The following is a 69528-nucleotide window of genomic DNA, read 5'->3' as shown; positions in this document are numbered from 1 at the left end:
GGATGCTAATTTACAGATTCCTAAAGAATTGACGTCTGCAAGCAAGAGAGAATTACTAAAGAAGGTAATACTGATAAATCTGTCTTCATAGAAGTGTCCTGGTTATAGTTTGCTTTTTTTTTCTTTTTAGAAGTCTAAACTTTAATTTTATATTGTAGGCCAATGAACGCTTAACATCTGGTGAAATAACACAAGATGAGTTCCTCATGGTAGCTCATCAGATCCGACAGCTCTTCCAGTATCAGGAAGGAAAGCACAGATGCAATGTCTGGGATAGCCCTACAGAGGAAAAATGTGGTTTGAAGAAGAAACCGCTTCTATCAGATGCAGAATTAACGTATTACGAACATAAGGCTAAACTGAAAAGGACACAAGTTCAGCATTCATTGTCAAGGCTGGATCTGTTGGATCCTGATGACATATTGGATTATCATTTGCCTGATGCATTGCTTTCTGGAATAGAATGTGAGCAAGCAAAAGCCAAGCGTGGAGTACAGTTTGACAGAAAAGAACCATTCGGAGAAAGATCAAGGAGACACTCTCCTGTAAGTGGTACTAATAGACCTTTTGGTGATAACCTCTCGCCACTGGAGAGTAGACGAAGACTTGAGGAACAAAATGCTACTAAAGGAGCGAGAGGTTCTAAGAACTTTGATCCTTACGACAGCTGGGGAGAATCAGATGAATTTAGAGATGCGCTCAGACAACAGGGGAAAAGCACAACAGAGTTCCAGAAAATAGATGGTGATGCAATCTGCAGATTTGATAATCGTGAAGAAAGACAGCTTCTCGGGCAAGCTGGTATGTGTTTTTGCTTTATTTTACAGCCGTAAAATGATTGGCAACATTTTAGTGAGTGGCTGTCGAGTTTGTTCTGTTTTTTTTAGGTGTTCGAGAGGAAGCAAGATCACCATTCAGTGAACGTTTCAAAAGAGCTAGGTATGAAGATGCAGAGAAAGCACCGTTTCCAGAAAGTCCAGGGTCAAGATTTGGAGGCATTGAAGCAAAGCCAAGGATAAGTGCACTAATGGAAGACAGACCTCTGTTTGATGGCTCACCTAGACAGGCTGCTGCAAGGGTTGGGGTAGATGGACAAGGAAGTCCTTTTGTTGATGGTCCTGCTGCTGGTTCAAGTTCCAGAATTGATGGGCCACCTGGACAGGCTGCCATGAGATTTGAGGGCCCTTTGGTGGGGGCAGGTGCAGCTCAGTTTGACGGACCGCTGGCAGGAGCAGGGGGAGCTGGAGCCCTGAGATTTGATGGGCCACCAGGGCAGCTGGCAGGGGCCCTTAGGTTTGAAGGACCTCCGGGACAGGTTGGTGGAGGAGGTCCCCTGAGGTTTGAGGGACCTCTTGGGCAGATCGGTGGGCCTTTGCGGTTCGAGGGGCCTGCAGGGCAGCCTGTAGGTGGTCCTAGATTTGAAGGACCTGGGGTTGGTCTCAGGTTTGAGGGTCCCCGTGGCCAGCCTTCAGGTGGTCTCAGGTTTGAGGGACCTCATGGTCAACCTATGGGGCCTCGAGGTCAACCAGGGGGTGGTCTCAGGTTTGAGGGACCCCATGGTCAGCCCTTGGGGCCTCATGGTCAACCAGGGGGTGGCCTCAGGTTTGAGGGGCCACATTTACAGCCATTGGGGCCTCATGGTCAACCAGGGGGTGGCCTCAGGTTTGAGGGGCCACATGGTCAGCCTATGGGCCCACATGGACCATCAGCTGGTGGGCTCAGGTTTGAGGGCCCGCATGGACCATCAGCTGGTGGGCTCAGATTGGAAGGACCACATGGTCAGCCGGGTGTAGGTCCTAGGTTGATTGATGGACCAGTACACCAGGGAGCTGGTGGACTTAGGTTTGATGGCCCTCTGGGTCGGGCTGGACCGAGATTTGATGGTTGTCATGCAGCTGGATTTGATGGTCAGCCTGGACAGCTCTCTCTCTTGCAAAGATTTGATGGAATTCATGGTCAGCCTGGTCCAAGATTTGAAAGGGCGCCTGGCCAACAGGCACAACCACGATTTGATACAGCCATACCTCAAAGATTTGATGGACCTCACCAGCCAGCCTCTAGATTTGACTTGCCCCTTGGCCTTCAAGGGGCACGTTTCGAAAATGTAGCTAACCATCCTGCCTCAAGACTAGAAATGTCACCGTACGGACAAGGTGGTCCGTTTGTCGACCATCCCGTCCAAGGCTACAACGGACCATCTCATGGGATGCAGTTCCAGAGGCCTGATCTATTTGATGGTTCACCTGGACCGAATTTCAATGGGCCAGCTGGCCCAGGAGCACAGAATTTCCCGTTGAGAGGAGCCGGACATTACTTTGATGAAAAAAGTCTTCAGGGCCCTCAGTATGGGAACTTCAGTAATATGCCAATGGGAAGTAATCAGGTAAGAACTGATTGCATTAAATGGTTGCTTGCAGAAGTGTCTCTGTGTAGATAATTAGCAGTTTTTCTTGCTTTAAAAAATAAAGACTTTTCTGAAGAGCTGGCAGACTGGGAGCCAGTTTCAAGCTAAAAAAGTCATCCTTCTTCAGTGGTTTCTAGGTGATTCAGGAGGACACACATTGCTGTTTTTTAAGAGTCTGTTTCTAGGAATTAAAATAGTGGACCTTACAGTCACTTTGTAGCTGAGAATGTGGCAGTGAAATCAGTATTTTTAACTTCAAAACAAAACTAGGTAATTGCAGGTCTGTGTTGTTTGCATTAAACTTGCACAAAAGCATGAAAGATAATGTAAGAGAATATGCATGATTAATTTTTCTAAGAGGTGTAGAATTAGAATGGACCAAAACAATTCTGTGGCCTTATTGCAGCTGTTAGTCCTGGTGACAAGCCAGTTTTAAAGAGGTATCTGTAATTTGTGGGAATTGACGGACATTGTTGAACTACCTTTTTTTTAAAGTATCTCGGCATCAGCGTGCTTTACGAGTTTTGTTGTCTTCACTGTTGCGTGTTGGAAATGGTACCTTCAAAAGGGGAAGATGATTCTGTACATCAGTGAAAATGATGTCATTCTGTTCATTAGATGAGAGATTTTAGAGAGTGTTTTTCATATGGGGGGTAATCATGGAACATGAAGAGTTAACTGATTGTACGGAAGCAGGTAATGTGTCCTGCTAACCTCTAATGTGATAAAATTTTAAACAATTTAAACTTTTTTTTGTAAATCCAGAAAGAGTAAATTGGGAAAAACACCACCGTTTTTATTATAAGTGTGTTATAAAAGCTGGTTTTCTGTCTGAAGCTTAGTATAGCTTGTTGGCTGAAGAATCCCGCTTTACAGATGCGTTTCGTATAATGGATGCTATTTCAATTCTGAGCTAAGAATGAATAGTGGAATTTGTTAATAGACATTTACCAATTTCTCAAATTTTTTTCTGATGAGCTCTGTTCTGGTGAACAGGAACAATTTAAAAGGAAGTACTGTGTTTGGAAAATGTGATTGAAGGCTTGATAGGTAGAAGAAAATTTTTTATATATGTATTTTAAATGTTGGACATCATGAGTATGTGTTCTGAAATTTTTTTTAGTGGGAAATGTTACGTAGTCGTTCACGGACTTTTCAGTAACGAACTGACATGGGTCACTCCTGGAAGGAGTTTAAAATATATAAGCTTATTGTGAAATGTGTAGGAGTTAATGGTAACTGAAGTGTCTACTTTCACAGGTTTCTCTCATGTCTGCTCAAGCAGGGCCTTATGGCCAAGGTCAGCAGTATTTGCCAAATCCTGGAAGTTTTGTTCAGAACCCTGCAGGTGCGTAACAAAATAATTTTATTTCTTTTGGCTTGTTTGGTTTGTTAGTGGCCACAAACATTACCCTCTCATAACGTCCTGGTGTACTAGGTCTGTGTGGACTAAGGGAAGCTGCCTCAGTGAGGTGGCCATAGATGCGGTTTCTGTAGTACCTTCATCTCTTCAGGGTTTTCCCTCAAACAGTGAAGGCTTTCATTAGTTTTCATTAACCGTGTGGTTTTGGTATGTAATTGTGCTAAAAACTAAATAGTTGGGTCTGCTTTTCCGGAAGGTACCGGTTTGTAGGTCTGGTTTGTGTTTGCCAGGGTGTGTAAACATTCCCAGTATGTGAATGGTTAGTAATGAAAAGCTTCTAAGAAGTCGTAAATGGTTAAAGTAGGTGATGAAGTAGATTGGTCTTGGTGAAATATTCAAGCATAAACCAAGGAAAAGACTGCATTCTAATAAACAGTAACCAGTAGAAATGTGTGTATGGGCAGCCAGCTTAGCACTTCAGAATACATTACGAAGGAAGCTGTCGCAAGAGAAGAAATTAGCCAAGGACTAGACATAAAGCGAAAAGAGTTGTTAAATAATTTGAAATAAAAAAAATGGAAGAAACAGGAGGGAGAAGAAGTGTATTGTGAAATATGCTGATGAAAGTGAAGTAAATTTCTGATGGTAACCTTTTGTCTCCTTGAATGTTGATGTTTTTGCTTAGGAGCCCTTCCACATTCATATCCTGATAACCACCTTGGACAGCTTGATGTCAATGAATTGTTTGCTAAACTGCTGTCAACAGGGATCCTCAAACTGTCAAAAACTGATTCCACTTCAGCACGTATGTAGATCCATTATGTTTTAACTACTCAGTTTATCCACAGCTGAAGTGTAAAGCCTAAGTGTAAAGTATAAGAACTTTTGTGAACTCCTCTATCTTTTTTTAAACTGTACTTTGTTTTTGGAAAGGAGTTTAGTGCGTGGGATTGAGTAATTTCTTAGTACCTTGTTTAATTTGTACACTTCAGCTATCTAGAGCAGTTGGCTTTATCCTTGGTGCAGTGCCTTGGTAACTTGTTCCTGATTATAATCAGGTTTTTGCAGTTTCTGAAATGTTTATGTGACACTGGAGACTGAATTTCGGTGCCAGAGACTGAGGTGAAATTGTGTTTTGCTAAATTGAAATTCTGAGTAACTTACAATATCTTGTATGCTTTTTTTGATCATGTTAGAAGATGACGCACTTAACTATTGCATGCTTGTATTTTTGCATAGTGAGGTTGTATTTATTAATATTTGAATAAAAATAACTTTCAGGAGCACGTAATTTCTTTCTGATGACCTACTGAAATTTTGGTAAAACGATACCTTTGTGCTTTCTAGAAGTGAATGAAACATCAGCCCAGCCAGCTGCTGAAGAGGAAGATGATGACCAGAATGATGATCCGAATGTTCCAGACCTCACTAACTTCACAGTTGAAGAACTTAGACAGTGCGTATAGTAGAATAAGTTTACAGTGCAGTAAGAATAATGATGCAGTAGTATCTAGGTAGTTAATCCAAGATGGATGAGAGCTTTGTGTGTCACTGTGTGTAGGAAGACCTGCAATTTTTCATTGTTGCTTTGTGACTAAGAGGACCTGGAGTTTCTTATGTTAGCCTTGGAGAATTTGAGGGAGGAAAAAAAGAGGGAAAACTAACCTGGGAAAACTATCTTTACGGAAGTTGCACGTTGTTACCTATTCAGCAAGGTTGCATTATATATTGAAGTCGGCGTTTCTTCCTTTGTTACTACTAGTTTTACCACCTTTGTGTAGTTTGCAAAGCTGAGCCAAATGCAAGTGTTACCGTTTTCTGCACCATTAGGCGAAGAAGTGAGTAGGTATGAAACACAATGCTAGTGTGTTTCTCATTAATAGTTAGTATGAGCCCACTGTTTGTTATTTGAATGTTTCAGTTGATTGTGTTGTGAAAATCAGGAAGAATTTAGCTACATTGTGTGCTTTAACCTTGCAGTAGATTCATGCTTTCCTCTAGCGGGCATATGAAGTAACTTACTAAGAAAATTCTTACCTGCTTCTTCTCAAAAGATATGTTAAGACTTTTTTTTTTTTTCTTCCTTTTTGTAGGCGTTATGATAGTGTTATAAATCGACTGTACACTGGAATTCAATGTTATTCTTGTGGAATGAGGTTCACTACTTCACAGACAGATGTTTATGCAGATCATTTAGATTGGCATTATCGTCAGAACCGGACAGAGAAAGATGTTAGCAGAAAAATTACACACAGAAGATGGTACTACAGTTTAACAGTAAGTAATGCAGTACATATCTTGATAAATTACAGGCCAGAATCAGTGTTTCACTTACACATGTGCTATAGGATTGCAGTTGATGTTTACATCATCACAGGAGTTGGCCTTTGGTAAACAATGATGCCTTAGACGTTTCAAGTAGTTTTCATAAATGCCTGTCAGAACACAAAAGGCAATTATATAATGAACAATAAGCGGTTTGAAGCTGTTGGAACTGTTTTGATTGCACTGAGAATGGAATGGAAATTGAAGGATAGTGTTTTTTCTGGAAAAAACTTGCTTAGAAAGTGTAGCGTTGTGGGAAGGTGCACATTGTGCTAATGCTGCATGTGAGGAGCATTGAAGTTTTAATGAAGTAAGATTTAATAATACACGGTACTTAGGGATATCTTTTTTTTTTTTTCCCTGAGATTTATTTTTTAAACATTTCTGGCTATTTGTCAGTGTCTGATTGTGAATGAAAACCTTTTCCTCAGGACTGGATTGAATTTGAAGAAATAGCCGATCTGGAGGAGCGTGCAAAAAGCCAATTCTTTGAAAAAGCTCATGAAGAGGTGGTGTTGAAGACACAGGAAGCTGCGAAAGAGAAGGAGTTTCAGAGTGTCCCTGCTGGGCCAGCTGGAGCAGTTGAGGTAAGTTTCAGCTTGCCTTTATTAGCCCAGGTACTGAGAACCATCTAACACTTCAAAGTTCACAGCATTCTTTCATACAGTGGCCTGTGTGTAGACCAAAGTCTTGTTCTTGGACCTCTGTGCAGCTGCTTCATGGGTAGTGTATCTGTGTATGTAATGGTTGTTTCCCAGGGGCAGACAGTATAAAGCACCTGTAGTTCAAAAAAGACCTACACTCATTGGCATTCCATCATTTGGGCAGAATTCAAATGGGCAAAGTTACTGAATGTTTCCATAGAAAGAGTAAATGGAGCAAGTGAATTGGAAATGGCCCGTTGTCATTCAAATAATGATTGGGTTTATTGGGTGTTAGATACTTCTACACAGAAATTCCTTTTCGGTAGGAGACGGGCATTAGGAGAAAGTAAGTAACCAGCAGAGTTGTGTTTTGGTAGATGAGCTTTTGTTGTAATCAGATAGGAATGTTGGTAGAATTACAATTTAGTTTTACATGCTTGAGCCGCTAAGAAACTAGCTATCAATCCATGAAGGTCTTTGTTTTAATTTTGAAAAGTACCTTTTGTGCCTTGTTCTCAGAGTTGATTATTTTGCACAAAAGTACTAAAAATGTTAATACTTCATGTAAAAGTTCTGCCTTTTTAACGTGAGACTCCAGGTTAAGAGGAAGAGTGAAGATAATGCCATAAATAAAATTAAATCCCTGTACTGGATTGTCTTACATGACAGTAGAACAGCATTAGATTTTTGCTAAGTGTTTTGCAGAGGCTTCTTAGATAAAGGGCAAAGCTTACCTTTCTCAAGTGACAGCAGTCTTCAAGGCCAGATGGTGATCATTGCTCGGTCTGCAAATGATACTCAAGTAATTTTTGATTAAAGTTTTCTAAAGTTATTTGTAAAGTGTGGAGGAAAGATCACATTGTAGTCTTAATGTATTTATCTTAATTAAAAAAAACACATTTCTGACTTACTAGGTTCTGGAAATTCACATGTTCAGTAAACTGTTGCAATAACCTCGTTTATCTGTGTTACTCCAATAACTTTTCAGAGCTGTGAAATTTGCCAAGAGCAATTTGAACAGTACTGGGATGAGGAAGAGGAGGAGTGGCATCTGAAGAATGCTATCAGAGTAGATGAAAAGGTAATCTGATTTTATTTACACATGATACATATAGTAAAAAACCCCGAAGAATTATAGCAAAAGAAAATGGGAGGGACAAGTGCTCTTTTCTCCCTGAAGGATTCCCATGGTAGCTTTCCTGGCTTCCAAGTACAGAAGTACGTCCACTTTTGGAAGTGCTCGAAGTCCTGTTAGCATTAGGATAGGCTCACTAGCCTTCCCTTGTACCGCAGTGCGAAAAGAAAAATGAATGTCTCTATATGCGGGTGTAGATACTGGTTTAATTATTTCTGTATGCAGCTGTACACAAGTAATTCCCAACATTTACCAGGCTTCTGTATGATAACTTTTCCTATATAAACATACACAAAATGTTTTCCCAGTTATATTTGACACCATACTTGGCCTGCTTATACTGTTGGGGTTTTTTTAGTCAAATTGGGTGGTATGTGTGATTGACACTGTTCTGTTCATAACCCGTGATCCTCCTATAATTTATGTATTTAAATGTATAACAATTCTTTTTCAGATTTACCATCCATCTTGCTACGAAGATTACCAAAACGTAAGTGAATCCTTCTTTGTATTTTTTGAAGCGTTTTGCTTTCAGTCTGTTTTCTTGGGTCTCTGACTTTGCAGGGAGCAGATGTGTTCAGAACGTGCTACCCGTTTCTCTTGCCTCAGGCTCGAAGACCTTGGGCATGGCAAGTTCAGAATACAGAATTAGCTAAGATGTATTTCTTCTTGTGATGTACTGCGATGGCTGTGTGTCATACATGACTACAGGGAAACCTTGGTTTGCAAACACGTATGCATGCATTGTTGAGCAAGATGTGTACTCGTAGGAATTTGCAAAAATGGAGTGATGGGTGTTGGTGCGTTACTCTTCTAATGCTTTGGGAGTTACAGTTCCCCTGGGGGTAGCAGGGAATGATTCATGGTAATGTGTTAGGCATTTCATCGCTGCTTGGATGATACCTTTTCAAAGTAATGGTGAAAAAGTAATGCTATTGAAAAATAAACTTGTTTTCTTAGGATCTTGGTATAGTAGTGGTTTGGATTTTGAGAAAGACTAAAAGGGATAAGAAGCTAAAAATGGTTATTTTAATGTGTGTTAACGCTACATTGGCTTTCACTTTGCAGACAACATCATTTGATTGCACACCATCTCCCAGCAAGACTCCTGTAGAAAATCCACTAAATATAATGTTGAACATTGTTAAACAAGAGACACAAGAGTCCTGTGACTCACCTAAAGTCAAGGAAGAACCTGATGACACCCCTACTGCCTGTGCAGAAGAGAGCACACCTGCATCTACAGACATAAAAACAGAACCTGATGAGTCTGTTTAAAGAAACTGAGGTATGAATTTTTTTTTTTACAGAAGAGCTGCTGTGTTAACTCTGGAAGGCAAATACTTTTTATATGAAATAAAAATGTTCAACTGAGGCAGGGCCTCAACTACTGTTTGGTTAATAAATACATTTTTGTATTTGAATTTCTTATTGCCTGCACAGTTTCAGGTGTCATTGTGTGAAAGTTCTGTAGATGCGTGAGAATTTAATGGAATGAAACGGTATATGTAAAAATGTACATTTTTCACTTGTGGAAATGTAAATTATAAATAAAAGATATTTTTGCTATATATGGAGTGTAATTTATGCACACCATCAAATGAAGACAGTGTTTCTGTACTTTTTTCAGTTTAAATTGAATTAAAAAGAGTTTTTGCTCAATAAGATTCAGAAAAATGACAGCAAATAACTTCAGTTATCCCATAGGTGCGTTATCAAGGGAAGCAGTGCAGGAACTTCTCAGACAGACAACCCTAGATTTCTTTTCTTCTTAAAATTATTTGAACAAACTTACATATCCAGATATTAAAAAAAAACAAAAAAAAAAAACCAAAAAAACCACAAAACAACAAACAAAAAAACCACAAACAAACAAAAAAACCCCAAAAGACAGTTCTGGGTAGAAGGGGAAAACTTAACAAAAAAACCGGAGTGCTAGAGCGTCAACACAAGTGCCAACAAACAATTAACAAACCAGGATGCCTGGTAGTTAAGACATTTTTTAATGAGATTTTTTTTTTTCCATTAGTCAAACACATAAGAATTTAATACAGCTGAACAAACTTTTCTTTACATTACAGGGGGGAATGAATGTAAGAATGCTCACTTGAAACATGATTAACTTTTTTTTTTTGTTGCTTATGGCTGGACTTAGATGGTAAACCAGATATCCTAGGATGTTAATATTTCTTAAATGTAATAAATAAAATTAAGCATATATTTAAGCGTGAGTCTTTTCCTTTCAGTAATGGGTTTGCGTGGCCGGCATGTCTGCGGGATTGGGAAGAAAGGATACAGGCGTGTGTATTGAGTAATGCAGTTGTGTGTATGCTGAAAGCTGCTGGGAGCAAGACAGGCGCGCTAGAAGTGGGAGAGCAGTGTCACCGTCCTGGCGTGCTGGCCTTGCAGCGGGCATGTGGGGAGAGGGGAATTCGCCCTTAGTGTGCGACAGGAGTAGCCACACTCGGCTGGGAAGGCTCTAGGGGCTGCCAGGCTGCGAGCAGCTGCTACCAGGCGAGTTGATGCCTGGACTCTCCTGCTCGGGTTGTAGCTCCCGCTGGCAGCGTGCCCCGCTCCAGATGCCAGCCTCTAAAACACCTTTCCATGAGAGAAAGCGCAGAGGAGCAGAAGCACTGGTGGGGCCGCGGAGGGGACTGCTGCTGCCCTCGGTGTCCTGGCATGCTGCGAGCAGATCGGCAGCAGCGACGGGATGTCCTTAGGTACGCAGAAGGCTGTTAGGAAAAGGGACAGAACAAGAGAGACCTGCGAGTTGCGACAGGAGGGTTTATGGAGCCGACCTGGCGGCGTCCCGCTGCGGCGGGAGCGGGTGAGGCGCGCCGGGGCCGGCTGCCTCGGGGCGGGGGGGGCACAGGCGGGTCGGGCGTCTCCGGGGAGGGGAAATGGCGACGCTGCGCCCTGGGAACGCCGCGAAGGCGCAGCAGCCCGTGGAGACGCCAGCTCCCCGGTGCCCCGCCCGTCGAGCCGCCATGGCCGCTCCCCCGCCCTGCCCGCCATTTCCTCCCGGGGGCAGGGCGCGCTGTGCCCATAGCAACCCCTCTGCGGCGTCGGAGGAGGAGGGGGAGGCAGGCTCTTCTCTGCGAGGGGCCGCCATGCCGGGAGCCGCCGCCCCGTCGCCCGGTGAGACCGGTTCGCCCGCGCTCCTCCTTCCCCCTCTCCTTCCCCGAGGGCCGCGGCAGCCCCGGCCGCCCCCCGAGCCCCGCCTGGGCCGTGAGGGGACAGCCCGCCATGGCCGCGCTCCCTCAGCGCCGGCTCTCCGGGCCTGTTCTGCCCGAGACCCCCGGTCTGCGAGCCGGGGCTCCGCCGGCACCCCGTGAGGTAGCGGGATGGGTCGATGCTCGCCGGGCGTGTGGCGGTCGCCCGGCGGCGGCGGGCCTGCGCCGCGCCTCACCCCGCAGGGCCCGGCGGCTCGGCCGGCGCTGGCGGCTGCCCGCGGCCCGGGGACGGGGTCTGTGTGTTACGGCGGCACTGGGAAAACTCAGATTGTCTCTTTCCCCTGTTCTGAGCCATGTTCTTCCTCGCTTTATTTCTGTAATTACGTTTTGGGCAGGTACTCGTCTCAAAACGCTCACTTCATTCTTTCTGCAAAGGAGTTTTCTCTTAGAGCAACAGTTTTGATTAAAAAATCGCACTAAAATTATAGAACCTGTCCTTCACTTTCAAAATCGACGTATTTTTCACAGAGTTCGTGTTAACCGCTGTTGGCTGCAGGTCAGTCCCGGGGCAGCCGCCTTTGGCGTGGCCGTGGCAGCCGGTGCCCAGGAGCCACGCGGCAGCGCTGGCCATCGGCCCCCGCACAGCTGTGGGTCTCCGGAGGGAGAAGGGAGGCAAGATTCGCTCTGCCTTGGCCTCTGCTTTTCTTCTGGGTTAAAAAAATAATAAAAAAATCCGGATTGCCTTGAATGTGCTGCACTGGAACACTGTGTTAAACGCATCAGTGCTCTGGCAAGTGGCGTAACTGGCCAGATCGTCCTTTGATGTGAGTCTGTGTCGTTGTGCTGAAGTCTGTAACCCTCACTTGGCACCACGAGAAATGGCTCCCCTGTGGGAAAATTACATCCTGGTGATACTGTCTCCTGAAAAAAACGACTCAAACCACAACACCTACTTAAATATTCTTTGGAAACATGAACTAGATAACCTCGTGAGGTCCCTCCCAACCCGAAATACTCGGTGTTCCTATGCTGCTGCTGTTTGTTCATGCCGTATTTTGCAGGATGGAGCCCCGGTTCCTAGCCGAAGCTGCTTTGCGCAGGGCAGCAGCGATACAGCCTGCTGAGCTGGGGGAGGTGGACATGGAGTGATACACAGCCACAAGGTCAAGTAGTGTGTGACGGCGTAGGGTGTGTTACTCAGCCTGGGTTATTGAACCAGCTTCAGCCCTCTTCCCCATGGCAGCCCCAAATCCGCCCGAGCACTGCTATCGTGCTACAGATTACGTGAAGATAGGCGCTGGTAAACTATGAAGGCTGTTTTTTATCATATTTAGTGCTTTTTTTATATGTATCACAAAAGCTTTTCAGGCAACTCTTTTTTTATTTCTTTAATATTTCTTATTTCAAATTGTGTAACAATTTTGACGACTACCACCATTCCTTCTCCACAGGCAGAGAAGCTGAGGCACGAATACCTTAAGACCTACGCTTTCATGCTTGCTTGACTTGCAAAACAGCAGCCCACCTCTTCGAGACTTCTAACAGCAAGAAATCTTGTGAAACTGAGTTAGTGCATTTTGGTACTGGAATGATGACTGCTCCAGAAGGTGATTACTGATTGTTTTAGGTTCTTCTTGTGCTTGGCTGTCTGAAGTTAGCCCCCTCAGCCATTAGATCTACTTACATCACATATTCCTGTTTTGGCAAGATAACAAGATGTTGCAAAGGGGTTTGGACATGTAACTCCCATTGTTTCCAGTCAAGTCGTTAATCAGTGGAAAGGCCTGAAGGAGAACACAAGTTCTTTGATCCCATGGCCTGGTGGTGGGTTTTGGGTTTCTTTGACCCCACTGCTTCTACACTTAGAGTTTGATTCTGTGCCGCTGAGGTCAGTGAAAATGTTACGGAGTTTGTTGGGAGCAGAATATTAGGCTGCTATCAGTGAGCTGTGACAGAGCAATGCCATAGTTCTAGCAAGAGAACAACACAGGATGACTTAACACGTTGTATAAGGAACTGCTTTTCTACAGTAGCTTTAATTTTGACATCAGTTTGTCCTGAAGCTGGTCTGTGTAGCTCAGTCAAGAGTGATTATGTGGTGTGCTCGCCTGGTAAAGGCTGTGGTGCCCTCCAGTGTGGTGTGCAGCACTGTGCTGAGTCCTTAGGCAGCTGCAGCCCGAGCATGGCCATGTGGAGCTTCTGGGAAGTGGTGGCTGAGAGCTCGTTTGCCCAAGTGAGAAGCCTCACTGGTGTCGTACTTGAAAATGTGATTAATGAAGGAGTTTATGATGGCCATGATTTCAGAAGAGAGCCTGTGTTGGGGTGGACCTGCTCCAGCAGTTCCATACGTGGATGGAGTAGCTCTGCTTCCTGTTGCTGTGCTTCATGTCATCTTTCTCCTGCGTGTTACTCTCTGGGGCTGGAGGGAGCATGGCTGTCTCAGGTTTTTACGTAGTGCTCTGTTTCTGACAAACAAGAGGTAACTTAGGATTCCTGCTGATAGGAATCTCAGTCTCATAGGTTACTCTCAACATTTTGGCTAATTCCTGTGATTCTGACACCCTGATGTTTCTTTGATTCATCACTAATTTCCTATCTCTTAAATGCTGCTGAACTGACTAATGCTCTTTTATTATTCCTCACTAGCTGTCAAGAAGAAGCAAAATTATACTAGTGTGCATGAGGCAGTGAAAGCTGGTGATGTAGAACAGCTTGCATCAATGATAAAAAGTGGAGCTGGTATTAACAAGGTGGATTTAATCCACAAATTCACACCGTTGCACTGTGCTGCACACTCTGGAAGTCTGGAGGTAAAACATTCTGTTAGTGTTCAGACACAGCAAGGTTTTTATAGGTTAATGTTTTCCTTCTTTGGGAGAGGCTGGACACAAAATTGCTAGCTTTGATCAAGCTAAATCAATAATCTCTGCCTGTTTTTCTTATTAAATATGTTCACCAAGAGCAGAAATACAGGGTTTCAGGTTTTAATTTTGCCTTTCTGAAGCCCCAGGCAGTTTATATAGTCAAAGTTGCCAGATTTTACAAAATCAGTGGTTTTCTTGCTCTGAGCAAAGTGTGCCCTGTGGTCTCCTTCCAGACTCATGACCTTCTTTTGTCGCTGTTGTGTTTTTCCCTTCTCTTGGGACACCTAGAAAATCCTGTAAGGTGTGTAAAATGTAAAAAGATGACTGAAACAGGTGAGAAGTGACATGAGAACATGTTCATGCTATTTACCAGTGTCCTGTCCCGTGCCTTGTTCTCTATAGAAATAGTCTTAATACATTTTATTTTAATATATAAACCCGTTGAAAATTGATGGACAGAACAGCAGGTGCTTGCATGAATGTTTTGAACTTCCAGGAGGACTGAGCTGCTACATTCAGCACAACATTCACCGTCTTGTTGCAGCTTCCTCGTACAATATTTATAGCAATCTAAACTCGAAGCAACAAGGCTGTGAATAACCATATAAAAAATCGTGTCCCAAAGGAAAGAATGTAAAGTTCTTGATAAACTCAAGAAAAAATAAGTGCAATGCTGTTACTGGAATGTACAGAATCTATCATGTTGTCAGCCCTAAAACTATATTGCTTACCCACCTTTTTCTGCCTCTATAAATTCTACCATTTTTAATTTCACTCCACTACTTTGTAGTGTGTTAGACCTTATTGAATTATCTGTCATCTATTTGTCGCTAAGCTCCCTGATGGAAACAGTGGAGGAACCAGAGCCGTAGCCTAGCCTAAAAAAGAAGATAACAAATCATAATAATGTATAATAAAAACTTTTAACTGGTCCTCTAGCCATTTTTGGATAGTTGATAAAACTTTACATTACAAACAGTAATATCTGCTGCAAAAAGGTGAATAACCAAAACAAGGCTTTGGAGGGATGAGAAAAGAGATGGGATTCTGTACACCTAAGGAGCCGAATAAGTTAAATGAGGCTTTAAATTTGGTTCGTGGTGTTTTCCTGCCAGTAGTTTTAACTGGCATTCAGCTGAGTGGTGCTTTTACCTCATGCCATGTGAATACTCATTTTAAATCTGGAAGAGTAAAAATAAGAAGCCATACGGTAAAGTCAACGATAGGGTCTGAATTAGTAGGTTAGTTACACTTCTGTACCCTTGGGTGAAACCTGGAAACTGTAACTTAACCTAGAACTTCCTGATGCACCAGTATCTGGCTGAGGCATGCTCTGGGGTGTCATATTTCCATAATGAAGTGTCCCGATACTGTTTTGAAATGCAACATCGACTGATAAATTATAGTTAAGATGTGCCTGAGACAGGTGGTAGGGATAGTTAAATAAAAAACGTTGTTTCTGGTTGCGCAGTGCCTTCACTGGTTGCTCTGGCAGGGAGCTGACGCAGCACAGGTGACGGCCGGGGGCTGGACAGCAGCTCACCTCGCGGCCATCCGAGGTCAGGATGCTTGCATGCAGGTACGTAGAAATATTCACTCTCAAGCGAAAGTAAGCGGGGCAGACCTTCAGGGTGGACAAATTCATTATGAAGATCAGCTGAGAGAGCTCCTAATGGAGCTATGAGTATCCCCTCTTGATGTCTAGAATCAAGTCACTGTTGTTAAAACCGGTGTGCTTGTTTGCACTGTCTATGTAAACAGGTTTATTTTGTGTAGTGTCAGGGCCTTGAGGTCAGCCTGGAGTTATCCTGTGGATTGTCACAAGTCATCCTGCTAGGCAGTGTTTGCTTTTTCAGCTTGTGCACTGAACTTCTGCTTTGCATTTCTTTTAGGCTTTGTTGACAAATGGAGCAAACGCGGAAGCTCAGGATGACCGTGGGTGCACGCCGTCCCACCTAGCTGCAGCCCACGGGCAGTCTTACACCTTACAAACCATTCTGCGAAGCGGAGCGGTGAGACACCTCTGCCCGCAGTTCCCTAGCGCAGAGCCAGTCTGGTGTCTGTTTCCAGACAAAACTCTCCCTAGCTGAAACTGAGGTTTAGGACTGTACAATAGGTACTGCTGGTATGTTCTTGGTAGTGATTTATTTTTAGGGTAAATTTCCATTGTGAGATACATTAGGGAAATGGTCCAGAAATCTAGAGAGAATCAATAGTGTGAGTAAACCACATTCCTCTGAGGATGTCATTAAACGAAGAGCAGGCACTGTGGTTGTGATTTTTTGCGATAGTACAAATCTTCTGTAGCAAAGGAGATTAAAAAAAAGTTAGATGCATATTTAAGGAATAATGACTAAAGCTGTGATAGAAGTCTGTCTGAAAATGCACCTTTTGTATGTGTATTATTTAAATCAAAAACCTGTGAAAAGTACGTATCTTTGGTACAAAAGCAATATGATTTGATTTCAATAATTTAACACAATGAACAGCCGGTTCCTGTTTATAAAATTTGTCTTGTGTCTAAGATTCATAAATGAATGAATTAACCTGCTGCTTTCGTTTTAGAATGTGAATGTTTCAGACAGGAATGACTGGAAGCCTGTTCATTATGCTGCTTTTCATGGTCGCTTGGGGTGTTTGCAGCTTCTTGTAAGATGGGGAGCCTGTGTAGATGATGTGGATAGCAATGGAAACCTCCCAGGTATATCGGGATAAATCATACATTTTTTTAACCTTTGGTTAACAGTTGTTGTGCAATATGGTAATTGTAGCAAATTATAAGTAGTGCACACCAGCAGCATTTGCTATTTGATTCCATGCAATCAACACAGTTATTACATTTTTGAAATGATGGGGGAATTTATAAAATCCAAAGTGTTTATCTGTGGGTGAAGGTGTCCTGTTCACCTCCTGCTGCTTCTGGGGAGGGTCAGAGCTCATGGGTGCTGGAACAGGGAGCAGGCGGAGGCTGGCTGAGAGCGGTGTGTGGGTGGGCAGCACCTCCTGTGCCCGTGGTGGAGCGCGTGTGCCCACGGAGGTCATGGGAGGAGGTGGTAGGTGGAGCAGGAGGCTGTTTCTGCTGCTGTATGCTTCGTTTTGAATTTATGCCAGGCTTTGAATGCCAGTGTGATCAGATTCTGGCGTGTTCATATGCAGATTTTTTGTATCCCACTGTTTCTTCACTGATTTGGTAAAACCTTTGCTCTCATTTACCTGTGATTTCTTCCCCTTAATTTCTGGAATACCAATATTCTGTATTATCTGCAATATTGTACTCTTTTCATAATCATGACCATAGCTGCTTTAGCACAAAAAGTGGGCAGTGTTCATGCTTTGCTCTTCATAGTTTCTCCAGTGTCCCTCTGCCTACCCTGCCACTGCCACAGTATCCTCTGTAGGTTGGATGGTATTGTTCGTACCCTGTGTTCTCTTTGCATCCTTTCCCTTTTAGCATTTTCCTTCTTATGGTTTGTCGCATTATTTGCTCCAAATAGCAATTTTTTTTTCCTTACAACATGTTTAGAGTTATCTTTTTAGATCCTTTCTTAGAATCTTTCACCCTCTGCTAAGCACCACTTACCTAGTAAACTGATATCTATGTTCCGTTTTGCAAACCTGGGTCTTGCTAAAGGCTTGTCCTGCATCCCAGCAGGACATCTGGTGTACCAGCAATGAGGGTCGTGATGTTAGGCACCCTGGTGGCAGTGTAGACGGTAGCTTTATTTGCTTTTGGGAACACTTCCCTGATAACAGACTTTACAGAGAGGTGGCAGTTGCCAGCACAGTTCTACTTAAATGCTCTGTATATACTGGTTAGTAGAGTTAATTGTTTTTGCTGTCATTTGGACATCTACAGAAGCTTGATCCTCCAGCCTTTGTTCTGTTTCATTTGATCATATTATCATCCGAAGGAAAGAAAATGCTTTGCAACATTGCTAGTAAAAGATCAATAGAAGTGCAGTGCTGTACTGACCAGTTTTTCCTCAGCTTCTGAAACAGCAAAGTGAACTTAAATCATCTTTACATGTTTCAGCTTCAGGATTAGGTGGACAGTGCTGTGTTTTTTCCTAACAGTGTACTGAAAGAAATTTACCGAGATTGCAGTGCTGTGCACCTAAAACTTAAAAATTGGCTGCACCTTTTGTGTGTGTGTGTTAGAGCATAGGCTTTAATTATCTATAGCATGCTGTTTTTTTGGAGGAACTGTGGCTCATTCAACGTATGGAATGGGCTGTGCCTAGTAGTTCAAACTAATACTTTTACCTGTAGAACACCAGCCAGCTTTTACAGAGCACTTTCATGGAGTGATAACAAATAATAAGCATTTATTTGGCAACTTCTTCCCATTAATGGGAGTAGAGAGTACTACTCATTTCAAAACAATGAGCATGTGTTTTGCACCTCTTGCTTTGTTGTAGGCCCAGCACTCCAGTAGTGTTAAATCACTAAACCTCAGCATAGCCTGAAGGACAGGGGAGGCAACACTTGGCCCCTGCAGGGACGCAGTCACTGCTGTGGGGAGATGGAGAAGCTCCAGCACAGAGCAACTGTCTGCAGCGGTTGGAGGAAAGAAATGCACGAGAGAAGTGCTGTGAATAGAAGCCGCTGTTGTGAGGTGTACCTTCAAATACCCAGCAAAGTGAATGTCACCGTCCTCATTTTATAGGTGGGGTAACTTAGGGTGTCATGCAACTTGTCTGTGGTGGCACAAAAGCAGAAACGGCCGGAACTCCTAATCAGGGACGCCCCTTGCTGACCCTCTGTAATGAGCATCCCTAGGACAGCGAAGGCAGACAGCTGCGGAGGAGTGAGATTTGTGTTCGTGGGGAAGACGAGTCCCCAGTGGCACACTGTCCTAGCTAGTGCTCAAAGGTCTCTTGGCAGCGTTGTCGCCTGCAATCAGCTCTGCCAGGGAATCGTCTTTGCTTATCCTGTCCTTGACTCTTACCTCCTTTCTGTAGAGCTGAACTCTGTCCTGGGTAGGAGCTGGGCATCCGCTATCCAACCGAGGCTGCTCACGCTAGTTGTGCTGTGTTGGATGGCTCAGGTGCTGGTAGCTGAGCTAGATCAGACTGGTACCGAGGGCACTGCCTCCTTGGTGGGCAGCTGTGCTCTGCTCTGACGGACTTCGTTTCATCTTGCTCTTTAGCTCATCTGGCAGCAATGGAAGGACACTTGCATTGCTTTAAGTTCTTGGTCAGTAAAATGGCCAGTGTCATGCGCACACTGAAAGCCAGGAATGACCAAGGAGAGACTCCGAGGGACTTGGCTGAACGGTTCTATAAAGATAATATTCTGCAGTATATCGACAGTGTGGAAAATGAGGAAGAGCAACCAGAGACACAGGAGGGTGAGTATGGATCAAGACACTGTTAAAATAGGCATTGCAATTCTATAGAAATGCTGGATTCCGAAAACTTGTGAGTAGAAGTATAACATTTAAATTACCAGTATAAGGAAGAGCTGTTCTTTTCAATACTTGCTGCACTTACTGATAGCTAAAGACTGGGATGCTCAGTGTGATTTTATAAGTGTCTTAGGTCTACCCATTATTGAAATAAAACCTGGCACACTATGTTGCGCTATGAATACCAAGTTATCGATGTTCTTATGCTCCAGTACATGTCCAGACAAGCTGTACATTTTTCATGAGTTTTCACATTTGACTGCTCAGAATCCCTTACTTGCATTGAACACCAGCTTAGCCTGGAAATGTCCCACTGAAATTAAGGTTACTTGCTAACCAGCAGTACTACTGCAGTCAGAACAGCTGAAGGATGCAGGCGTGGCAAGGTCTGTAAGGAGAACCTTCAGCAGAGCAAGGATATGAGAACCGTGCCTTCACCTCTCTACTTTTTCCAGGCACTTACTGTCCTTATCTGCCAGTCTTTTGTAATTATACGTGTATGTATGTCCGTACTCCCTGTCTATGAAAACTAACTAGAAAAATCAAATTGTCTGTACAGGTAGTTTTTAAGCAAGAAGAAGCAAAATAGTTTATATATTTGGTTAGACTTAGAAATTCAAAATAGGCAAATGACTCCAGTTACCACCAGTAATATAACATCATCCGTGAAACAAAGGTGTGCTTGTTATTTCAGGTTTATGAAATTAATCTCTTAACTGTATAAGATGCCTACAGCCATAACCAAGACATGTTTAATCAAGTCTGTGATGGACAGTGCTAGTTATGCAGGTGCATTTTAACTGATTAAAGGTGCATTAACCTTGCTGACTACGTCTATGAAGTGTCCCTGTATAAGCTGCTATGAGAGAGGCAAGCAGTGAGAGACAGATAGGAGCGTGTTTAGTGGAATTACTGGCATCTGTTTGGAAACATGTACATTTCATTTTCAGTTTTAGCTTTCCCAGCTCATGGCGCTGCTTTCAAAGGGGACTTGTTAGTGCTTAGAAGATTAGTGAGAAGTGGAGTAATCAATATTAATGAGCGGGATGATAAGGGATCCACTCTCATGCACAAAGGTCAGTAATTATGAGCTGTGTTTCAGCTTGTTACTGTTTGCTGCTGACTTGTTTACTTAGTTTTTCAAGTGGCTGCTCATCAGATAAACTTCATGAAAAACAGTATCTCATTTCCTGAGGGCTCGAAAGGGCAATCCTGAAATACAGATTTTGTGATGTATGTGTGCGTAGGTGTCACTTTAAAAACAAAATAACTAAGCTGAAGTCAGGAAAGAAGAGTTTGTCTTAAAGAGAAAGCAACATCTAAACTGAAAACTGATTTTTTTTTTTTTACCAGGCAAGATGTGACTTTTAGAAACATTGGCTAGCTAGGTGTAAGAATGATCTGTATTGTGGCCTGGGCCTTTATTTACTGAATGTGTCAGTACTGTGGAGGTGTGTGGTAAAAAACACAACAAAGTCATTTGGTAGGATGCTGTAAAGGAAGGTAAACTTCTGGTATGTAACACCTTGATATGTAGTGGAGTGGTAGCATTACAGAAAAATGGTCCTTTTGTGTTTGAGGGTCTGAAAAAATAGGAGAGGAAAGAAAGGGAGGTATTCTTTTAATGTGCTTTTAACACTATATCTCCCACATTTCTTTTTGAGTAGATATAAAGGGTAGAATTTTAAAAAATGTAATTAAAATTTTCATTATGAAAATGTATATGTATTGATTTTGAAACTGTTCTCTGCATTGTTTTCCACACTCTTTTCTTGGAATGGTGGTAACCTTCGATTGTTTCATCCGCAATCTTCATGTGCAGTGTTGGTGTTATGGGGAAATACACATCCTTTGAGTGTGATTTCATTTCCTTATCTCAGTAAGAAAGCAAATATGGCAAACATCCAGAGGGGGTGCTGTCAAGAAATGGATTTATTCTTTCTTGAGAAAAACAGCTTACAGGTTTCAGCTAGACATGCCAAATACCATCTTCCATATGTGAGACATCGTTCCTGGCACCATGTGGTGTGAGCAGTAGCCGTGCCAGATCCTATGACTAGGCAAAGCTGTTGCGTTAGGCTGCAGCTGGGAAGTGTGGCCTTGAGTATCTGGCCCAAGAAATGACATGCCTGTGGCTCCAGCACAAAGCCCTGGCTGCTCTCCTCCTCTGTGAGACAGTACCACACCACAGATCGGGGCAACCCGCTGCGCCTGATGTATGGGAGCCCAAAGCCAGAGCATGGTGACAGTGCTTTGCTGCAGATCGGTGACAGATCGGCCTCACTGCAAGAAGGCATGAGGCAGCAGTTATTGCTGTGTCTCATGCTCAGCGCATGAGACTGGGCAGGTTTAGTTTAACTCGTGTTCAGGAAGAACTGCCAGTAAATTTCTGGAACTAGAGTCACAAACCACGTTGCGTGATCTTCCCCGAAACTGCGTGTATGCATGTGACTTGAGCATCTTGACATATAGACTTCTCTTGAAATAGCATCTGCCCTTTGGTGTCTTAGTGAACCCAACCCCTGGCATGCCAAAAAATGAGAAGAAGGGGACATTTTAGGTTTGAAAGGCTGCATTTGTATATAACTGACTTGTGTGCACCTTCCTTCCCCTAGCTGCTGCACAGGGGCATGTCCATTGCTTACGGTGGTTGCTTGACATGGGAGCTGACAGTGACATCACAGATGATGCTGGAGAGACTCCAAAGGATGTAGCAAAGAGGTAGCGGTACATATCCTGTAGCTCTGTCGTTTATTTACTTATTATTTGTGTATCAATATCATGTCAGCGTTGTTGGAATTACTCCTGATTTTTGGTGATGGAACAAGAACAGATCAGGCCCATGAATTCCAGCTCCGAGTGATAAGCAAAGCTGTACTGTAGTTGTAAAAGGCTGTAATTTTCACTTAATTTCTTTTTTGAGCAAGATCAGACGTAAAAGATGAGAACTAGCTGATCTGTAAAAGGAAAGTTATGAGCCAGTATGCTCCAGCTGTACAAAGTAAATAAGAACAGGTGAAGGCCAGCTGATTTTTTCATTAGCAAAAATAATACAGTTTCTGATGTGATTCAATTAAGAAAACCTGCAAAGGAAAAGATACTTCTGACGTGGGAGTCATTGTCAAAAGATTCCACTGAGGCAGAGCTCCTGTCATCAGAATACTACAAAAAGCAGATTAGCTGCTTGTAGTTTGTGTACCAGTCCTTTAATCCTGTCACCACCCACTCTCACCCCCCAATAAATGGGAACATGAAGAGTTTCAGAGAGTTTCTATCACACCAGAGAGCATGGGTGCATTTTTCCAGGTGATGAGGATATTTCAGTGTAGGTTAACTGTTCTCTGTGCAGATTTGCCCAGCTGGCAGCTGTGGAACTTTTGACAGAAAGAACTGGAGACAGTAACTCTAGTGATGAAGAACTAGATGCAAACAACATAAAGTTTTTTGAAAGACATGGTGTGGAAGGGAGTACAGATAGCAAAGAAGATTTAACCCTGGATAAAGCTGAGAAAAGGAACGCACGCAGTAAGCACTGTCTTTCCATTACTCCTTATTTGAGAAAGTTATGGTCCTGCTTGCATGGTTTCTGCCAACTGCTGTGACTTTTTTTGTTGCAAGATGAGATAGTAGACAGGATATCTGTACCACTGAGCATTCAGATAAATTGTGGAAAATTAGAAAGCGTAGCAGAGGGCAATCAGAACATAATTGTTACGCTGGCTTAATCCGTGTTGGTGAAACTGTATTGGATTGCTGCCTCTTGTGGAGATCTCTTTGCTGTGTGGGTGTCAGGTGTAGTTTAGTATTTGCTGAGCGGCGTGATTTCTGCTCTATGTTTTTAAGACTAGTTTCCAGACTATAGGATTGCAGCATGACTGTCTTCTCCATGTAGTTTACCTACCTGGAGCACTCTGTCTTACAGTAAGGGCCTATCACAAGATTCAAGAACTTCAGCAACTTCTGGAAATTGCCTACAGCAACTACAGACAGCTGGGAGGAATAACTGAGGAGGAGAAGAAGGTGAAAAAAGAAGAAAGGGAAGTTGAGAAGTAAGGTTAACTTGCCCTGCTAATGTTTAACTCTGTGAGACTCTTTTTAATGCCTGCCTTAACAACTTACTTACACCCAAGTAGTTTTGGCCATTCTGTCTTTCCTACTTACCAACTTTGGCCAAGCCAAAAAGAAATGGACTTCAGCAATTTGTCTGACCATTTCTGCCACCAGGATCAGCGCCACAGCACAACACAGGTGTTTGATGGGTCCACACTTCTTGTGCAAGATTATCTGCTCGGTCTTCAGGTTTCCCTGCAGCACATGTCTCCTAAGTCCTGGCTGTTTTGTTTGCACTGAGGATGCCAAATGCATGCATGCACTTTAATGAATCTGAAAAAAGGCATTAGTCTTAGCATGGCTTGGATGGAAGTGCATATACAGCAGAAATTATTCAGTGACCTGCTACATTTCTGTGTCAATGGCAATGGATTTCTATTCTTGAGAAGACATTAGCATATCCAGGCCACAGAAAAAAAGAAATCTCAGGAAACCTGCTGTTGCATGTGAAGCACTTTTCATAACGACTGTCTAATTCTCAGGGTTTCCATTAAATGAAAGGGTTCTGTTAGATTGGTCAGGTGATCTGATGGGCAGACTGTCTTAAGTTTTTAAGAAAAGCCCTTCTGTCTCCACCTCTACCTGTCAAAGATTTGGCTGCCCACTGTTTGCAGTCTCTCTAGATAACCACGTCCGTTAAATGTTTGGGCCACCCCGAACCAATGTCTTTAGTTGGTCACTGAGAGGAGACTCTGTGTCGGGAGGGCTTGTATGCCATCGGGAAGACAGCAGACTGAGCAGTCAGTGCAGATCCGGAGCAGGTAATAGGTGTCGTAGACTGGGATTAAGTAGTTGGTTTTACAACCGTATGTGAGCCAAGAAACAGGTCAGGTCCATCTTCCTTAACTTGGTGTATCTGCAATGTAGATGTCTGCATCCGAGTTAGTTGCCTTAAGCTCCTTTTTAGACTCCTTGGAGATGTAGGCACTTTCAGGGCATAATTAGACATACACCTTAGGATGAGATTCATCACTTTGGGGAGTGTCTCTCCTGGCTTTAAAGGAGTAGGGTGACCAGCTTAGATGTTGATGCCTACGCTGGGAAGTCAGCGCAATCTGTTTGCAATGATGGAAAAGTCACTGTTGACTAATGGCAGAAATTAGAGTTCGTTTTGGATACAGCAGCTACTCAAAAGCTAGCAGTGTCTTTAGAGGGCTCTGATAAGGCTCTTTACAGGGTTTTGCTTTCTGTGGCATGTGTGGCTAAACTAGAAAACTTGTGAGGATCTCTGAAGGGTCTCTCTCATCTGTGGAGGCCAGAGAGCATCCCTAGCCCGACACTGGCCTTTTGAAATGGAAATACCGCTTCTCAGTGTACCTCCCTGCCCTTCTCAGGGTACCTACCTGTGGATAAACTCCAAGATGCTTGTGTCATGCCAGAGACCCTCATTATTTGAAAATGTTTGATGACACCATTTTGCTAGATGAAAAGCATGAGTTGCCATTTGGGAAGGCCACTGTAGCAGATTTTGAAGATTTTATGGAATCATAGAACAGTTTGGGTTGGAAGGGACCTTAAAGATCACCTAGTTCCGACCTCCCTGCCACGGACAGGGACACCTTGCACCAGCCCAGGGTGCTCAAAGCCCCATCCAACCTGGCCTTGAACACTGCCAGGGAGGGGGCAGCCACAGCTTCTCTGGGCAACCTGTGCCAGGGCCTCACCACCCTCACAGTAAAGAATTTCTTCCTAATACCTAATCTAAATCCACACTCTTTCAGTTTAAAGCCATCACCCCTTGTCCTGTGACTACAGGCCCTTGTAGAAAGTCCCTCTCCAGCTCTCTTGTAGGCCCCTTCAGGTACTGTAAGGCTGCTAGAAGGTCTCCCTGCAGCCTTCTCCAGGCTGAACAGCCCCAAGTCTCTCAGCCTTTCCTCAGAGAAGCCCTTGGATCATTTTTGTGGCCCTTTCTCCTTTAGTCCAGGTTTTCTGGCTGTAAGAAGCCTGTTGTGAACCGCTGCCCAGTGCTTTGACCAGTCTGCATTGTGTGGAAAAAGTTGCCGCCACGCGTGTGCCACACAGTTTTGGAGCTGTGTCTGGTTAATCCGAAGCGTGCCAGGAGTCAGCCTGTCCTCCCGAGCGCTGATGTCCCGGCGTAAGCCCAGGCCATGCTTACGGTGTCAGTAAGGCTGGTGCAGCCTGGTGGCTTTGGGCTGCGTGGGTCAGGAGCACTTCAGTCCGGGAATTGTGGTAGCTCTTGCCGAGAGCTTTCCTGCCGCCGTGCTCTTTGAATCCTCAGGGCAGACATCTCGCTTTTGCTCTCATCGATCTTCCATCCGTGTGTCTGTGTTAATTCGTCCTGGTACAGAGGAGAGCCAGCTCAACTCCAAATGACTCAGTTGCTGAGGTCAATTGATGTTATAATAAAAATATACATGAATTATGTCTCAGCTAACCAGTTCCAGGAATCTCCATTAGTTTAGGAGCTGTTGTGGGTGTGAACGATGAGATCTTGTGCATCTGTTTATCACCCCGTGTTTCAGTTTCCCTTTGGTAAGTGTCACGCAGGCTGTCATTTGAGTATTCCTCATCTGTGGCTAAGCCAATCAACAGGAGGGATGCAGAGGCACCAGATGGTCACGGAAAAGCTGTCTCCCGGCCCTTCCAGAATCCCATTTTCATGCTTTTTCTCTGTTTCATACTAACCTTTTCGCTCCGTGGGCCCCTCTCCCTCTCCTGGCCACGGACCGGGGTTGCAGCCTGCCCCGGACCCTGGCGCCTGGCTCCGTGTGCGGGAAGACATCTCCATCTCGCGGTGTGACTGCGCTGAGAACGGCGGACGGCGGAGAAGGAAAAACGGCTGTTTTAGAGCTGTTACAGAGTGTCCGGCCAGGAGCACGCTGTAGTTCACACCAGCACCCTCGGCGAGGGGAGGGCTGCACGGCTTTCTGCTGTGCCTAACCTGCTCCTTAGCAGAGGCACGGGGCTGTGTGGAGCAGCGAGGGGAGGTCTGGGTGCGCCTGATGCTCTGCCTTGTCCCCTTTGCTTCCGGCAGGGCTGTGAGGGAGCTGGAGGCCCAGCTGGAATATGAGCGAGTCAGGCGGGAGAAGCTGGAGAGCCAGCTGGACGGCTACCGTGCCGAGATACGCCGCCTTAGAGAGAGCCTGGAGAACACCCGCCTTCCCGCTGCTCTGCCCGCCGTGAGTGCCCCACGGAGTCCCCCGGCGCGAGGGGCAGAGGCTGCTGCCCGTTGCTCCTTCCCAAGGGTGGGTGTCAGGAGGACAGGGCCAAACTCTTTTCAGCAGTGCCCAGTGACAGGACAAGGGGCAACAGGCACAAACTGAAGCACAGGAAGTTTCAGCTGAACATGAGGAAGAACTTCTTCCCTCTGAGGGCGACAGAGCCCTGGAACAGGCTGCACAGGGAGGTTGTGGAGTCTCCTCCTCTGGAGATATTCAAGACCCACCTGGACAAGGCCCTGTGCAGCCTGCTCTGGGTGACCCTGCTTCGGCAGGAGGGTTGGACTAGATGACCCACAGAGGTCCTTTCCAACCCCGAACATTCTGTGATTCTGTAAATACGGAGGAAATGTGCTGGCAGCTTTTAGCTTGGGACGCTGAAGGGATGTCGCGTCCTGACAGCGTCTGTGCTGTGAACGGGTATCAGTTGCTCTTCGTACCCTGGCAGATAAGCACCGATGCTCTGCATCTTCGTGTCAGTGAAAGGGAGTGGGCCAACCCCTGGGTACTTCCACGCTGCATACGCAGCGACTGGCGGGTCATCACGGCTGGTAGCTGGTAGCTGAGATGGGGCTGGGGCTTCGGGTGAGGTGCTGTCACCACCTGAAGGGTGACCTGGCCTGCCAGTGTGTAGAGATCGCAACGCCGGCTGTGTGGGATTCCGTAATACCCGAAGGGCACAGAGGCTTTTACACTCTACATTTCTCTACTTTATTACAGATTACAGATATCACAGAAAACACCACTGGCAAATATACCTATGATAATAAAGCAAGTACATATATCGAGCTGTTACAAAATACCCTTAGCGATCAATAATATATTATTGATCAGCAGTATGGTAGCAATCGATAGTAAAGCAACAGTCAGTAGGACAGCAATAACCAAGCAGGTACATACTGTTACGGGTTACTGCAAACTTAGCATTAGTGAAGCAAACTTACCAACAGTGTAACAGCTGATCTACTTATGACTGATTACCTATAAAGACATATCAGTATGAAGTGAGTTAGACAGATTTCAGAAAGGGCCAAACCATCCCAGAGGGGAGGACAAACTGAACCTCAAAAGTGGGCCTGAGAGGGACCACGAAAATAAGAGTTTCACTTCAAGGATGGTCCGTGTCACAGAGTCTGGCGGTACCCAGGCATCCCTGCTGAGAGTCCCAAGAGCTCACAGAAACTTTGTGCAGAGAAGTCAGCCTGTTTAGGAAAGGAAAAATATGCGCAGCATGGGAAGTTCTCAGAGAGGCAGGCTCGATTTTGGATTAAAAATTAAGCCCTTTTTATATCACAGAGACATAAGAGGGTGGAGGACACCACCACTGCGAGCAGCCAATAGATGCTGATGTTTCTAATTTTCTACTTTGCACCTGTAACGGCCAATAGATGATGAGGTTTCTGTTCTTTCAGGCCATTTTTTATTTTTTCAGACTAGTTTCCACCTTTTCAGACAGTAAGTTGCCTTTACAGTCCCTTGTTTTTGCGCTTATCAGTGGTAGCTCAGGACGCCTCTGGTTTCTAGCTGTACTTCAGAGAGGCCAGCTGCACTTTTTGAGGCTGTTGCTGATTCCCAGCCTCGCAGTCCCCAGGCTGGCAGACATTTTTTCTGTCAGTATTTTTCAGCAGGCAGTTGGTTCTGCTCAGTAATTTTCCCCTTCTAACCAGGTCACCTTTCTTGCTGCTCGCACTGGGTGTCGTCAGCGCTGCACTCCCGCTGGCATGGTTTGCAGCAGTCGCAGCGCGTGTTGCAGGGTAATTCTTTTGCTTCAGAACTCTCCTTCAGAACTGGTTTGCTTTCCTTCCCTTTTACACCAGACTGGAAAGGGAGTTGGTGGAGTAGTACAGTACTGTATGGCTGTGTGCGGTGGCTGATTTTAGCGAGTATTCTTGTGTGTCATCTGCTGTCATCTTAATTATGAAGCCTGCTGACAGCAAAGAAGATGCAGATATGAACTATCAATTGGCTTAGCAGGCAAAGACAGAAAAACTGTAGCTTTTTAAAAAATCAAATCTTGAGGATAGATCAGAACTTCAGATGTTAACTCTGGGCACGAGAGCTGGCGTGTCAGACCTTTCCCTGCCACAGGACTCCCACAAACTGGTGTGACCCTCAAGACCCCTTTTTTCAGATCTTTGCCATCCGGTCCATCGGCAGCCTTGGGTGAGGTGTCTGAACTCCTCCTGCTGCGGGTTGTGGGAACTGGTGTGCAGGAATGTTGCTGGTTCTTCCAAGGGCACAGCTGGTGGGAGAGGCTCACAGCCCCGCCAGCCTGGGCTGTTCGTTGCTGTTCTTGGTGCTTTGCTGAACTTCCTCGACCATTGCCTTGGCTGTGTAATCGTTTGCAGGGCCCTGCTCTAACCAGGCGAGGACTCTAGTCACTGACAACATGGATTGAGCTCCTTCCTCTGCCCGGAGGAGCCCAGAAGACCTGTCCCAGGGGGATGCTGTAACCAGCATGATGTCTGCTCTTCTGAGATGGAGCCATATTCATTTCCCTGCTTGCAGCTGTGCAGTCTGACCCCTGTAATTCAGTATTCATTGGTCCAGAGGGAGGGAGGGAGAGAAAAACACCTTTATAATCTGATTATTAGGGCAGTCATGCAGAAGCGGGGAGCTGGCCTGTGCTTCATGTGAAAAATTTATGTAGTTCTCAGAGAAGAAATTGGGTTGCTGGATAAAAGGGGTAATGTTACCACCTTTTTCAGCCAGGTTTGAATGAGGCCCAGGTGCTCAGAGTGTCCCTGCTAGACAATGGTCCTTTTCCGAGTGTGATGGGGAAGAATGCTTGATGGGTGCTCTGAGCAGGAAACGAGCACTTGGAGCTCAGTTTTGTTACCATTTGAGCTGTGCCTGGATTTGGCCGTGGAAAACATCTTGGGCATTTCAGGCCCCTGGAGAGCAGAGGTGACGCCACCCCTAGGCAGTTGGGTGCTGGAGCTGTGGACCGTGCTGTGCTGCACGTCGGGGGAGGAGGATGGAGAACTTCCCATCCCAAGAATTTTACTCCTTCTGTTTGCTGTCGTCTGATCTCAGGCTGACACGGCACGGCTGCACCTGCAGCGTGGCCAGACGGCGTTCAGTTGCTGCAGCTCGAAGAGCGAGGCCTTCGGGTCGCTGTGGTGCCTGCGTCGCACACTTGTGCAGGCTGCTAGCTCACAGCTTGCCTCCTCACGTGCCCGTGTGCGCTTGAGCTACGCAGTGTGGTCCGGCACAGGCGCATTGCACAGTTCTTTCCATCCCCCTTTCCCGCTTCCTTTCTCCTGCCCTCCCTTGCAGGACTGTTTCTGAACCTTTCCTGCCTCCCTGTGTCTTTTCTCCCTTTCCGTTAGCCTGCGCCAGCTTTCCCTGCCACCATACACGCGCTGTGAAGCGCCGACAGCTGCTTGCTTCCCGCTGTGTCCTTGGGACAGATCTTTGCTGTGCTGACAAGACCCTCAGCCCAGCCAGGTGCCTGCACCTTTGAAAGAAAAGCCACTTTCTGCTTCCACAGCTCACTTCAGGACATCGCCCATTCGACTCCCATGGCAGGTTTAAGAATCTAGGACAACTGTGGCACGGAGTGCCTCATTTCTAGGGTGCAAGAGTGGCTGTAGTTAGCATCAGTCTGAAAAAGTCCAGTTAGGCATTAGGTTTATTAGCTGGGACTGGAGACAGCTTCTGTTGAGGCAGGTTTGTTTTCAAAAACTTCTGCTCTGAGTGATTGCTATAACCGAGGGGCCTCCAAACCTTACCCTGCTGTGACTGTCATCCTGCGCCCCGGGACTAAGCTCTGCCCGCAGCTTCAATCTGAACACAATATTCTGTGGTTACACAAAGCCACGTATTTTTAAATCCTGCCTTATGAGGTAGCAGGTTTAAGTGATTGCTATTTAATGGCTGCAGTGTCCTTTGTTTCAGGAAGCTGGCACCATCTCCAAGTCTTGCAAAGAGAAAAAGAAAGTAAAGAAGAAACCAGCCTGCAGCCCTGGAGGAGCATTGGTGAGACTGCGCTGAGGAGAGAACCTCCGACGAGGGGCGGGCGGACCGAGGAGGTACAATGGGGATACTCTAGACGATGCAAAGTGTCTGCGTGGCCCAGCTCCACAGATGAGCTGTGGTTCTCTGCATTTCATCGAAGTATTTTTTTAGTTCTCTGAGATAGATAGAAAATATTTTTAAATCACAGCAGATAATTTTTAATTAAAAAAAAAAAAAGGCAGAAAGATTTCTCTTCCTGTCCATGTAGTAGTTTAGCAACAGCTTTGAAAATTACAAGGTGACATTTCAGGAGTTAACTGCAGCAATGTCATAGGCCCTCCTAGGTCTGAGAAAAGCATCCTTATCTACTAGTCTGTTTTGTACTACTGCCTTGGGAGGAAAAAAGGGAAAAAAAAAGCACCTTGCCTCCTAAAATAATCGGATAGGACCTTCAGTGTGGAACCAGAATGCAGTGTCTGGGAGTTGCCAGGCCCCTTGATTTTCATCTTCGAGTCATTGCTAAATAAGCCAGGAAGCGATGCCTTCGCGAGGTGCCAGATGAACTGCAGCGGCGGGCCTCCGAGTCTTAACTCGGGGCTGAAGAGTTCACTAGGGTGTGGGGCACGTTGAGCTTAGAAACGGCAATCCCCACCTCCCTCCACGCCTAAAAACATTTAATGACTTTACATATATCTCACTGTGTGCTGCTGTGAAATGCTTTTCCCTTTGGAACCCTCATTGTGCGTATTTTGAGAGTTTTCAGTTCAGTAAGAAATCCTTGCACTTAAAGGTTAATTTGCTAGTGCTTGAATTCTGATCTGTCCTTCCCTTACCAAAGGAAACTTTATCTCTCAGAATTTCAAAAAAAAAGCAATGTTTCTGTGTGCACAGACTGAGGGAGAGGCACGCTGAGTAACAGCATAAACTTTGCAACAGAGCTAAAGGGGAGAAATTCAGTCTCGAGCCCACTTCAGCACGTGGGAGATGATGGTGGTCAGAAGCTGCAGGAGATGAGCTATTTCCTACATGACCAACGGTACTAAACTCTCATGGAGGAACAGTGCAGAGATCAACCTGAGCCATTCCTCAGCTAAAGGGCAGCAAGGCTGGTGAAGGGTCTGGAGCACAATTCTCATGAGGAGCAACTGAAGGAACTGGGGTTGTTTAGCCTGAAGAGAAGGAGGCTGAGGGGAGACCTTATCGCTCTCTACAACTACCTGAAAGGAGGTTGTAGTGAGGTGGGTGTTGGTCTCTTCTCCCAAGTAACTAGCAATAGGATGAGAGGCAATGGCCTCAGGTTGTGTCAGTGGAGATTTAGATCAGATATTATGAAAAATTTCTTCACTGAATGTTCTGGAGTCACCCATCCCTGGAGGTATTTAAAAAGATGTGTAGACATGGTGCTTAGGGACACAGTTTAGTGGTGGACTCGTCAGTCTTCACTTAGTGGTTGGACTCGATGATCTTAAGGGTCTCTTCCAACCTAAATGACTCTGATTCAGAGAACCTCAGAAATGGTTATATTTTACAAGACAACGGATTCATATACTATATGTATATATATTCATATACATATATTGGGCGGACCTGCTGGAGAGCAGCTCCGTGGAGAGGGACCTGGGTATCCTAGTGGATGACAGGTTGACCACGAGCCAGAAGTGTGCTCTGGCTGCCAAGAAAGCCAATGGGATCCTGGGGTGCATTAAGAGGAGTGTGGCCAGCAGGTCGAGGGAGGTTCTCCTTCCCCTCTACTCTGCCCTACTGAGGCCCCACCTCGAGTATTCTGTCCAGTTCTGGGCTCCCCAGTTCAAGAAAGATGAGGAGCTACTGGAGAGAGTCCAGTGGAGGGATATGAGGATGGTGAGGGGACTGGAGCATCTCTCCTACGAGGAGAGGCTGAGGGAGCTGGGCTTGTTTAGCCTGAAGAAGAGAAGGCTGAGAGGGGACCTTATAAATGCCTATAAATATCTGAAGGGTGGGTGTCAGGAGGATGGGGCCAGACTCTTTTCAGTAGTGCCCAGCAACAGGACAAGGGGCAGCGGGCACAAACTGAAGACAGGAAGTTCCATCTGAACATGAGGAAGAACTTCTTCCCTCTGAGGGTGACGGAGCCCTGGAACAGGCTGCCCAGGGAGGTTGTGGAGTCTCCTTCTCTGGAGATATTCAAGACCCGCCTGGACAAGGTCCTGTGCAGCCTGCTCTGGGTGACCCTGCTTCAGCAGGAGGGTTGGACTAGATGACCCACAGAGGTCCCAACCAACCCCTACCATTCTGTGATTCTGTGATACCCAACACTTACAACAGACACAAGTGGCTGCTGGCCACCTGCTGAGACCCTTGCTGCCACCCCCCGCGCCCATCTGACAAACACAACAGAAAAAGCAGCTCCCAGTGTAACAGCACTGCGCCTGTTGTAAAAGGCACAGTTTTACATTCTGGTAATCTGTATTCAAGTCTCTCAGATAGTCAGCAAATATAAGAAATTAATTTTATTCTCATAAATGAAGATGATAAATAATTTAATGCACAGAATATAAGAATTGGCAAGATACCAGCAAGTTCAACTGTAAACAGAATAAAACTGCAATAAAAAAATTTGCCACTAATCATACTACATAGTCTTTAGCCCATAAAGGGCCTACTCTTACTTAAAAGTTAAATCCAGGAAGATTTTTACAAAATTATTTTTTTAAAAGAATCAAACCAAGCATATGCATTTGTACTCAGCAAGGTGTAACTGCTTCAGTTTTGCGAGGCACCCGCCTGCTCCGTCCCACCTCTGCAACAAGAGTGGTGAAGTCCCTGCAGAAGGTGGAGGGGTTGTCACCAGAAGTTAGAGGTGACAGCGTGTCCCACAGGATTACAGAGCGGTCTGGAGGAGCGTGGAGGTGGGAGGAGGATGACCACCACCACACTGACACCACTGAGATGCTGAATATCTCCGTGTTACAAGCCAGATCCTACGCCCAGAAAATACACAAGGGTTTATAGGAAATACTCTGCACTGCCTGAAGGGAGGAGTTAAGAGCACTTATCTGCCCCAGGGCTGTACACAGCTGCTGAGAGTGGGGGCGTTTCCCCTTGGAAAGACAAAGACAGAGAAGTTCTCCCATTCTGTTGACCTCTGGGGTTATGGAAATTGCAAGAGATACTAACAAGAAAAATAAATCTATGGAGATATTTTAGTTCTACATGAGATTTTGAATTTATGTAAGCCAGTTTCCAAGAAAAACAACGATTCTTTAGTACAGGCCTTGGAGTGTGTGTTTATATACAAATAAAAAATCCAAGGGGCCAGGCTTCAATCTATCAGAAAAGAGGAACAGACTGAAGGCAAAAATCCAGATCCTATATTTAAGATTAATTTACTTGGATCAGAGTAGATCTGTTGGAATCCAGCATTAGTATTCCCATATTGGGAATAGTATTCCCATTTCAAGGACATATAAAATGTTTAATATTTCCATTTCAAGGGGAGCTGAGAGTGAGAATGTTCCACTGAGAATGTTCCAAAAGAAAACAAAATTATTTCTAAAATCCATTAGGAAACACTTTCTGATTTAGCATAAGTCCTTTGAAATACAGTACTCAGTAGGGAACAGTGAAATACTAGTATTTGTCTACTTTGCCCCAACTGTTTCGATCTTTAGTGTTACAATTTCAGAAAACGTTTTTAGCGCACAGTAAGAATATCAAACCAAAAAGGTACCAATGTTGTTTACAGGGCAAACAAGATCATCAAATTGATGCTGCCTGGGTGGCCTTTTCTCCATCTGTATTTGATGCAGTCGTTCCATGTAGATCTATTTCCAGAACCTGTAAAATCCCAGTGCTATTGCTAAGCAAGTGAATACCGAAGCTGTTAAAAAGAGAAAGGCAATAATTAGCTGAATGCTAAGTTGTATCACCCTCTGCATACAGGAAATTAACTACAAGCAGAAGGATAACAGCTCTAGAGCAGAGTCTCCTGAATAGCTGCAGGTGTGACAGAGTAATTTTAGAAGGCAGTGACTTGTCTTCGGTGCAGTATCCCGCACAGTAGCGCTGCCCAGGTGGCGAGACGGGAGGTCGAGTGCGGCAGCCAGAGGAACTATGCTGTCAGGGACACATCTGAATAACTACGCCGGGTAATACAGAGCGCAGCAGGCTACAGGAACTTCTACTGTTGTCACCCATCTCTTGGAAGCTGCATTACAGCAGAGGTGGCTGTACCAGGTCTTGCAGTAGACACAATTAAAATGATTTCCCATGGAACAAAATGCCAGTGAACTAACAGTCCCCACATCTGACACAACACTAGGATAGATATCTAGGCAGCACCTCTGAAGCCTGAGGAGTTGCCTTTCAGATTTGTTAAGCTGCCGTTTCAATTAGTGTCAGAATAAGGCTCATTATGTTTCCCTTTGAACTTGTTCTCACTTCCAAATACAATGCGTTACTCTCTTTTTATCCAGCTCCAGTACAATGAAGAGTTCACTGGTTACATATATATTGAGAAGACAATCTCAAATCAGCCTGAAATTTTTTCTGCTTGGCAGGGGAAAGTACCAGCACTGCCACACTGACACGATGTGTCTGCGGGGGACTGAACGGGAGGCAGAACTGCTCACTCGGACCAGACCTGACTGACAGCGGACTTCCAGGGTAACTTAAGTGACCTCAGGAGAGCCTGTGGCAACTCTGCCACAGAAATGGCTGCCCCACAGCAAGCAGAGGTACTGTCGGACCAGACGAGGCATTTAGTCTCTCCATATTCCTCCTAATCCCGGTTCTGGGCACAATCCTAGTCCAGCTGCTGCAGTGCCTGCATGCTCCATCTCTTCTGTGTTCTATGTCACATTTCTTCCAGTTAAGGAGGGCTCTCCCCCACCCAATACGAGCTGTCTGCTGCTGCACGACGGACTTCTTAATTTCACTTAGCATATACTCTTGAATAAAATTCTGTACATTCAAAATACCATACTGGTACTCACCTCCTTGCCTATCACATACCTGCCAAATAACGTATTGTATCGAGTTTGTTCGATTCCATGAGCGTTTTTAAGGAAGCTATTTCAGTGTCAATTTTGTTACTGATTTCTGAGATAACACTGTTGGTACTTGAATCCTGAAACATTAAAAGACAGCACACATTTGACAATGATCTCTAGCCCTTTCAGTTTTGCAAAGCAAACAAGAATACCAAACTACCAGCAACAAGAAAGAGAAACAAATTTCCAACCTACCACTGAAGTAAAATACATAACTGGAAAGAGACCTTAGAACACACACAACACCGTTTAATACAATCCAGGAAGAATATTGAAAAAGGAGAGAGAAAAAGAGAAACCTCGAATCACACAGATTTTTGTCCCCCATATGCCATAGATACAGCGCATAGATAGTATCCCTACATTTTTGCAAAACAAAGGTTTAAGCATCCTCAAGCCCTATGCAGAAGAGGGAGTAGATGCTGAAGATGGGACATGTCCATCCTCAGCCTCTCAGATTTCGGCGCCCGCCAGCAGCTTCGAGCACTTTCAGCCCTTGAAACGCTTGCTTGGCTGTGGGCACCTGAACCGTCCCTCCGGTACGGCGGATCAGCTCCTGCGTGAACACTGGGAAGGGCAGCACGACAGCGCGCACCCCACCTCTAACAGCCTGCACTCGCGACGCTCAGGAAGTGACAGACAAGGCTTGTGTGCCGCCTCCTGCCCGAGGGGCGTTCAGCCCAAACCCCACAGACCTGGGCAATACACAGTACCACAGACGTGAGTGACACAGCCCAGCCTTTGGCTCTGCCATATTCAAAAGTCCACTAAGGTTCACGAAAGTCTGGGGTTTACATAACGTGCAATGCGTAACTGCATCCTGCTCAATACAAAATGAGCTCTGCTCAAGACTTACTTTTTTATGAAACTCTGTAGTCGCTTCCATCAGTTTCCTCTCCTGATCTGTAAACTGTGGGTGAACGATAAATTACAATTGTAGTAACGGAAAGCAAGACGCAGAACTGGTAAGGGTATCTGCGTAGACCAGCTTACCATATCCGTCACTCTGCTCCTTTCCAGGTTTATGTCTAGCTTGCTGTCAGCTCGAATTTTACCTGTTTCATTCTTTAAAGCAAATAAAGATCATGAAAATAAGTGTTTACCTTCCCTAATAGGGCTGTGTAGGTACGTGCTGTTTACTTACCATTAGCTGCTGTTTAACTTGATCTAATTCAATTTTCATTTTCTAAGTGCAGAGAAGAAAAGAAAAAAAACAATTTTACAAATTCAGAGAACTGCTGGCCATGTTGATCAGCCGCATGCACACAATCGTTCTTCCATAATTTTTCTCCCAATGGGGCAATGTGTTCTTCATTAAATATCCTGATGGGTGTGTTCAATTTGTATAGTCATATATAATCTGCAGGCAATTTTGCTCAAAATAAAGGGATTATTTTGTAACCATGATGCTCTTGTTATTCTGAGACTAAAGACAGCAGAAAAATATCAAAATGATATCAAGCAAAAGCGAAACGTGTCTCAATCATCAGTTTAATTAAATTGCTGCAAAGAAATGGCCGACCACTCTCCCTGCATTGTACGGTTAATGGTGACAAGACTCTACCAGAACCACCCTTAAATAATACAGAACACGATTCTAAGATGCACAGATTTTTTTTCTTTGCAGAAGAAATGGGCAAGTCTTACCACGTGAAATATATTTTTATGTGATCACAGAAGTTGTAATCTACAAACACTTCAACTCTGATAAAAGTATCCAGAATTACTTTTATATTCATATTTTGTTCCACAAAAATGTACAACAGGTATAACTGTGTACAACAGGTATAACCGCACATGTATCACAACTTAACTGCTTATTTTAAAATATTTATTAGTACCTCATTCTCTGCTCTCAAGTTTGCAAATTCACTTTTCTCCAGGATGACCATATCTTTTCGAATGGAGTCCAAATGTGCCATTATCTGCTGCAAAGTTATTTCCTGAGGAACAATAAAACACGTCATTGACTAAGTTGCATGCTTTCTGGCAAGTAAAGTTTTTTAGGTCTGAGATTATGAAAAAAGCTACTGCACTACACAAAAACAGGGAGAGACTCTCCAACAAGAAAGTGACGGAAACACGGGATTTTATAGCTGCAGTTCGTTTGAAAGACTCAAGAGGTTTTGGTTTTGTGCTTTTTCTGTTGCTTCAATACACTTAACTCTGAATTTAAGCAAAAACCCCAAAGGTATTAGTCCAAGTAGCTATGAAATAGACCCGAAACTAGAGGTCAGTCCTTCATTCTCTTCCGTTTGCAAAGAACATTCAGTAGCCCATGAAGCATGAATTGTTGGTTTCATTCCAGTTCCTACGCAAGCACTTCCATTTCTTGCCCACAAAGTCATCAAAAGTCAAATACCTGATATGAATGTGACACCGTCCTCTCCACATTAAGCGTGGGGCAGAGAGGAAAGCATTGCTGGAAAGCACTGAAAAAAGCCTGCCTGGTGTTTGGACTAACAAGTTCAGAATCCAACTTCTATTTATAAACTACAGAGTGGAGGAAAAAAAAAAAAAAGAGAATAAAGGAAGAAACTTTGTATTTTAGAGTCTCAAAAACAATACTGCTTTAGTTAGAGTAAGGAAGTTACCCTACAATTTAGCATGGAAAATGACCTGTCTCTGTGGGGTTCTGCTTTTCATGCTGAGAGCCAGCAAAATGAACAGCTCTCATCCGGACTACAAGCAGATCCTATGTCAAACTAAATTCGTTAAAATATGCCCTGACCCAGCTTCCACTGAAGTCACAGAATCACAGAATGGTTTGGGTTGGAAGGGACCTTAAAGATCATCTGGTTCCAACCCCCCTGCCATGAGCAGGGACAGCTTCCACCAGACCAGGTTGCTCAGAGCTCCATCCAACCTGGCCTTGAACACTGCCAGGGAGGGGGCAGACAGAGCTTCTCTGGGCAGCCTGTGCCAGGGTTTCACCACCCTCATGGTGAAGAATTTCTTCCTAATATCTAATCTAAATCTGCCCTCATAGTTTACAGCCATTCCCCCTTGTCCTATCACTACACACCCTTGTGAAAAGTCCCTCTCCATCCTTCCTGTAGGCCCCTTCAGGTACTGGAAGGCTGCTAGAAGGTCACCCTGGAGCCTTCTCTTCTCCAGGTTGAACAGCCCCGACTCCCTCAGCCTGTCCTCATAGGAGAAGTGCTCCAGCCCTCTGATTATCTTCGTGGCCCTCCTCTGGACCTGCTCCAACACATCCATGTCCTTCCTATGTTGGGGGCTCCAGAGCTGGACACAGGACTCCACGTGGGGTCTCACGAGAGCGGAGTAAAGGGGCAGAATCCCCTCCCTCGACCTGCTGGCCACGCTTCTCTTGATGCAGCCCAGGATACGGTTGGCTTTCTGGGCTGCAAGCACACATTGCTGGCTCATGTTGAGCTTCTCGTCCACCAGTACCCCCAAGTCCTTCTCCTCAGGGCTGCTCTCGAGCCACTCTCCGCCCAGCCTGTGCTTGTGTTTGGGATTGCCCTGACCCACGTGCAGGACCTTGCACTTGGCCTTGTTGAACTTCATGTGGTTCTTGCAGGCCCACCTCTCCAGCCTGTCAAGGTCCCTCTGAATGGCATCCTTGTTTGAACACAATAAAGTTTTTACAGTTCCCGGAAAAGCTTCAGCTGTGTTTACACTGCGGAGCTAACTTGCCTCATCCCATCTTAAAACATTCAGTCTCAACACTGGCTACGTTCTAAAAACCAGTGTTTCTGCCTTACACAATGCCATGCTGACTATAGTTGGGATACTGACTTTCTTTACACGTAATAGGGTCTCCAAAAAGAAAAGTTTCCATTTTGATGAAAAAAACCAGAGACACAAGTTCTTGTCTTCTTCTAAGATTTATAGAAAAAAAGTTAGATACCTTGTATTAAGGATAAATGCCAGTAAGATAAAAATCTGTTGGAAGTAAGGCTCAGCAGCTTAAATAAAACAGCAATGAATGCGTAATTGCATTAACTCACTGAAGAAGAATGACACGTAATTTCAGTTTGCACAGCTTTCCTGAGTAATTATTAAAACCGTTACTGTGCATCAGAGCTTTATTATCCTGGCCCAGATGTCTAGCCTGCAAGGAAATCTGAAGTTCTTTTTATTTTGGCAATTTGTTAAAACGAAATTTATCACCACCTCTATCAGCAGAAAAACCAGCCACGCTACTGAACTGGTTCACTGCCACCAGATACGTAAAGTACAACAGGTGTCACATCCAGACACGACAGGACAAGGGGTAATGGCTTCAAGCTGAAAGAGGGTGGATTTAGATTAGGTATTAGGAAGAAATTCTATACAGTGAGGGTGGTGAGGCCCTGGCCCAGGTTGGCCAGAGAAGCTGTGGCTGCCCCCTCCCTGGCAGTGTTCAAGGCCAGGTTGGATGGGGCCTTCAGCACTCTGGTCTGGTGGAAGGTGTCCCTGCCTGTGGCAGGGGGGTTGGAACCAAATGGTCTTTGAGGCTCCTTCCAACCCAAACCATTCCATGATTCTATGTCCACAAACACAAATTTGAGTACCTAAGCGAAGGAGACGCCTCGATGCTTTGCTGGAGTGCAGGCTGAGGTGCTGACCTGACCAGCGCAAACAGCTCGGTTCACACCAACAACTAAATAATTCAGAGCCCACTTGTGTCCCCAAGGGCCTGTAACACACCACAGACCATGTCCAGGTGGCTAAAATCTGTTCCTCCCGAGACGGGACGGCTCTGCCCACCCTGCCTGGGAGGAACAGTTCCTGGCCCTGTACTTCCATGTAAATTTTGCCCAGGTCAGGGACACCAAGCTGGCACAGGTCAACACCAAGCCAAGGTGCTGCAGTAGCCGTTGACCACTCTGGATGACCATGCAGTGGGGGCTGGGCCCACACACTAGCCACATTTAGCTTGTACTGTAGATGTAGCCTTGGAGACTGAAATGCAGAGTAAAATCATGAAATAATTTTAATACTAGTTCTTAGTTTATGAATAAGAAAACAGGACAAATACAGTGTATCTCAGAGCTGACATTTTTGCTAAAGTTCAGTAAAACCACTGGCAAGTTTCTGATATTTTAGATGGTCTCGTTATCTCTCAGGAACCCCTCCTCGAATCCATCTGCTGCCCTGACCTATTGTAAAGCACAGTTAGAAGTCTGGTTTCACCTCAGAGCTTTTCCGCAGCAAACAAAGCAATCTCTGCATTACACTTACACACTGCGGCTGCATTTGGAAAACACTCCTGCAAGACCAAATGTGTAAGGTATCACTGTCCTTAACACCACTTTGACTCTCTCAGTGAAATGTTTATAGTACTATAGAGTTACTCACTTGTCTTCTAAATATGCAACTATGAGCCATTATAGCTATGTATACATACACTGTAGATTACTTTTTACCTGCTGAGCCTGTGTAACCATATCCTTATAGACTGTGTCTAAGCTGACGTTCGACAGCGTTATTAATGCTGATACAATGGTCTCCGCTTGCTCCTTCCCAAAGCCTGGAAGGAAGTTGAAGTTGAGGCAGTATTAGAAGCTGGATGAAGAGAAGAGCAAGATGTATACAATAAACTGGGACACTCAAGCGCCGTCCCTAACTACAGTGGCAAATAGGAAGTCACAGCAAGGAGCCAGGCACTGTGACTTTTGACTGGAAAAAATACAGACTTGATGCTGCAGAACTCTGAATCACAGAATCACAGAATGTTCGGGGTTGGAAGGGACCTCTGTGGGTCATCTAGTCCAACCCTCCTGCCGAAGCAGGGTCACCTAGAGCAGGTTGTAGAGGAAAGCACGTTAACTTTCAATATACTGAAATAGTCTATGCATGCAGCCAACAGAAAGACCAAATTTCTGTACATTGTGTAACTGCTCACGCATTAGAAAAGTAATTCAGCAAAATTTTACTTTATAATGAACTTTTGCAAATTCTGATAAAACCACACTTACCTTGAGCTACAAAACATGCATCCCATAGAATAATAAAATGAAAAGGTAAGTCTGCGTTTATTGAAATTGTTCTGCACAGATAGGAACACATGCAAAACTGATTTTAAAACTGCTGCATCCATTGCCTGCAGCAGGAATTCAGACTGGGATTTTTGCCGTCTGATGATAAATATTACACTTTGCCCATAGCTTAGTGCCATTTTGGAGCATTAAAGACAATGTGTGGTGAAGAATGGAAGAAAACCCCAGCTGCCATATCTGATCTAGTGCTGAGAGCTTTCGCCCTAAGGATTTATTTCCAGCAGTCTCACTGGTGTGTTCCATTTCAACCGACCCATTTTATAAAGTGCGATCAATTAATTTTGTATTGAAAAATGGTTTCATTTCTCTCATTATGTAGAGAAATGTGCCACTGCTGCCTTCTAAAACACAGGTACTGTCCAGATGCACCATTGGTTTACATTATGAAACAAAGCTACGCATGTTTTAGGACATCCCTTCCACTAAAAGGAGTGCTGGCATTGCTTCAGTGCCTCTGAATTTTCAGGGTTAATTAGGTTTTCACCAATTCATTATTTTGTCCTTCCTCTATAGCAGGAACTGTCCTTGTTGCATGGAAGTTTAGAAAATGTGCAGAAACTCATACAGGGAAGAGAATGGAGCCTGAAAATGCCTGCAGCAAGTCTGAGAAAAAATAAATGCCTCTCTCACTTTTGTGACATGTGCAGGCTTTACCTACAGAGCCCTGTCACTGCAGTACTGAAGCCCTGAAGCACGCTGAAGTACAGTGCCAGTTTTTAAAAACTGTTAGGGAACAGATGTAGGGCACTACAGGCTGACCAGTCTGACGCATAAAAAAAATAAAACTTTGTCAGCAGACTACTAGGAGTCTTCTAACTACTAATACATATTATCATTAGACCCAAATGGTGGAAAAAATCCTAATCTCAGATTAGATTAAGTTCCAACTGTCGCTTTGGGAAAAGATTTTGGGATTTTAATAGTTGCTAGTCTGATGAAGATATCAGCTCAATGCTTAGTGGGGATCAATAAAGCAAACCAAACCCTTAGTAACTACTAAGAAAAGGAGCAGGGAACAAAACAGATGCATCCTCATGCTGCTGTTCAGATCCGTAGGACATTCAGTTGTCCCGCAATGCCAGAAGCTCTGTTCCCTCCCCTTTGAAACAGGAGGCGAGGGAAATAGAAAAGATTCACGGAAGAGCATCATGAATGATCAAAAGTATGGAAAAGCTACTGCTCGAGGAAAAATTCAAAGGGCTAGGATTCTTCTGTTTGGAAAAGAATCCTGGAGGAGTATGACAGAAGTTTACATAATCACGAGTGACACGAGAGATCGAATGTTCATTCCCTCTTACCACAGAAGAGCTGAGCGGGCATCAAACCAACCTCGCAGAAGCCAGGTTTTGCATAAACAAAAGGAGCGGGTGTCAGAAATGCCATGAGAAAGGACGGTTTGGACACTCATCAGTTTACAGCGGTTCAGGGACTGAATAAGCTTGTGAAAAGATTTCCACTGAAGGTTACCAAAACTCACACCTGACCCAAAAGACCTCCAGGGTGAAAACAGCTGGAGGCTTAGAAACTACAAGAGGACGTGTCACATACGTCTGCCCCATTTTAACGCTCTTCTGCAGGCGCCGACTCACAGCTGGTGCCAGGAGACAGAACCCAGGGCTAGACGGACCTTTCACCCGACTTCAGACTGCCACGCTCACAAAATAAAAGTGCAGGTGTTGAGAATATATCACAGCACCATGCTGCTGCAAATATTTCTAGTTAGAAAAACCCCTTAAGTTACTGTTAGCAGGCTAAGAGAAGGAACTTCTAGCAAAGCTGCTTTTTTTGCTAGAAAACAGTTTTTTAACTAACCATTTTAACCAAATAGTTCTTTTCTAACCATCACCTTTAAAAGGTCCTGGAGAACAGGAGAGGTGCCCGGGGACTGGAGAAAAGCCAATGTCACTCCAGTCTTCAAAAGGGGCAAGAAGAAGAACCCAGGGAACTACAGGCCAGTCAGCCTCACCTCCATCCCGGGAAATATGATGGAGCAGCTCATTCTGGAGGATATCATTAAGCAAGTGGAGGAGAAGAAGGATATGAGGAGTAGTCAGCATGGATTCACCAAGGGGAAATCATGCCTGACCAATCTGATAGCTTTCTACGATGGCATGACTGGCTGGGTAGATGAAGGGAGAGCCGTGGATGTTGTCTACCTCGACTTCAGCAAGGCTTTCGACACTGTCTCCCGTAACATCCTCCTAGGGAAGCTCAGGAAGTATGGGCTGGATGAGTGGTCGGTGAAGTGGATAGAGAACTGGCTGAATGGCAGAACTCAGAGGGTTGTCATCAGTGGCGCTGAGTCTAGTTGGAGGCCGGTAACTAGTGGTGTCCCCCAGGGGTCAGTACTGGGCCCGGTCTTGTTCAACTTCTTCATCAATCACCTGGATGCAGGGACAGAGTGTACCCTCAGCAAGTTTGCTGATGACACATAACTGGGAGGAGTGGTAGATACACCAGAAGGCTGTGCTGCCATTCAGCGAGACCTGGATAGGCTGGAAAGTTGGGCAGAGAGGAACTCGATGAAATTCAACAAGGGCAAGTGCAGGGTCCTACACCTGGGGAGGAACAACCCCATGCACCAGTACAGGATTGGGGCGGACCTGCTGGAGAGCAGCTCCGTGGAGAGGGACCTGGGTGTCCTGGTGGCCGACAGGTTAACCATGAGCCAGCAGTGTGCCCTGGCTGCCAAGAAAACTAATGGGATCCTGGGATGCATTAGGAGGAGTGTGGCCAGCAGGTCAAGGGAGGTGCTCCTTTCCCTCTACTCTGTCCTAGGGAGGCCTCATCTGGAGTACTGCGTCCTGTTCTGGGCTCCCCAGTTCAAGAAAGATGAGGAGCTACTGGAGAGAGTCCAGTGGAGGGCTACGAGGATGATGAGGGGACTGGAGCATCTCTCCTACAAAGAAAGGCTGAGGAAGCTGGGATTGTTCAGCCTGAAGAAGAGAAGACTGAGAGGGGACCTTATAAATGCTTATAAATATCTTAAGGGTGGGTGTCAGGAGGATGGGGCCAGACTCTTTTCAGTGGTGCCCAGCAACAGGACCAGGGGCAATGGGCACAAACTGAAGCACAGGAAGTTCCGTCTGAACACGAGGAAGAACTTCTTCCCTCTGAGGGTGACGGAGCACTGGAACAGGCTGTCCAGGAAGGCTGTGGAGTCTCCTTCTCTGGAGATATTCAAGACCCGCCTGGACAAGGTCCTGTGCAGCCTGCTGTAGGTGACCCTGCTTCGGCAGGAGGGTTGGACTAGATGACCCACAGAGGTGCCTTCCAACCCCTAACATTCTGTGATTCTGTAACTGCTGTTGTTACTCTACATTTGTTAAACGTATTATGTTCCTCGACTACATAAACTTGCCTACGGCTACAAACAAGGTAAATCTAATGTAACAGTTTATTTGTATGTTTACAGAGGCATTGGACAGTGTCAGGTGCCTCTCCTCCACCAACCGCCTCAAGAGGCTGCCAAAACATTTTATAACACCAAGTGTTGGTACTGTGGGAAAACCTATAGCACTCAAAGTCTTAGTACTTAAACTAGAAGTCTTTCTTTGAGTTATTTATCAGCTATCACTTACCGTGGGCTTCCAGATCCTGCACTAAAGCATGGGTATCAAAAGTCACCTTCCTCTGCTCCAGGGGCGTGATTTCAACTCTTCTGACATCATATGACCTCCTAATGAACGTGGCAGCAAAACCTGTAAGTGACAGCACGTGATTTAAACTTCACCCAATTGGTTTAGCATGCTATATGATAATTTTAATCTCTTTCATCACAGCAAAGCCACATGTAAAACATCAGCAGTTCTAACACACTGCCAGTTTCTGCTGGTTACAGCTAACATCGTTCATTTGGTTCTTTACAGACTCCCTCAATCACATTCTTTTTACACTTTCTTCTACCACTGTCATTTCCAGCAAGAAGTGCCATGTGTAAAGATAAAGCTACGAATTGTTTTTCAGAAAGTTATGCAAATCTAATGTTCAGAATGAATTCGTTGGTTCACCAGGAACGTAACTGGCAAACAAAGACATACAGCGCTTGCACCGTATACCTCAGAGATAGGTATTAGTCAAAGATCCCCCCTATTTACTACGTGAATGCCTTCCCACAAGATGTTTCACTGCTTCTCCTACTTTATTTCAAGCATATTTTCCCCTTCATCTTAACTTTGTGGGGCCTTGAATGTTACAGATTCTGTTCTGATAGATTCTTTAGATTTGTTATCTAAAAATCCTTGTTACTTCTAAATCCACGCTTATTCGATAGCTTTCTCACTGCTGGCTCTCTCCCTTAACCAAGATGTTGCTCTGTATCTTATCTGGACCTTTACTCAAAAACTGTATCATTTAAACAACAGGGAAGTTATGTTGTGCCACTGCTAGATAAATCAAGTTACATGCTACCTTGTATCTACTCGAGAAAAGCAACCATAAGCCAGCACTAGTATCCAAACCGAAGTCTGTGCAAGATTTAAGATTAAAGAGACAGAGGAAAGATTTGTGTTTAAGTGCATGAACACCGAATACTACGTACAAATAACTTAAAGTAACTCTAAAATTTACCATGGAATAAAATGGGTCTTTTATCACTGAGCCATAACAGCTTTTAAACACACAGCTGTTTGTCCTCTAAATGTGTTAGTGGATTTTCTTTCATTGGACTGAACATACACATTGGAGAGAGATTCTCTCAGAAAAGCCAATATTACAGCAGGAAGCTTTGGTCACCTAGACATGCTGCTCTCTTTCCTGCCGCTTCACTCCTGTACTGCACAGTGCTCAGACCAAGGCATCTCCAACACTTAACTGATTTTTTTTTCACAGACCGTATGTGAGGCACCATTTTCTGATGCCTTTCTGCACCCCTTGGCTAACTCCCATTGCTCCTCCTGTCTCAAACATTCTCTCAGTCCCCACAAGCTACTCAACTGACCGCTCTTCCCCATGTAATGCACCCTGTGCCTTGGGCTCATTACAGCCCCGAAGAAGGGCACTTTGTGCTCCCTCACACAACGCCTCAGGGACAGGCCCCCACGATCACTCTCAGGCAACTAGCTCAGCCCACCAAATCACACAATAGTTTGGGTTGGAAAGTGCCTTTAGAGGTCATCTAGCCTGACCCCCCTGCAGCGAGCAGGGACATCTTCAGCCAGATCAGGGTGCTCAGAGCCCTGTCCAACCTGGCCTTGAATGTTTCCAGGGATGGGGCATCGACCACCTCTCTGGGAAACCTGTGCTGGGGCCTCACCACCCTCATTGCAAAGAATTTCTTCCTTATATCCAGTCTAAATCTACCCTCTTTTAGTTTAAAAACATTGCCCCTTGTCCTGACACTAGCGGCCTTGATAAAATTCTCTCTCCATCTTTCCTATAAGCCCCCTTCAGGTACTGAAAGGCCACAGTAAGGTCTCCCCGCAGCCTTCTCTTCTCCAGGCTGAACAGCCCCAGTTCTCTCAGCCTTTCCTCACAGCACAGGGGTTCCAGCCCTCGGATCATTGCTGGGGCCTCCTCTGGCCCCACTCGAACAGCTCCAGATCTGTCCTGTGCTGAGGGCTCCAGAGCTGGACGCAGAACTCCCGGGGAGGTCTCAGCAGAGCGGGGCAGAGGGGCAGAATCCCCTCCCTGGCCCTGTGCCCACACTGCTGGGGATGCAGCCCAGCGCACGGTCGGTGTTCCGGGCTGCCAGCGCACACTGCCGGGTCACGGCCCGCTCTTCACCCCCAAGCCCGTCTCGGCAGGGCTGCTCCCGTCCCCTCACCCGCCAGCCCGCGTTGGTCCCGGGGGTCGCGCGGGGCCCCGCACTCGGCCCTATCGCACCGCGCAGCCTCCGCCGCCACCCGCAGGCCCCGAGGCCGCGGTCCCCCTCCCCCCGGCGCCTCTCACCTCTCCGCGGGACCGGGGGCAGCGGGGCCGGGGCCAGGCCCCACCGGCAGCCGCCACCCCAAGCCAGGAGCGCGGCCCCCCGCCCGCCGCCCCTCATCGCGCCCCGCGCCCCGCGCCCCGCGCCCCGCGCCCGCCGCTTCCGGCCCGCGCCGCCAGCCTCCACCCGGCTGCCGCGACCCAGTTGGCGGCCGGGCCCCGCGAGGCATGCTGGGTACCGTAGTCCTCAGCCGCGGGGAGAGGGGCCCGGCGGGAGGGCTGCGCCGCCGTGCGGCGGGGAGGAGCGACAGCGCCCGCTGCTCATGCGCGCCCCGAGGCCTCCGCCGGCGGAGGGCAGCGGCCGCCATGTTCGCTGGCGAAGGGCGGCCTGGGGCCTTTGCTCGTCGTTGATGAGCTTAGGTTGCTGCCAGCGGCCTGGCTGCTTCAGACTGCCAGCGTCTCTCGTAGCTTGGCTGGTGTGCAGGGGGCTGATCTGTAGCAAATCAGCTGCAGCGAATCAGCGTGGGCTGGCTGGGGTTTTAGGGCAGTGATGGCAGCGAGCAGCCTGGTCTCTGGTGCTGCGATGTGTGTGAAAGGTGTTGATGTCTGCTGAGGGCCAAGGTGAACGGGCAGAGTTAAAGCACAAAGCACAGAATGTAGAGGAAGAGAGGAAAAATATCTGTAGCCTGCTCCTGCTTGGCGAATGTACAGAGGAGGGGTGTGGAGCGAGGCCTGTGTGAGGGGGCTGGTCCGCAGGCTCAGAGATAAGCAGTGCTCTGGCACAGTCCTGGAATGGAAAAACATCCTGGGTGTGGTGCTGGAAATTGGAGCAGAGGACAGCTCACTCTGCAGCCAGGCAGCGTCTGCACCCAGGGGAGGTTTGTTGTAACGGATCTGGCCAATTCTTCCCAGGAAGGTCAATGGTCTCCTGGGGTGCATTGAGAGGAGTGTGGCCAGCAGGTCGAGGGAGGTTCTCCTCCCCCTCTACTCTGTCCTAGTGAGGCCCCATCTGGAGTACTGTGTCCAGTTCTGAGCTTCCCAGTTCAAGAAAGATGAGGAGCTACTGGAGAGAGTCCAGCGGAGGGCTACAAGGATGGTGAGGGGACTGGGGCATCTCTTCTACAAGGAAAGGCTGGGGGAGCTGGGCTTGTTCAGCCTGAAGAAGAGAAGGCTGAGAAGGGGACCTTATAAATGCTTATAAATATCTGAAGGGTGGGTGTCAGGAGGATGGGGCCAGACTCTTTTCAGTGGTGCCCAGCGACAGGACAAGGGGCAATGGGCACAAACTGAGGCACAGGAAGTTCCGTCTGAACATGAGGAGGAACTTCTTCCCTCTGAGGGTGATGGAGCACTGGAACAGGCTGCCCAGGGAGGTTGTGGAGTCTCCTTCTCTGGAGATATTCAGGACCCAACTCGATGAGGTCCTGTGCAGCCTGCTGTAGGTGACCCTGCTTTGGCAGGGGGGTGGGACTAGATGACCCACAGAGGTCCCTTCCAGCCCCACCACTCTGTGATTCTGTGATTCTGTGAAACAGCTCACGAGGGTGTGGGGGCCGTGTCTGTGTCACGCTGTGGAGCAGCAGCCGGGCCGCCGTGGGGCTGGCGAAGTTCCTTGTGTGCCTTGTCAGCTTGATGGAGCGTCCTTAAGGAGTACGTGGGGAGCCGGGAAGGGGTGCCCAGTGCTTTGAACATGCCACAGAGAGTGTTTAAACCAAAGTTTGAGTAAGACTTCTTAATCTAGCCAAGTGCAGGAGACCTTATGAAGGGCCTTCCTTGTAAGAGTCCGGATGTTGCTTGCTTTCAAGCCAGTATAATTTGTGGGCAGGCAGAGTCCGGAGAAAAAGCAGGCTGTCTGCAATAGGCCATACGGAATTCGGAGCAATTCAGGTCTACATAGGCGCAGGCGTGGAGCATCCATGCAAATAGTGTGAGCAGGAAAATTCAGCTCTAGAGGCTGCAAACCCTGTTGAACAAAAATGCAGTGACATGAGGGCTGAGCATTCCCTGCGCGCACATAATGCAGAGATGGACTTTGGGAAAACAAAGCAGCCCTGATTTTGTCTTACGTCTGGACTTTCATGCCTGTATGCAGAGTTAGAATTAGGTTTGTGATGGAGAGGACTGCAGAGTCTCAGGGTCTCCATTTTCCCCTGTCACATCCCACCTATGGGGGGGGCGGGAGGAGAGAGTGACTAAGGTTCTATGAATCCCCCCAGGCTAAATTAAGGTGAAACGACACCAAATGATCAATTAAATGTTTAATTTATAACAGAGGTAACTTGGAAAACGTAAAAAGCATTGGCAATGTGGGTTCATATCAGAAATATCTAGAAGAGGAAGAGGGAAGGGGAGGTTCTCTGAATCCACTCAGGCTAAATTAAGGTGAAACAACACCAAATGATCAATGAAATGTTTTATTTATAGCAGAGGTAACTTGAAAAACTTAATAAGTGTTGGCAATGTGGGTTCTTATCAGAAATATCTAGAAGAGGAAGAGGAAAGAGAAGGGAGGAGAAGAGAAGAGAGAAGAGAAAGGTATCACCACCCGAGGATCTTGTGATGACGATGGCGGACGGGGCAGTCCTGCGGTGGTGGGCATGTGCCCAGCTCTGTTCAGTTGTGTCTTTTATAGTCCAGTCTCCACCCTTAGTCCGGCCTCTTGAGAACTTGTGTGGTGCTTGTTCCAGAAGGTTTGTGACCTTCTGCGCAGGTGCCGGTGGGGGTCATGAGGGGTCACTCAGGTGGTTGTAAGCCCCTTCCTCAGAGGAACTCTGTGTGAACTCTGGCCAGGACACATCAGAATGGGGAACTGCACATCCGTGGGTGCGCCCTCCCCGTCCAGCGTTACCCAGCTTCTCGCTTGCAGCCTGCTGTCACTGGGCAGACCACACCTGCGGTCCTGCCCGCCGCCGCGGGTTGAGCTGGAGGGCTGCGGCGAGGATGCTCGGCGAGCTCGGGATGGTGCACTGCTACGAGCGAGGCAGCGGCAGCTATTTAGAGGGCTGCCATGGGGCTGGGGCAGCAGTTTTACCACAGTGTTTGAGATACTAACATACATTGACTTTTCCAGTCTCTCACATCTCCCAGCTCTCCTTGGATGATGTGAGCTGCTCCTATTGAGCCTAGTTTCCCCTTATTCTCTGTCCTGAACTTATTCTGACCTTGCACAACTGCCATAGGTGAACCTCTCTAAGCCTGGGTCTGTCTATGTCCAAATACCCCTGACTTAAAATGCAAAACCAGCCCTGGCTCCAGTTCTTTGGAAAGATGAAACGATAACTCTGGATCCTCATGCTGTTGAACTCGGAAGCTTTCAAAATGCAAACTGTTTTTATTTTACTCCCTGCCAGAGCAAAATGCAGATTTCACAGCCTCAGAATATTTTTGCAAAATACTCTGGGCTCTTTCAGACATCTGTTTCACTGTAGAAGTCCAGGGATGCTGAAGTAATATCTTAAAATAAAAGTGCAGACCACAAAAGAGGATATCTAGTGGTACCTCTTGTAAGAAGTTCTGACCGAAAAAGTGCAGTATGAGCACCATGATAGAAGGTGTCTGTGAGTGAAGAAGATGGGTTTTTCAGCAGTCACCAGCAGCTGGAGGTTGTCTGAACTCAGCCCTCTGTGCTCTTCCCAGAGGCCTGGTGTTCTCACAGCCGGTGTGATGCAGCGCTTTAAGCTGAACACATGAAAATCCAGGCTTTCCGAGCAGTAAAGTCTCCTTGGTAATAGAAACCCCTTGATTTTCAGTTCCTTGAAAGTCCCTTCTCAGCCTGCAGTGAACCGCTCGTCTCGGTTCGGTGGACGGGGCTGTTGCTTCAGTGGAGCTCCGGTCCTGCCTTGTTTCCTTCTGTTTGTAAGAGCTGGTTGGCGGGGTCGTGATTCACTCAGAGGCGTTTCCTCTTGCAGGGCATGACTTCCATGCAGAGGGCTTCTACAATGAGGATGAAGGTGGAAGGAAGATGTGTGTGGGATATCTGGGGGAAGAAGCACTGCTACCAGCCTGAACCAGGGTGACAGGGAAGTCAAGCAGCAGAGGAACTCCCTGGAAGGGCGCTCGCAGGGAAGCAAGCGCCTGGTACCTGTGCTGAGGCTGAACTTGACAGTCCTGCCATGGTAACAGACGCCGGGTTCGGCAGAAGCGCTCGAACAAGCCTGGCCTTATTTAAAGCACGGAGTTTCCAAGTCAACAACTGCTGTGTTGCCAAGATACAGACATTAGAAAAAAACCTCCAACAATAGCAACAAAAAGCTGTTGCTAAGGGAGAAGAGCCCCAGATCCGCGCCCTCTCCGCAGGGACGTTGCTGTTGAGCACTGACAGTGTCACACGCAGGCTCAGGATGGCAGTTGCTCCTCGAGCAGCACCAAGTCCTTTCCAACCACCAAGGCTTCCCTCACAGGACAAAAGGGCTGAGTGCCCCAGGGTGCTGATTTTCTGCTTCAGCCAGAGAGTGAGCCGGAAAACTGGGCGTTGGAAAGCTGCAATTTCTGGCAGCCGGTACCAGCAACTGCGTTCGGTTCATCTTGGTAATACAGAGAGCTGCTCTGGAGATGAGGGCGGCTGTCCCGGCCTGCCGTAGGAGGGCAGCAGCCTACAGCCAGACAGGGTCTGACGATGGGACTGTGTATTCTGAGCAACTCACCCTTCCGCTCTCTTTTCTTTATTAGCATTTATACAAATACGGCGGAGAGCAGCTATTCCTGTGCTCTCAGCCAGCCGGGCTGCAGCTTTTGCGTGCACACAGGTAACACATCTCCATATTGTCCGTTCATCTGTCTGGATGGGGGCCTGCAGCAGGGATTGCTTTGTGCTGCCATACCCTGTGAAGATGGTGTCGGGTCGAAGGCGCTCGTCAGACAGGTGAAAGTGAGGAGGGCAAGCAGATGTGGACCCCCGATAGACAAATGTTGACACAAGTGAGGTGTGTCAGGAGGGGAACTGATGAGACAAGATGACTAATTTTTTGACCTTCTCCCCCTGACAAGATAACTAGTTTTTCAACCTTCCCCCTCGATTTTCATACAGTATGTGTTTTGCACTATCTGACATCCTTCATGGTAGCTTGCTGTTGTCTCCCTTGACTTCAGGATACAGAGCAAAGTCTCAGTGTTGTTGATGGTGATGCTATCTAGTCGTTGGTGTGTGGGGCTCAAAAGGACCATCTGCCGCGAGTCCACTCCTCCAAATAACAAGCACACATACCCCCTGTTTTCTCCCTGTTTTCTATGAGACCTTTCCCAGCCTAGGCTTGATTTTCCCACTGAATCACTAGCAAGTTCCTTCCTTGAGTTAAGGTGAACCAAAGATTTTCAAAGCTGGGTATCCCCTGAACTGCATTTAGAAGCCAAAACTGCTGCTGGATTTTCAGAGATGTTGAGTACCAAATGCCAGCTGCATCTTTATCTCTCGTCTCTGGATATTTCTGAGTCTCTCAGCCCTAGAAGAGGCCCAGGCTGTGGCAACCTCTGTTTTGGCTGTGTTAGTGAGCGCAGGTCCCTGAATTCAGCCCTTGCAAATCTCGTCTGGGGTCTGTGACCAGTGTCAAACAGACTACAAACAGCTACAGCAAAGCAAGATACTGTTTAATCTCAACAAATGGAACAGAGTAAAAGAGAATGAGGAGTTTAAAATGGTGGAAGTGTCTGAGTGATTGTTTACACGTCGTAAGCTGTACCTCCCTGTCAAAGCCATGAGGTAATGGTCAGAGGCCTCATGTAGTTTTTATTTCCATGGATGCTCAGGCAGAATCCGTCCCTCGTTAGTCGCTTCTTTGCTGTCAGTGTCTTGTCAGCCTCTGGTGGTCAGATACTGGTTACATAGCTTCTGGTGAAGTCTAGAAGCATCACGTTCTCTGCTAAAATGTTGTTCCAGTATTGTCTTTTTGTGGTGCCCACTCTGCTTCTCTGGAGCTCTTTCTGGTTGTGTGGGTAGTTTTGTAGTGGTCCTACTGCAAAGTGAGCCAGCATGTCAAGGAGACAGGGAACTTTGGTAGCAGTGGTAGGTGATGCCTGTCTCCCTGAGTCCTTCAGGACTCCACCTCAGTCCTGACACTGGAAATAAGGGAGCATCACACTACCACCAAGGACTGCAGCACCACTGAGCCTCGGGGAAAGAGGGCAGATGGGGATTTTTGGAGAATCATAGAAGCATATAATGGTAAGGGGTGGAAGGGACCTGAAAGATCATCTGGTTCCAACCCCCTTGCCATGAGCAGGGACATCTTCCACTACACCAGGTTGCTCAGAGCTCCATCCAACCTGGCCTTGAACACTTCCAGGGAGGGGGCAGCCACAGCTTCTCTGGGCAACCTGTTCCAGTGTTTCACCACCCTCATGGTGAAGAATTTCTTCCTAATATCTAATCTAAATCTGCCCTCTTTTAGTTTACAGCCATTCCCCCTTGTCCTATTACTACACACCCTTGTGAAGAGTCCCTCTCCATCCTTCCTGTAGACCCCTTCAGGTACTGGAAGGCTGCTATAAGTTAACCCTGGACCCTTCTCTTCTCCAGGTTGAACAGCCCCGACTCCCTCAGCCTGTCCTCATAGGAGAAGTGCTCCAGCCCTCTGAGCATCTTTGTGGTTGCCTTCATGCATGCTATAACCTCTGCTGGGATTCAGCCTGTGAAATTTGCTGTGATACCAAGTGGCCAGATGTCTTGATTACAGCACAAGTCCCTCATCCTCTCCCAGCTCATTCTCCACCTGGTTGTGGGACCATCCATCTATCATCTCTGTCCCCGTGGATGCCTGGATGTACCCCCTCCCAACCCCATTCTCCTACACCTCATGGGGTGAGAGAAGGGTATTGCTGGGGGTTGTGCCATGGGAAGCAGAACTGGCTCTGATGCCTCCCTCACCACACTGCTGAGACAAAGCCAAGGTGCAGGACACAGCTTGGGAGGTAAAGATGAGTGAGATCCAGCAGCCTGTGGTAGTACAGAAGACAGCCAGTGTCTAAAAGACACTTGCTGTTAATCATAGCGTTGTCCTCTAATTATTTCAGCACTGGTTAGGGTCATATATATTTAGGAACGTGAGGCCTCTCTTCTGTAAGAAGAGTGTAAGTCTCTCTTCTTGTCGATGCTCAGGTCATAGAATCATAGAACCATAGGTTGGAAAAGACCGCTAAGATCATCAAGACCAACCATCCACCCCAAAACACCATGCCTACTAAACCATATCCTTAAGTGCCACATCTACATGTAGATCTAGATGGAGCCCCAGCTCCCTCAGCCACTTCTCAGAAGACTTGTTCTCTAGACCCTTCACCAGCCCCATTGCCCTTCTCTGGACACGATCCAGCACCTCAGTGTCCTTCTTGTAGTGGGGGGCCCAAAACTGAACACAGTACTCCAGGTGTGGCCTCACCAGTGCCAAGTACAGGGGCACGATCCTCTCCCTACTCCTGCTGGCCACACTATTCCTGATACAAGCCAGGATGCCGTTGGCCTTCTTGGTCACCTGGGCACACTGCTGGCTCATGTTCAGCCGGCTGTCGACCAACACCTCAAGATCCTTTTCCACCGGGCAGCTTAACAGCCACTCCTCCCCAAGCCTGTGGCGTTGCATGGGGGTTTTGTGACTGAAGTGCAGGTCAAAGCGTCGTGCTCTGGCTCTCTTTGGTGTCACAGAAGCAGGCTACACCACTGCTGTCTACTCAATGGGCTGTTGTCCTTCAGCATTTTGCTGTCAAACACCTGGCAGAAATTCACTCCCATTTGCCGGGGGTACAGTACAGGCAGGGTGGTGTTACCCAGCAGCCTTCCAGAGTTGCTAAAGCTCTTTATGGAAAACCCAGAGGAAAGGGCTGGTGCATTCCACTCAATTTTTGACTGATTGGAGTTTAGGACCTTAACTGCGCTTCCAAAATAATATGAGATGAAGAGCAGGGAGCAGGTGAATAATTTCAGTGCAGAATCAACAACAACAATGAAATAGATTTTGTGTTTCTCATATAAAGGAATGCACTGAGCCATGCTTTCTGGAAAGCTTTCTTCCTTCTGGAGTACCTATCACAGTCTACTTCCAGCTAGACAAGCACATTTGCAGCAAATTGGATTACTTTTGAAATAAACATGCAGGGTGGGGCACAAGAACCAGTGGTAGGGTAGGTCAGTGCTCTGCATGATTAGTTTAGGTGCAACAGGCTCAGATAAATCTTACCAGATTTAATTTAGATGGAGTACGGTCAGTGGACAGACAGACTTTGAAGCTGTGGTCGGTATTAATGACACTGTTGACTTTTGTCCTTGTCAGTGTCTTGAATAACATTGTTTGAGACCCCAGTGGGGAACGTAAAGATAGGATAGTGTAAAAAAACGTGTGGTCACTGATGTATTTGATTAAGTCTTGTCTAAGTTGATGAGGTTTCTGTGGTCAGTGGAGCCATTCTGATTTATATCAGCAGAAACTATTGCTTGTTCTGCCGCGATTGAGAGACGGGACACCGCTTGATGCAAGCAGGATGATCGTTTTATTGTTCTTACACACATACATTTATACAGATCAGAAGGTAGCGTGTTTTAAACTGATTGGTTAAGTTTCAAACTAGGCACCTATTGATTGGTTAACACAGTTGCTAATACAGACACATTCTTTTCCTAAGCTCATCTAAACTAAGGCCATGCAGACACATTCTTTTCTTATCTTATCCAAGGCCTTGCTTCCTCCCTCAGGATGGCTCGGCACTATCTCTCTTCTTCTCAGGGTCAGGATGGCTGGGCACTAACTCCCTTCTTCCCAGGGTTTATGGCCCACAAGTTCCAACACATCCTCCCTCATCAATTGCACCGCGCTGGGGGCCCTGCTGAGGCCCACATGTTCTTTGTAATCCTGTAGTACAGAGAAGCCCGAATCCTGGGTCAAGCATCTCACCATTGTGAACTCTCAATATGCAGAGTCTGTGTGTAGCTGAAGGCAATAAAATTCTTGTATGGAAATTCGGGAGAGAAGACTTCAGTGCTGGGTTTCCTGATTCTCCTCTTGCCTATCTTTCTGAATTATTTTCTCTCTGCCCTCCATAGCGCTGTCATCTACCACCTGTGTGATAGCTGCAGTGGTCAGGTCCACCCCTTGATCAATGAGTCCATTTGTATGTTGCATCTCTCCCTGGATGTCCTCATGTTTCATGGGCTCACCAAGCTACAGATAACTCACGCTCACATTCGCAGTCTAGGTGACTCCAGAAATCCAGATGGATTCTGCTTCCTTGTGTTCTGATGGCACTACGGTACACTGCACCAGTGTCCACCAAAGCCACCTACTCCTGTGGATCCCATGTGCCAGGCCATCGAGTCCACACCATCCAGTACATCTGGTTGTCCCTTTCCTCCGCCTGGCTAGAGACAGGGACCCTCTGTTTCTGGTTGGAGTATTCACTATCTGAGTCCTGTGGTCTCAGACCAGAAATTTCTTCACCAAGACCAGGAGGAAAAGTGTTCTCAGCTCTTCTTATGCATCTGGGGCATTGCTGGTTGTCTTCCACTATCTTGGCAGCTGGAGAGTCAGCCTTCTTGGGCGGGTGCTTCTTAGCGGTGGTCTTCCTTGCAGTTGATGTATGTGGGCTTATAGATTTGAGCTGGGCACACTGTCCCACTTCTTCATGATCCCTCATGATCGTGCAGGGGGAACCACAGGGTGGCATGGTGTGCACCTGGCTCCGCTTTTCCCTCAGACAGGGTGAAGCTGACTCCATGGGTCGTCCCTGACAGCCGAGAAGTAGGCCCATGGCTGGGGGGGAGGAGGGGAGGTTCTCTGTGAACGCCTGGAGCCACTGGAACACTCACTGCACAGTTAGTGATTCAGAGTACGGCCAAAGCATCAGAACCAGAGTTCTGGCATACGACTGGTGGGTTAAGTACCACCTTCTACCATATGGACTGGCTGCAGTCCCACCATCGCTAGTTCCCTTAAGTGTTGGATACCAATCGCCGATCACAGGCCCGCTGCTCCGGGGACAACGCACTCTCTCGGGGATCTGTGGCAGGAGCCCCGTTCGTAACCTGATTGGACCTGACTTGCGCCCTGCCTCTCTTCTTCTCGCCACAGGGCCGGTGCGTGACTGGGGTTGAGATGTCCCAGCGGGGCGTGATGATGAGGGCGCGAAACAGCCATTGGTGGCCATATTGAAAAGCCCTGTCCTTATTGGGGCGGGTGTGCCTGCCACGGGCAGAGGCTTGGTGGGCAGAGGCCAAGCCGTGACACACTGCTAGAAGTCACTGGGTCTCACTGGGTGAGGCAGGGCACCCTTCTTTTAAGCAGTGTGCCAATTCAGCAGGCTTGTGTGCCTGTTCAGGTGTGAAACCATGGGCTGTAGGAGGTGATAACTGCCCCAGGCACCTGCCCGAATCCTCCCATGAGCCCTGCCACCACCAGTTGACCACCTTGGGGTACATTTTTTTGTCACCTTAGCAACAAGTTGTTTACTCTTATGCCAGGACTAAGCCAGGTTCACACACCCAACAACAAGCCAATATTAGATAATATGATCAAACAGCATGCATAAGGATGTACAAGAAGCTTGAGAGCCCATGCAGCAGAGCCGGACATGACCATCCTGGAGAGCCCATGCAGTGGAGCTGGACATGGCCATCTAGGAGGAGCACTCTGGAGAGAGTCCAGTGGAGGGCTACGAGGATGATGAGGGGACTGGAACATCCCATCTTTTCCTCCATCCCATCAGTGGCAGGGGACAGCACTGAAAGGGGCAGGAAAACTCACCTGGTTAACAGGTGGCTCAGGGACTGGTGCAATCGGTCAAATTTTGGCTTTTTTGATCATGGGGAGGTATACACAGCACCGGGCCTGCTGGCAACAAGTGGAGCTCAGCTATCACAAAGGGGGAAAAGAATTCTTGGCCACGAGCTGGCGGGGCTCATTGAGAGGGCTTTAAACTAGGTTCGAAGGGGGAAGGGGATATTGCCCAGCTCACTAGGGATGAGCCTAGGCTTGGAGTGCCAAGGCCAGGGGTGAGATTGACAGCCCAGCTCAAGTGTGTTTACACCAATGCATGTAGCATGGGCAATAAACAGGAGGAGCTGGAAGCCATTATACAGCAGGACGGCTACGACTTGGTCGCCATCACAGAAACGTGGTGGGACAACTCGCATGACTGGCATGCTGTCATAGATGGCTACAGACTCTTTAGGAAAGACAGACCAACAAGGAGAGGTGGGGGAGTTGCTCTATATGTGAGGGAGCAACTGGAATGCATTGAGCTTGGCCTGGGGGCAAGTGAAGAAGGAGTTGAAAGCTTGTGGGTTAGAATTAAGGGACAGGCTCACACGGGTGACATTACGGTGGGTGTATACTATAGGCCACCTGACCAGGAGGAGGAGGTTGATGAGGCCTTCTACAGGCAGCTGCAAGCAGCCTCACAGTCACAGGCTCTGGTTCTCATGGGGGACTTCAACCACCCTGACATCAGCTGGGAAGACCATACAGCTAGGCAGGCGCAATCCAGGAGGTTCCTACAGAGCATCGATGATAACTTTCTGATGCAAGTGGTGGAGGAACCAACAAGGAAAGGCGCGCTGCTGGACCTCGTGTTAACAAACAAGGAGGGACTGGTGGAGGACGTGAAGGTTGGAGGTAGACTCAGCTGCAGTGACCATGAAATGGTCGAGTTCAGGATCCTGCGTGGAGGAAGCAGGGCGATAAGCAGGATCAAAACCCTGGACCTCAGGAGGGCTGACTTTGCCCTCTTCAAGGAGCTACTGGGAGGAATCCCGTGGGCCAGGGCTCTCGAAGGCAGGGGGGTCCATGAGTGCTGGTCGCTTTTTAAACAACACTTCTTCCATGCACAGGAGCAATGCATCCCCCTGAGAAAGAAATCGAGCAAAGGAGGCAGGAGACCTGCATAGTTAAACAAGGAGCTTCTAGCGGAGATCAGGCAGAAGAGAAAGGTGCATAGAATGTGGAAAGAGGGACAGGCCACTTGGGAAGAGTACAGAAACGTAGTGAGAGCATGCAGGGATGCGACGAGGAAGGCCAAGGCTCACCTGGAATTGAAGCTGGCAAGGGATGTCAAAAACAACAAGAAGGGCTCCTTCAACTACATCAGCAGCAAAAGGAAGGCTAGGGACAACGTGGGGCCGCTGCTGAATGAGGAGGGTGTCCTGGTGACGGAGGATGCGGAGAAGGCAGAGCTAATGAATGCCTTCTTTGCTTCAGTCTTCAGTGCTAAGACTGGCCCTCAGGAATCCCAGGCCCCGGAGGGAAGAGATGAAGCCTACAAAGAGAATGACTTTCCCTTGGTCGAGGAGGACTGTGTGAGGGATCGCTTAAGCGATCTGGATGTCCACAAATCCATGGGCCCCGATGGAATGCACCCACGAGTGCTGAGGGAGCTGGCGGATGTCATTGCTGAGCCACTCTCCATCATCTTTGAGAGGTCCTGGAGGACAGGAGAGGTGCCCGAGGACTGGAGAAAGGCCAATGTCACTCCAATCTTCAAAAAGGGCAAGAAGGAGGACCCAGGGAACTACAGGCCGGTCAGCCTCACCTCCATCCCGGGAAAGGTGATGGAGCAGCTTGTCCTGGAGGCCATCATCAAGCAAGTGGAAGAAAAGAAGGTTATCAGGAGTAGTCAGCATGGATTCACCAAGGGGAAATCATGCCTGACCAATCTGATAGCTTTCTACGATGACATGACTGGCTGGGTAGACGAAGGGAGAGCCGTGGATGTTATCTACCTTGACTTCAGCAAGGCTTTCGACACAGTCTCCCATGATATCCTCCTGGGGAAGCTGAGGAAGCGTGGGCTGGATGAGTGGTCGGTGAAGTGGATAGAGAACTGGCTGAATGGCAGAACTCAGAGGGTTGTCATCAGCGGCGCCGAGTCTAGTTGGAGGCTGGTGACAAGTGGTGTCCCTCAGGGGTCAGTACTGGGCCCAGTCTTGTTTAACTTCTTCATCAACGACCTGGATGAAGAGTTAGAATGTACCCTCAGCAAGTTTGCTGATGACACCAAACTGGGAGGTGTGGTAGATACACCGGAAGGCTGTGCTGCCATTCAGCGTGACCTGGACAGGCTGGAAAGCTGGGCAGAGAGGAACCTGATGAGGTTCAACAAGGGCAAGTGCAGGGTCCTGCACCTGGGGAGGAACAACCTCATGCACCAGTACAGGCTTGGGGTGGACCTGCTGGAGAGCAGCTCTGCGGAGAGGGACCTGGGTGTCCTGGTGGACGACAGGTTAACCATGAGCCAGCAGTGTGCCCTGGCTGCCAAGAAAGCCAATGGGATCCTGGGGTGCATCAAGAAGAGTGTGGCCAGCAGGACAAGGGAGGTTCTCCTTCCCCTCTACACTGCCCTGGTGAGGCCTCATCTAGAGTACTGTGTCCAGTTCTGGGCTCCCCAGTTCAAGAAGGATGAAGAGCTACTGGAGAGAGTCCAGCGGAGGGCTACAAGGATGGTGAGGGGACTGGAGCATCTCCACTACGAGGAGAGGTTGAGGGAGCTGGGCTTGTTCAGCCTGAAGAGGAGAAGGCTGCGAGGGGACCTTATAAATGCCTACAAATATCTGAAGGGTGGGTGTCAGGAGGATGGGGCCAAGCTCTTTTCAGTGGTGCCCAGTGACAGGACAAGGGGCAATGGGCACAAACTGAGGCACAGGAAGTTCCGTCTGAACATGAGGAGGAACTTCTTCCCTCTGAGGGTGACGGAGCACTGGAACAGGCTGCCCAGGGAGGTTGTGGAGTCTCCTTCTCTGGAGATATTCAAGACCCGCCTGGACAAGATCCTGTGCAGCCTACTGTAGGTGACCCTGCTTCGGCAGGGGGGTTGGACTAGATGACCCACAGAGGTCCCTTCCAACCCCTACTATTCTGTGATTCTGTGATTCTGTGATCTCTCCTACGAGGAAAGGCTGAGGGAGCTGGGCTTGTTTAGCCTGGAGAAGAGAAGGCTGCGAGGGAACCTTATAAATGCTTATAAATATCTGAAGGGTGGGTGTCAAGAGGATGGGGCCAGACTCTTTTCAGTGGTGCCCAGTGACAGGACAAGGGGCAATGGGCACAAACTGAAGCACAGGAAGTTCCGTCTGAACATGAGGAGGAACTTCTTCCCTCTGAGGGTGACGGAGCACTGGAACAGGCTGCCCAGGGAGGTTGTGGAGTCTCCTTCTCTGGAGATATTCAAGACCCGCCTGGACAAGATCCTGTGCAGCCTACTGTAGGTGACCCTGCTTCGGCAGGGGGGTTGGACTAGATGACCCACAGAGGTCCCTTCCAACCCCTGCTATTCTGTGATTCTGTGATTCTGTGATCTCTCCTACGAGGAAAGGCTGAGGGAGCTGGGCTTGTTTAGCCTGGAGAAGAGAAGGCTGCGAGGGAACCTTATAAATGCTTATAAATATCTGAAGGGTGGGTGTCAAGAGGATGGGGCCAGACTCTTTTCAGTGGTGCCCAGTGACAGGACAAGGGGCAATGGGCACAAACTGAAGCACAGGAAGTTCCGTCTGAACATGAGGAGGAACTTCTTCCCTCTGAGGGTGACGGAGCACTGGAACAGGCTGCCCAGGGAGGTTGTGGAGTCTCCTTCTCTGGAGATATTTAAGACCCGCCTGGACAAGGTCCTGTGCAGCCTGCTGTAGGTGACCCTGCTTCGGCAGGGGGGTTGGACTAGATGACCCACAGAGGTCCCTTCCAACCCCGAACATTCTGTGAGCAGATGGAGGTGTAATCTCTCATGCTTGCCGCAAGGTAGCTCACACAGCACAGGAACACCATCAGTGGCAGGGCCATATGCCAGCCCTGGCACATGGCCATTGGTTTTATCAAAATGTGTCCAGGCACAGTGGAGTGAAGTGATAAGCACCACAGCAAACAGCAAAAGCAGCCACTGACAACCCCTGGACCCTAATATACAGTAAAGCAAGCAAGATCCATGACCAGCACAGGACCCTGCCAGTTAGCAACTATAACTGCTATAGTATGCTCGAATCAAAACTTGTTATCTCAAGTCCTACGCTGTGCTTGAAAAAGAACTGTGGTGGGTTGACCCTGGCTAGCAGCCAGACACCTGCCCAGCAGCTCACGAACTCCACTGTCTTTTGGGATGGGCAGAAAACAGAAGAAAGGTGGGGAGACTTGTGGATTGAGGTAATGACACTTTAATGGGAAGAGCAGAAGCTGAGTGCACAGGCAAAGCGGAAAAAAGAAAGGAATTCATTTACTACTTCCCATTGGCAGGCAGATGTTTAGCCACTTCTTGGCAAGGAGGACCTCAGCATTCATAACACTTGCTTGGGAGTACAAACATCATAACCACGAACATGCCTCCTTCCTCCTCCCTTCCCTGAGTTTTTATTGCTGAGCAGAACGGCATATGGTGTGTGATATCCTTTCGGTCAGTCGGGGTCAGCTGTCCTGGGTGGGTCCCCTCCCAGCCCCTTGCCCACCTCCTGCCTACATGCCAGATGGGGTGGGCAGGGTAGGAAAGAGAGAAAGCTTTGATGCTGTGCAAGCTCTGTTCAGAAACAGCCAAAATACTGGTGTGTTATCAGCACTGTTTCAGCCACGAATCTGAAACATGTCTCTGTATGGGCTGTTAGGAAAAAAGGTAACTCCGTTCCAGCCAAATCCAGTACAGCTGTCTAGGAAAGATCCTGAAGGACCCAGATGCATTGGAGAAGCTGGCACAAGTTCATAAACAAGTTCATAAAGGTGACTGTGATCTTATTTACAAGTTCTTACAGAAATGGCTGACAGCTCCCAGGGAGACAGGTTTTTGTGGCTTCTGAAGTTACTTGGAAATTCTGATGGAGTCCACAATACTTTGCCTTGGATTACACAGTGCGCTTTTGGTGTTTTGAGACCACATAGACATTGATGCATTTCCATGTAGGCACAGACAGCACCTACTTAACCACAGTGCTCTGTATCATGGGAACAGCTTGCAGACCATTGTTTCCACAGATCTTCTTGCTTGAATAGGTTACACCAGGACTAAGAGCTTTTCGCAAAGCGGTCAAGTATTTATGAGCCTGGAAACACAACAAATCTATTTCTTTGCACCTTAATATAAATCCAGCTGGGATCTTAAAAGATTTAAGAGATGAGCTTCAGAAAGATACACTGCTTGCTTCAAGACAAGTGGAGATGTGAAGACAGCTCCATTTAGAGCTCCCTCAACACGCAGAGTGTACAGTCATCCTGGGCCGGCGAGGCTGTGTCAAGGGAGACGTGTCACTGCAGCTGCTCATTTCTAGATGCTTGTTTCACCCGTCTGCCCTGCAAGCCATCGTGCTGTTAACTACATTTGCCGGTAAGGACGTTTGTCTTCTCAGCAATGCCAGAATGGCTACAGCCGACTGCAAAATGCCATAAGACCTTCAGAAATTACTGCAGCGAGTCATATGTGCTGTTGCATAACAGAGTTAAATGGGGTCATTTTTGTCCCCTGTTCCAGGTACAGCAGTTTACACAGAAGAGCTCTGTCATCTTACACAAATGTTAATTAAACATGAAGTGTCTAAACCACCAAAAGAAGAGAGCCCACGCCTGACCTTCAGTCCCCAGGAGCCAGTCTTACTCAGTAGCTAACTGAATTATGGAGCTGCTGACTTAATGATGCGAACACATACGCAGTTAGGTAAATTCGGTTCCCATTAGCATGGCTGTAAATTAGGAGTGGATTTACTGCAAAACTATTAGGCTCGTTTGGTGGCAGTCTCCAAAGTGCTAGTTGAAATTCAGTTGAAACCAAATCTCTGCTGGTGTCATTCAGGTTCTGATAATTTTTGCCAACAGGAAGTTTGGCCCCTGCTTTGTTACAGTGCGTGAATATGTCTTTTGTTCCTGGCCAAGAGCACGCAAACCATGTGAGCAAAGGCTTTCTGCATCGGTGACCTCCACGCTGGTTTGCTGCAGTGATTGTGCGTGGGGATGAATAAGTAAATACCATAGACTTGGTTTTTATTCTACTAAAGGAGCAAAACTTCGTCGCTCCAATTCCCCAACAATCAATCCAGTATAAGGTTATAATGCTCCTTTTTGACAGTGTTACTGACTTCACGTAACAGATGTGCAGAAGGTGTAAGCCATCTCCCTGATCAGGTTGTTCTGCTGTTTCTTATGTCAGGGGCAGCAGGTTTGTCCCAAAAAGGAATAAGGTTTATGGGAGCTAATAAGAAGTCTCTTTAATAACTAGGTTTTGGCGATTTCAGTTTCCTGTTCCAGGCCAAATTAGAGCTTGAGTGTTAGAATCTCAAATGTATGGTCATCTGCCCTTTCAGGTTCTTGGAGTTGTGTGATGTGTTTGCAATTTCAGCTCCTTTTAAGATGAAAAAATACAGGTTTTGGAGTTGTGAAGAAGAGCTCAAAGCTATGAAGCACATGGTAATTGCTGTCTCAATTTACAGAATACATAAAGCGGTTACTTTGAGAAAGATGCAAATGCCATATCAACACCATGTATGTACATGCAAGGACATGAGGAACAGATCCAACCATGAAGAAACAGGCCTCCCAGCCACCAGTACAACGATGGAGCAGAGTCAGGGTTTCAGACTACCTTAAGGTATCTCTGTTCCCTTCCTCAGAAATTAAATGCTTCTCAGTATCTACAGGTGATGTGCAAAACTGAACTCTCTCCCAGTGCAACAGACAATTCTATTTAAAACTTATGTAAAGTGTTCAAAGTGTTCATCAATGGAAGTGCTCAAGGTAAGGCTGAATGGGGCTTTGAGTAATCTGATCTAGTGGAAGGTGTCCCTGCCCATGGCAGGGTGGTTGGACGAGATGATCTTTAATGGTCCCTTCCAACCCAAAACATTGTGTCATTCCATGATAAACCTCCAAGGTTTGATGTGGCAGGAGAGTTACTTCTGAATAAACATTTGGTAGATCATCAGTTCCAGCCTAAGTCTATGAGAGGGGAAATGATGCTCAAGATCAAAAGAGCAAAAAGATCAAGTAAGGGAATGCCAAGGGAAAGCTGACTTGGGGGAGGGCTTGCGGTGGAATTCAGAGTACTTTAAATTACAGTATACAGTAATTACAGTATATATGTAAAAAATACAGTAAAATTAGAACATTGGGAAGGAGGGAGCATGGCTGTACACAACACATGAGGTCTTTTATCAGGAGCAGAGTGGAAACGCTGCCTGCTTGTACCATTTACAGGGAGAACAACTGAGGAAACAAGGGCATGATGCTCCTTAGAGGTCTGTAGTTGCTTGGTGGCAGACAGAGGCCTTCTGGCTGCGATGCCAGGGTCTAATCTCTTCCTGGTGTAAAATCCTCTTGCTTACTACAGTTTAGTAGTTTGGGCTGAAATTTTCCAAATCGGAAATTCTGTTTGTGGCTGAATTTGAAAACTGAAGGCAGAATGGTTCAGGTCTTTCTAAGCAGACATCTCTGGTACTCCCACATCTCGAAGCAACGTGGGAATGTTGGCAGGGCGTTAGCTTGGGTCAAACCCTTTGCTTTCTCCATTATGTCTGTGTTGTATAATGGAGAGATTAGAAGATGCTGCAAGTTCATCACATTTCTGCAAGTGAGGGGCTAACCCACACTTTTGTGAACCACAGAGGTACATACTTAAGCACTGAATGAACAGAGGTCTTAAGGCAAACAGCATGTGATCGTGTCATTTACCACTGAGTCGTAACACATGCATGGCATGAACATGGGTAACCTTAAATCTGGTGTTATGATACTTGCGTATGCTTGGCTTTGCGGTCTTAATAGCATATGTGTAATATATATTTATGCATGTGTCTATATACACACAATATATATATTTAAGCTTTGCTGTTGAAAAGCAGCCAACCTCTGTTTCGGTAGCAGTTGGAAACAAATTATACAGAACACTGAAATAAAGCTGAAGAAAGGATTGTTTTGATCTGAGATATTATTTCTGTTCTGATTCCCCTTTTCTTTTCCTCCTTTGCTTTAATGGAAACTATTAACCTGAGATCATACCTCAGAGCTCAGACAAGCCCATGGGGAATTTCTGAAATATTCAGGAGTACACAGAAGCAATTTTGCTTTATTTTGCTATGATTGTAAATGTTCTGTGCCAGGTCTAGTCTCTGCTGTATGCTCAGGAAAATTACTTACACAATCCTAATTGAATAACACCAATTACCTGGCACAGGTAAACTAGTGTTAGCATACCAGGCCCTCCATGCATGAGATGAACCACCCCCTGGAACAGACCCCACCTAGAAATTGTGCTGCTCTGGGACTTGTAATAAAATTATTGGAGTTTCCACATTTTGAAGTAACTCTTCATCTCAGTGCTGATGTGTGGACATGGCTAGCAGCAACAGTCCTGGTTGTAATAGGATTAAATTAAGGAGTAATAGGATTAAGTTAAGGAATGGAAACTAAAACTTCCATAACAGATTTCCTGATGATGAGACTCAGATAACCTGACAAGTAAAGCTCATCACCTGACATTGAATCACTTAGGAAATACACAGTACAGAAATTTGATACGGGAAGGGATTAAATCTAATGCTTCTTCTCCATCTCAGAGTTTTAATGATTCCTATCTTGTTTGCAGACTTGTGTAATTTAGCATGAAGAAAACAATTAAAAAGAACAAGCACTGTTGCAAGCTTTCTTCTATAAATCGTCCCTCTGGAGAGAAGGCGGGCTTCTCCTGTCGACTCTGAAACAAATGATCATGATTTGAAAGAGAGGATGGAGCAAAGCATAGTCCGAATACTCGTGTGAGTCAAGCACATTTACAAAGGTGAGAGGAGGAGGTCCTAGACTTCCAAGGATTTCAGGCTGCTATTCAGTAAACATGCTTTCAACCGAGGCAAATCCTTGTTATTTATTTCAAATGCCTTTGAAATACCTTTAGTTATTTGCACGTTGCTGCCTTGAACACCAGAAAAGCTATGTGTGTGTGTATGATTCAGCTGAAAAATAATCTTTTAAATGGCCATTGTTGTGTTCCTGATACAGAGAGAGTATTTTGTTACTATTTGTTTGCATTACAGAAGTTCCAGCTGAAATTACCTCCCCAGTAGCTAGACAAGATACTTGCTCAGGAAAAGGTTAATCTGGGTCTAGGAGTGTAAGTCCTAAATCAGGATTGTAGCCAGCTGGCAGCACGGGGGATATTTCCCTCTTGTCTGCCAACTCTCTCCCTAGAGGAGCTAAAGACTGGGTTCACAGAGAGCAGACACAGATGGAAAAGCTGAACAATTCCTTTTGTCCTTTGAACACCTGGAGAGGAAGACAAAATGCAGGGTGCGTCCTCAGTTGTGTGCCATGCTGTCTGCTCTGCGTACCGGTGGGTCGGCAGCCTGCGCCTCACATAACGCCTGGGGCACTTATGGGCACCTAAACCGTGGAGAAGGTTGGGCATGGGCTTTCACTAGTAAGTAGACCAGGCTAAAGATTTTTTTTTTTTTTTTTTTTTTTAAGAATGTGCTTGAAACTGATACCTGAGAGTGAATTTTGTATTGAAATAGTTTGGATTCAAGGAGAGCATGGGCTCAGGCTGTCAGTTAGACACAGCCAGGATGGTTATGTGGCTTGAACTGAAATCTCTTAAAACCTGGACCGATATCTTAATCAAAGACCCTGTTTCCCCTTTGGGTCAGTGGGATTTTATCCACCAGGGCTGAGAATCACCTTACTCAATGGTAGATATATAAGCAGAATCGACTACTGTTTTCACTAGCTTAAAGCCATGACTTTTTCCTTCCTTGGAAATGGGTTGGTGATAGGAGGGAGCATAGAGTTAATGCAGTTATAGCTTACTTCTTCTTTACTTTCTCTCCCTTTTTGAGCCTGAAATTATCACCTGTCTTCTTCCAGAAGCCTTTGACAGACTGGGGGCCCTAGGAGAGGACTGGGCATGATGGCCGCTGCCGGGTCCTGGGGCAGATCAGCTGTAAGTCTGATCAGCAGCAGCACGGAGGCAGCTTTAGGAGACGGTCAGCAATTCAAAAGGATGCAATGAACTTCCTCGTGCTGTTTTAGAGCCACGCATTTTTTTCAGCCGCTCCTGTGTTAGGCGTAGATAATAGGTTTGAGTAGAGACGCGACATGGGCAAAATGGGTTAAAAACTTCCATTTCTGCATGAATCTGCCAGAAAACGCTTTCCAAAGTGTTTCCTAGCCTAGGTCTTGATACCTTGTGCTCTCTCAGACCAGTACACCAGCAGAGCCCTGCCTGCTTGACAAACAAGCCTAATGTCATTTCAGTTTATACCAACTGAAGACCAAATATGTGTGTTCTAGCTTTGCAGAGCTGAAGGCCAGGTGGGTAACTAGTTTGACTCAAAGCAGCTCTGCAGGCAAAACGGTAAGTGTTGCATCATAAAACAATTTCCGAAGTCACTGATAGCAACTAAATTTGAACAGCTTCTTTATGTTGCCGAGTAAATCCAGGAGAGTAACATGGCAAGGCAGTGGAGCGAGAGAAAAATCAATTTTCATTTAACTCTGGTAGGAGTTAGCTGGAGTGTGAAAATTTGGTGGTCAATTCCTGCTATAGCAGGAAATCGTTCTGGTCGTCCTGAGAGGCAGAATTGTGGAGACAGTGAAATATTTGTATTCACAGCCTGAGTGAAAAACACTAAAATTAATTTATTTGGGCCTGATCCAAAGCAAAAAGACCCAACAGTAAAAACAAACATATTTCATGTCAATTGGAACTTTTCATTTTCTTTCTTAGCAGTTGAAAGACTACATTTAGGTAAAACATAGGTCTCAAAACTTTGTTTCTGTAACAGAAAATTATCAATGTTCCATTAAAAAAATGAAAGTGGAAATGGGATTTGATAGTTGTAGTAGCTGAAAGTATATGAATTTGTGATTTATGACAATTAACCTGTCTGACCAAAATATTGCATGCCAGTCTGCTCAAAGAAGTCTGGTAGCAGAGCTGTGAGCTGCTCAGGGGAATGCTTCTGTATGCCAGAGCCGACGCAGTTTAACAATCCTTCTGCCCCACGAGAGAAAAAGGAGAATGTTCATGCAAGCAGAAGCTCCGGTGCGCAGGAGACAGGGGCCTATAAAAGATGGATGAGCACTGGCCGCGCGCTGCTTTCCTCGTGGGGTGGGTGGTCCGTGCAGTGGGACTCGCAGGGA

At 46.6% G+C, this 69528-nt stretch overlaps 3 protein-coding genes across 24 annotated transcripts in view; 2 read left to right on the top strand and 1 right to left on the bottom strand.

The window, feature by feature from the left end:
• The window catches only part of PCF11 (PCF11 cleavage and polyadenylation factor subunit), a 20195-nt gene extending 10900 nt beyond the window's left edge, over positions 1-9295 (top strand). The window contains exons 6-17 of one of the 3 annotated variants that reach the window (XM_075417077.1): positions 1-64; positions 159-801; positions 888-1505; positions 1587-2383; positions 3665-3752; positions 4453-4572; positions 5115-5223; positions 5861-6044; positions 6524-6679; positions 7725-7817; positions 8326-8361; positions 8940-9295. The exon at positions 1-64 is cut by the window's left edge and continues 126 nt beyond it. In XM_075417077.1, coding sequence (XP_075273192.1) covers positions 1-64; positions 159-801; positions 888-1505; positions 1587-2383; positions 3665-3752; positions 4453-4572; positions 5115-5223; positions 5861-6044; positions 6524-6679; positions 7725-7817; positions 8326-8361; positions 8940-9149 — 3118 coding nt within the window. In that variant the 3' untranslated portion in view covers positions 9150-9295. Of the gene's footprint in view, positions 65-158; positions 802-887; positions 2384-3664; positions 3753-4452; positions 4573-5114; positions 5224-5860; positions 6045-6523; positions 6680-7724; positions 7818-8325; positions 8362-8939 lie in introns of all 3 variants that reach the window. The other 2 variants (XM_075417074.1, XM_075417069.1) reach the window with 2 other exon arrangements.
• Positions 9296-10774: 1479 nt separating this feature from the next.
• ANKRD42 (ankyrin repeat domain 42) lies at positions 10775-35558 on the top strand. 20 transcript variants are annotated; one of them, XM_075416854.1, is made up of 15 exons: positions 10775-11009; positions 12106-12207; positions 12496-12651; positions 13691-13854; positions 15380-15487; positions 15801-15920; positions 16474-16609; positions 19058-19258; positions 20266-20391; positions 21931-22036; positions 22665-22840; positions 23238-23364; positions 26421-26631; positions 30505-30585; positions 35103-35204. In XM_075416854.1, the coding sequence occupies exons 3-15, from the start codon at positions 12633-12635 to the stop codon at positions 35127-35129; spliced, it is 1602 nt and encodes a 533-aa protein (XP_075272969.1). In that variant the 5' UTR covers positions 10775-11009; positions 12106-12207; positions 12496-12632; the 3' UTR covers positions 35130-35204. The 20 variants fall into 20 exon arrangements, with proteins under 20 accessions (XP_075272969.1, XP_075272943.1, XP_075273113.1 ...); XM_075416828.1 differs by having other exon boundaries at positions 35019-35204; XM_075416998.1 differs by having other exon boundaries at positions 26421-26565; positions 30505-30638; positions 35103-35190.
• CCDC90B (coiled-coil domain containing 90B) lies at positions 33057-47606 on the bottom strand. Its single transcript, XM_075417013.1, has 9 exons — positions 47492-47606; positions 45184-45303; positions 40970-41073; positions 37436-37537; positions 36739-36780; positions 36588-36659; positions 36451-36504; positions 35557-35671; positions 33057-34423 (listed from the first exon to the last, which is right to left on the bottom strand). The coding sequence occupies exons 1-9, from the start codon at positions 47586-47588 to the stop codon at positions 34368-34370; spliced, it is 762 nt and encodes a 253-aa protein (XP_075273128.1). The 5' UTR covers positions 47589-47606; the 3' UTR covers positions 33057-34367.
• Positions 47607-69528: the final 21922 nt, after the last annotated feature.

The sequence above is a fragment of the Opisthocomus hoazin genome, chromosome 1 (genome assembly GCF_030867145.1).
Source record: "Opisthocomus hoazin isolate bOpiHoa1 chromosome 1, bOpiHoa1.hap1, whole genome shotgun sequence".
Classification (NCBI taxonomy): Eukaryota; Metazoa; Chordata; class Aves; order Opisthocomiformes; family Opisthocomidae; genus Opisthocomus; species Opisthocomus hoazin.
The sequence above is the reverse complement of the archived record's forward strand: the minus strand, read 5'-3'. Positions and strand labels throughout refer to the sequence as shown.

Coding starts and splice junctions, on each gene's coding strand:
- ANKRD42 (XM_075416839.1), top strand. Junction 16,610..19,057: donor TAGCAATGGAAACCTCCCAG/GTATATCGGGAT, acceptor CTTGCTCTTTAG/CTCATCTGGCAGCAATGGAA. Junction 26,632..30,504: donor CCCGTTGCTCCTTCCCAAGG/GTGGGTGTCAGG, acceptor CCTTTGTTTCAG/GAAGCTGGCACCATCTCCAA.
- CCDC90B (XM_075417013.1), bottom strand. CDS start 47,588: ATGAGGGGCGGCGGGCGGGGGGCCGCGCTCCTGGCTTGGGGTGGCGGC. Junction 36,781..37,435: donor ACTTGAGAGCAGAGAATGAG/GTACTAATAAAT, acceptor CTCTGCACTTAG/AAAATGAAAATTGAATTAGA. Junction 36,660..36,738: donor AAGTTAAACAGCAGCTAATG/GTAAGTAAACAG, acceptor TTTGCTTTAAAG/AATGAAACAGGTAAAATTCG.